Source organism: Sus scrofa, chromosome 5 (genome assembly GCF_054392235.1).
Source record: "Sus scrofa isolate SSC_HxYL_T2T_F1_AM1 chromosome 5, Sscrofa_HxYL_maternal_Yorkshire_Landrace_v2.0, whole genome shotgun sequence".
NCBI classification, from domain to species: domain Eukaryota; kingdom Metazoa; phylum Chordata; class Mammalia; order Artiodactyla; family Suidae; genus Sus; species Sus scrofa.
The window spans coordinates 19,728,517-19,798,127 of record NC_139387.1 but is presented as its reverse complement, the minus strand read 5'-3'; the positions used below and the strand labels follow the sequence as shown (position 1 = coordinate 19,798,127).

At 52.8% G+C, this 69,611-nt stretch overlaps 2 protein-coding genes across 16 annotated transcripts; both read right to left on the bottom strand.

Annotated features, from left to right (window-relative positions):
* Window positions 1–10,048: 10,048 nt before the first annotated feature.
* Window positions 10,049–17,973, bottom strand: TAMALIN (trafficking regulator and scaffold protein tamalin). 2 transcript variants are annotated; one of them, XM_003126148.5, is made up of 8 exons: window positions 17,657–17,973; window positions 15,530–15,579; window positions 13,862–13,916; window positions 13,655–13,757; window positions 12,130–12,223; window positions 11,942–12,008; window positions 11,665–11,731; window positions 10,049–11,267 (listed from the first exon to the last, which is right to left on the bottom strand). In XM_003126148.5, exons 1-8 carry the CDS (start codon window positions 17,906–17,908, stop codon window positions 10,774–10,776), a joined length of 1,182 nt encoding a protein of 393 aa, XP_003126196.3. In that variant the 5' UTR covers window positions 17,909–17,973; the 3' UTR covers window positions 10,049–10,773. The 2 variants fall into 2 exon arrangements, with proteins under 2 accessions (XP_003126196.3, XP_084811849.1); XM_084955723.1 differs by lacking the exon at window positions 11,665–11,731 and having other exon boundaries at window positions 11,108–11,267.
* Window positions 17,974–25,349: 7,376 nt separating this feature from the next.
* On the bottom strand, window positions 25,350–61,837 carry ACVR1B (activin A receptor type 1B). 14 transcript variants are annotated; one of them, XR_014845133.1, is made up of 11 exons: window positions 61,668–61,837; window positions 44,018–44,298; window positions 43,046–43,294; window positions 40,023–40,253; window positions 37,070–37,237; window positions 35,921–36,077; window positions 34,568–34,692; window positions 30,890–31,020; window positions 28,030–28,449; window positions 27,798–27,920; window positions 25,350–26,571 (listed from the first exon to the last, which is right to left on the bottom strand). XR_014845133.1 is itself a non-coding variant. In XM_085024455.1 (9 exons), the coding sequence occupies exons 3-9, from the start codon at window positions 43,263–43,265 to the stop codon at window positions 28,324–28,326; spliced, it is 1,158 nt and encodes a 385-aa protein (XP_084880581.1). In that variant the 5' UTR covers window positions 43,266–43,294; window positions 44,018–44,298; window positions 61,668–61,837; the 3' UTR covers window positions 25,350–28,323. The 14 variants fall into 14 exon arrangements, 7 of the variants coding, with proteins under 7 accessions (XP_084880581.1, XP_013843722.1, NP_001182251.1 ...); XR_014845128.1 differs by having other exon boundaries at window positions 44,059–44,298; XR_014845132.1 differs by having other exon boundaries at window positions 25,350–27,920.
* Window positions 61,838–69,611: the final 7,774 nt, after the last annotated feature.

The following is a 69,611-nucleotide window of genomic DNA, read 5'->3' as shown; positions in this document are numbered from 1 at the left end:
TCCCATGGATCTGAGGTCACCAGGCAGCCTCTCCACCCCTCAGCCCTGCATGGCCTCTGTTCTCTCACCCTCCCCTGAACCCCAAAGCAAGAGGCAGCCAGTGTTTGCCTCTGACCCCTCTCACAGACCCCCGTACCCATTCCAGAAGCCCCTTTCCTGACCCTGGTGGGACAGAGAAGTATCCTTGGAGGTTAAGCAGGGTTCAAATACCCGTATATTCACCTCATGGCTTTGGGCAGACCGTCAGCTAGCTGAGCCTCAGCTCCCCCCACCCCCAGATGGGAAATGGAAAGATAGTGTCTCCTTTTCCTTGTAGTTGCAACCGTGAGGGTTTAGGAGCCCATTCTGCCAGGAGGCAGATTGCTGAGGTTTGAATTCCCTGGGTGGCCTTGGGCAACTTGTTTCAGCTCTCCTTGCCTCTGGGTTCCTTGTGTAGAATGGGGACAGTGGCACGACTCAAGCTCCCTGAGTTGTCAGGGTCCCATGTGTTCTATGCATAAGGCACTTAGTGCCTGGCACAGGGCAGCCCCATGTAAGTGTTGGCTATAATTAGACAATGTTTGGAGATCACTTTCCTCCGCCTTGGCTCCTAATAAGCTCTTGGTGAAAGGTAGTTGTTATTTTTAACTTCTTTCTCCTTCCACCGTCTTAATCTGCTTCATAAACCCACCTTCACTGAGCCTTGCAAGTGCCCGCTAAGCTCTCCTCTTTTGTTGCTAATCTGCTGCCACTGCCAATAAAGGGATGTGTAAATTATATTCCCCTGGTGTTTACATTCACAAAACATTTCACACACATTCCTGTCTGGGCCTCACAGCAAACGCAGGAGCCAGCAGTGCGACTCCTGTCATTGCCCTCCTTTTGCGGAGCCGGGGACAGGGTGTGATCCGTCCAGACACCTCAGCTGCTAGGGGGTGTGTCCGGGACGACGGTCAGGGTATTCCGACCTCGGGCACCGGAGCACGCCGGATGAGGCGGCCAGGGCATGCCAGCTCCTTGCCAGGGCAGATTAGCACAGGGGGCCCTCCTGCTTCCGGTACCAGGGACTGAGCGCCCACAGAGTGGGAGGAGAGAGGCCTGCGGGCTGTATCCTAGCACCAACCCAGAGAGACCCCAAAATGCTGTGCGCTGGTGCCCTCTACTGGACAGACGTGGCTTTTTTTTTTTTTTTTTTTTTTTGTCTTTTTGCTATTTCTTTGGGCCGCTCCTGCGGCATATGGAGGTTCCCAGGCTAGGGGTCGAATCGGAGCTGTAGCCACTGGCCTACGCCGGAGCCACAGCAACGCGGGATCCGAGCCGCGTCTGCAACCTACACCACAGCTCACGGCAACGCCGGATCGTTAACCCACTGAGCAAGGGCAGGGACCGAACCTGCAACCTCATGGTTCCTAGTCGGATTCGTTAACCACTGCGCCACGACGGGAACTCCTGGACAGACGTGGCTTCTACCGGGCTGCAGCCTCCTAAGGGAGAAAGGTAGATACATTAATGTTCACCCAAAAAACAAACAAACAAACAAAAAATCTCTCCAGGACCTACTATGTGCCGGGAAGTCTTCTAGGAAGCACAGAGGTGGAGGAAAAACTCCAAAAGTTCCTACCTTCCAGGGAGACACATTGGCGGGGAGAGACAAATAAAAACATAAGGAACATAACGCCATATAATACGTGCTATGAAGAACGGAGAGCAGCTAAATGGCTAGAGAAGGATGGAGGCTGCTAATGAGGAAGGAACAGTCGGAGAGGCTTCTCTGAGGAGGCCACAAGGTAGCAGGGACCCAGGGGAAATGAGAAGGGAAAGCCCTTCTCTGGGGAAGAAGTCGAAGGCATGGAGGATGAGTTGGAGGGGCCTAGAAGGGGAAATTCTGGATGGGCTGGAGGAATAACGAGACCCACGTGACCAAGAGCAGTCTTGGGGAGGGGCGGGCTCAAAGATGGAGATCTCTCCCTTTCCTGCAGTTACGGCCCAAGTAGGAGGGAGAACACCGTACCTGCTCCAAGGATCAGGCGGCTACAGGCAGCGCGATAATATCGAAAATATCCGCTAACAGGTTCTGAGCTGGCTATGCCCAAGGCTTTATCACAAGCCTGTGGAGTGAGTGTTCCTGACATGATCACCATTTTGCAGAGGAGAAAACTGAGGCTGAGAAAAAGTAAACGTGATGTGCTTTGCCCAAGAATGAAAATATAAAATCACAGAGCAAGGACCTGCATTTGAGTTTGTCTGACTCCAGAAGCCAGGCTTTTACCATGGTTTGTGCACTTGGAGAAAAAAAGACAGGCCATAAAAGAGCATGCAGAGTATGGTCACATTTGCATTAAATAAATATATATATGTACATAATATATACTCTAAATACATATATATATATAAATCATTGTTTTAAAAGACTGAAAGGCAGTGCAGCAAAATGTGGTATTCCCGGAAGTTCCTGTTGTGGCACAGCGGAAACGAACCCGACTAGTGTCCATGAGGACATGGGTTCCATCCCTGGCCTCACTCAGTGGGTCAGGGAACCAGCATTGCGGTAAGCTGTGGTGTAGGTCGCAGACTCGGCTGGGGTGCTGTGCTGTGGCTGCGGTGTAGGCCGGCAGCTGTAGCTCCGATTGGACCCCTAGCCTGGGAACTTCCATATGCTGCGGGTGCCGCCCTAAAAAAAAAAAAAAGAAGAAGAAGAAGAAGAAGAAAGAAAGAAAAAGCAAAAAAAATGTGGCATTCCAAAGGGATGAATTTTGCCTCTCCTTCCACAGTGGGCCAGGGCCAGGGAGAAAGATGATTCCCTCCCCCTCCCTCCGGAATGCTAGTGTCGTTATAGCCTTAACAACAACCGCACCTCATCCTCAGATGCTCCCGTTCAGTTTACAAAGTGTCTCCTTTCACTGTCCCGCATTTGGACTTCACGACTGCTATTTCACAGGGAAGGAAGCCAAGCCTCGGGGAGGCCGCAGACAGCCTGTAACAGAGCTGGAACCAGGACCTACATCTACATAGTCGGAGTCCTGCAGGGGTCAGGTCAAGGAAAGAAGAGAGAAGGCGGAGAAGTCGAGGAAGATCTGAGAGCAAGCAGCCTGGGGGGCAGGGAAAGGACGAGGGGACGCAGGTGAAGCAGTTCCCTGGTCTGTCCAGCAGAGGGCGATGCCGCCCCAAGCTCCGCAACCGCCGGGGCCACACCCCCCGCTCCCCGCCCCTCACTGGGACGGCCCCTCGCGAGACCCAGGGAGCTAGGTGGCGCGCGGAGGGCGCCTTCCCCGAGTTCCGAGGGCTCTGCGGACGGTGGGGATGGAGGGGTGGCGGATGTAGTGGGGGAAGGGATGAAGGAAGGACGCTCAGGAGAGGAGGATGCCCCGGAGGACAGTGTGGGCGTCCGCGATGGGGTCAAGGGTGCTGGGGCACCGCGGGCGCCGCGGAGCGGGGGTGGCCGTGTGCTGGGAGAAGGTCCCGGCGGGGGTGGGGGGTGCACTGTGTCTGTGGGACTTCCTGAGGCGACAAGATTTGCTGCTTCAAGGAGGCTGTTACTCACTCAGGCTTTGCCACCTGCTTCCCTCCCAGCTCCCAGGCAAATGCAACCCAGAGTCCCCATCTCCACCCCCTGCCCAGCTAATAGCAGCCGCACCCCCAGGCTGGGACCTGCCCCCGCAGCTCAGAGCTCAGCCTCTCAGCCTCAGGGTGGGCGAAGGGGGTGCTTAGCTGCCTCCAATTCGTGCATCAAAGTGGCAGCCCACTCCCACCCCATTTCAACCAAGCTCATGGGGCTGCCCGCCCCCCAGCACCACCACCAGCCTGATCTCCCTCTGCCGACCCCTACTCCTGGTCTAAACATGAACCCCTGCTAAGGCCCAGCCCGTGCTTCCCCCTGAGCATTGGCTACACCCAGTCTTGGATACCCGTATTGTGGTCCCTAGGCCCCACTCCAGCCATGGTGGGGACACAGAGGTGTCCAGTGGGATCTCCTTGCCCTCCAAAAGCTCCCAGTCTGTGGAGGAGACATACCAAAACTGACCCCATGAGGCAGAAAGTGGTTCTGCGTCAATGGGAGGCACAAGTCCTTGGCTCCTGGAGGGCAAGGGTGACAGAACCTCAGAGGGGCCTGGGTCAGTATTTGGAGTGCCAAGGTTCTAGGTGGGCAGAGGTATTTAGAATCATCTTCATTCTACATCTAGTCAATTCTTATTGAGGGCCTGGGGTGTTGTTTTTTGTTTGTTTTTAATTTGGCCACACCCATCACATTAGGAAGCTCCCCTGGGCCAGGCAGTGACAACGCTAGATCCTTAACAGCTAGGAAAGGTCTAGGGTCTTTTAAATTTTTTATTTATGTATGTATTTATTTATTTATTTTGCTGTTTAGGGCTGTACCCACGGCATATGGAGGCTCCCAGGCTAGGGGTCCAATCAGAGCTGCAGCTGCCGGCCTACGCCACGGCTACAGCACAGCTGGATCTCAGCCGAGTCTGTGACCTACACCACAGCTCACCGCAATGCCAGATCCTTAACCCACCGAGCAAGGCCAGGGATCGAACCCGCAACCTCATGGTTCCTAGTTGGATTCGTTTCCATTGCCCCACAGCAGAAACTCCTGGGGTGTTTTTTTAAATACCCGGACCTTTTGGAATTCCACACAAAGAAGGTAAGCTGGTTGAAGTCAATGAAATCTGATGACATATAAGTTCTGAATTCATTGTTCATTTGTTCAGACATAACGCCCTTTGATCAATGTGTTTGAATGGCCCCCTCAGTGCCAGGCTCAGCAAGGGTGTCCGAGAGCTTCGGTTGGGTTGGGTGGTCTAGAGAAGGCTCCATTTTATAAGAATGTGGCAGGAGGGCTGAAGAGGTGGGCTCTAAGGCAGGAGAGCTGCCTTCACAGCAGGTGGGCTGAGGGGAGACCCCTCCTTCTACCCCACGACCCGCAAGCACAGGGCTGAGAGGTGCAGTGCTCGCAGGTCACCACCAGGGGTCAGGCGCACCTGCTCTACTCTCCAGCGTCGGTCTCATCTCTTGGCTAGTTTATTCTATGAGGAACATTCCTTGGTCTGGTGCCCTCTCCACAGCCCCATGTTCCTTTCCCTCTCATTTCTCTAAGCCTATTACTCCCTCCTGTAGGTCATCCCATCCAGCCGTCAATGCAGGACCAGGCAGCCTCCCCAACTCAACAGCCTGGCGTTTCTCCTGACCCTTGGAGAGTCGCACAGTCCCTCTCACCTCCCCAGCTTCCCGAGTGACTGGTGAGCAGAAAGTGTCTTCTGCTGTCTCACCGTTTTTCCTCCTGCTGTCTTTCAGCTCAAGTTCTCTGGTTTTGCCTCCGGGCAAAAGGGAGTGTTTATGGGTTCCTTCCTTCTATGTGTTTTTTGGTTTTGTTTTGTCTTCTGCTTTTTTAGGGCTGCAGGGTGGCATATGGAAGTTCCCAGGCTAGGGATCAAATCAGAGCTGCAGCTGCCAGCCTGCGCCACAGCCACAGCAACACCGGACCTGAGCTGCATCTATGACCTACACCACAGCTCACAGCAACGCTGGATCCTTAACCCACTGAGTGAGGCCAGGGATCCAACCCGTGTCCTCATGAGTATTAGTGGGGTTCATTACTGCTGAGCCACAATGGGAATTTTTACATGTCTTCTTATGTGTGTCCACAAAGTTCTGCTCCAAGCTCAGGTCCCTTTTGTGGCGACGGAGCCCAGTCCCAAGAGCCCTTCCCCCATTTTGATGAGAATGTTCTCACCTTACTCCAGGGCAGCACGCACGTCCGCAGAACCTTGATCCCTCTGGACCTGATCTCCTCCTCCTTTTGCTCTCTGCCACACCTCAGACCCTGCTCCCTCAGCTCCCACCTTTCATTTGCCCTCCACGCTCCCACCTGGCTCCCCACAAGTTAGTCCCACAGACTTGGAGGTTCAGTTCCTCTAAATGGTTCTTTACCACCTCCAACCTGTCCTCACACTCCTTCTTCCAGGAAGGCTTCTCTCTCTCCAGTCTAGGCTCTAGAGACAAACGAATCTGAGAGAATGCTGGCTCAGTCAGGTGCCAGCTATGCTGCTTCAACCTCTCTACCCCCTCAGTTTCTTCATCTGTAGAATGGGCTCTTGATATGCTGGGAGGCCTACATGAAGCGATGGGTGTGGAGTGCTGAGCACAGTGCCAGGACCTGGGTGATTGCCTGGGAGACAATTCTCCCTCCTTTCCTTCAGGACAGATGCCACCCCCTGTCCCCCACCTCCAGTTGCTGGCAGGAACCTGCCCTTGTCTCTATGCACTGGCTGCTTCTGCTCCCCCCCGCCGCCCCAGGCAGAGCTCTAGCCGGAGCAGAGGGCCTGCCAGGGGACCCGGGCATGCAGCTGCCATGCCGTGGGGATGGGGCAGATGCAGGGCTCTGTGGGGACCTCAGATCTGAACTGGATTTCAGGGCTGTGTCCTCACTATCGTGCAGACCCGAGTGGTGTCCACTCTCCCCCCTTGTGGCCTGGGGAGGGGGCAGGGCTCCCGCAGAGTCCCCTGAGGCTTTGAGAGGACCAGAAGGCTGGTGGGAGGTGGAGGAGGGGAGGCAGGGCAGGGGGAATACCGACCACACAGTATTCCCAGTCCCTGCTCCTTTCCCATCCACCCCCACCCCTCCACCAAACACGATCTTTGGGTTAATTTTTAGCATCGCAGCTCGCACATTAGTCACTCCCTGTCACCCACCTACACGGCAGGAGGCTGCTGTGCTGGTGCCGTCATCCCATCAGCTGAGAGGTGGGATCCAGGCCCGCCCTGGGCACCCCCTCACCCTCCTCCTCGGGATGCACACAGCCAGCCAGGAGCCCCCTTCTTCGGCCTGGGTGAGGGGTACTGCCGTCGCAGCCAACACTAGCTGCATGGGGGGCGGGGGACGGACTGGCAGGAGACAGGAGGGGAATCTATTCAGGGAGGAGAAAGCCAGGGAGGCCCTGGCAGCCCCCCACCCCCAGGAAGGTGCTAGGGTGTGCCCAGGCAGCTGGTCTCCTGGCAGCCTGGGGCCCGGGGCTCTGGGAACAAAGGTGTGAGAGAGCCCCTCCCCTAGACCTGAGCCCCCGGGAGCTGCTGTTTGTCATCACGGCAGAGCAGCTGTTCAAACAGGGAGCTTGGGGAAGCTCCATTTTCTTAATCAAATGTCCTCCCTCCCCAGGACCAGGGAGGGCAGGGCCGCCAGGTGCAGGTGCCCTGGCTGGAGCCCACCCCAGCCCCGAAGGGATTTGCGAGGGGCCCACAGATGCCAGCTGCAGATGGAGCAGGGAAGGGCCCTCCTCACCCCGCCCTGCAGGGCTGAGATGTGGGGAGCTGGTGGTCACCCCTCTGCCGGGCTAGTCTCGAGAAGGCAGCCCCGTGTATTGAGCACCTGCCGGGTGCCAGGCTCTTAGGCCCTGGAGGTACAGTGTAAACACAGCTGCGTTTCCTGCCTGAGAAAAGCAAAAGACAGCTCACAGAGAGGTCGGTATGATTACCAATTGGAAGTAAGTGCTATGAAGAATGAAAAACAGAGGCCTCAAATAATGGGGGCAGGGAACTACTTCTGATCATATCACCTCTTTTTTTTTTGTTTGTTTGTTTTTTTGTTTTTTTAGGGCCATACCCGTGGCATATGGAGGTTCCCAGGCTAGGGGTCTAATCAGAGCTACAGCTGCTGGCCTACACCACAGCCACAGCAAGGCCAGATCCGAGCCGCGTCTGTGATCCACACCATAGCTCGTGGCAATGCCAGATCCTCAACCCACTGAGCGAGGCCAGGGATTGAACCTGAAACCTCATGGTTCCTAGTCGGATTCATTACCACTGTGCCATGATGGGAACTCCCATATCACCTCTTTAAGGAGGTGATGTTTAATATGAGATCCGAGGACAGCGGAATCAGTCTTGCAAAGAAGACTATCTCAGGTCGAGAGAAAGAGCCAGAGGCAGGAAAGAATTTGGCATATTTGAGGGCTGGAAATAATAATGTGGCTTAAGTATGATCAATGACATAGAAGGAGAAACAATTTGAGCTCGAAGAGAGGGGCAAGGCCCAGATCCCGGAGAGCCTCATGCAGGGCACTCCAGTTTAGTTGCAAAGGTTGTGCACTGCACAAAGCTTCCTTGTTGCCAAATGATTGGACCCATGTGGCAGGTATCAACCCATAACAATAGATGCCTTTTTGTAATTTGTCTGCCCAGAGGGACAACACGTTGTGACCACAATGAAGCGTTTGGATTTTATCCTTTTTTTTAATCACTTAGGTATTTATTTGTTTATTTACTTTTTTTTTTTTTCCTTAGGGCCTCACCTGTGGCATATGGAGGTTCCCAGGCTAGGGGTCTAATCAGAGCTGTAGCCGCCAGCCTACACCACAGCCACAGCAACACAGGATCCAAGCCGCATCTGTGACCTACACCACAGCTCATGGCTCTCGCTCCTTAACCCACTGAGCGAGACCAGGGATCGAACCTGAATCCTCATGGACACTACTCAGGTTCGTAGTCCATTGAGCCACAACAGGAACTCCTCACTTAGGTATGTATGTATTTATTTATTTATTTTACTTTTTAGGGCCGCACCTGCGGCATATGGAGGTTCCCAGGCTAGGGGTTGAATCGGAGTTGTAGCTGCTGGCCTACACCACAGCCACAGCAATGCAGGATTCAAGCCACGTCTACAACCTACACCACAGCTTATGGCAACTCAGGATCCTTAACCCACTGAGCAAGGCCAGGGATCGAACCCACATCCTCATAGATACTAGCTGGGTTCTTAACTCTGTGAGCACAATGGCAACTCCCCATCTAGACCTCTTAAAGCCACCCCCTGTATTTTGATTTCTGCCAAGGAGGAGCACTGACACAGGGGGCTCAAGTCTTGGGCCCAACTTACTTTCTGTGTGACTCTGGACAGGTCACTTGCCTGGGTCACCCCAAAGGTGGTGACCACCTCTTGGAGATGCTTTGAGCACACACTCTGTCTACTGAGGTTCTACTATGGGCTAGTGTTGGGCAAGAAATAGAGCAGTGAGTAGACAGAAGAGGGCCCTGAGTCCTGCTGCAAGGAGTGAACAACCAGGCAAAAGTCAAAACAAGACAGTTTCCAAAGGGGATGAGTAGCGTGATAGAAATAGAACAAGCCTCTGTCACAGCAGAGGGCGCAAGAGAGGGTATTTCAGACCAGATAGGAGGGCCTTGGGGAGGTAGAGCTGAGTACCCAAGGAGTCAACCATGGGCAGAGCAAGCCCACAGATGCTGAGGGCAGGGCATCCGAAGTCTACTGTGGGCAAGGCGGCCGGAGCACGGAGCGAGAGGGGAGGCCAGCAAATGAGGTAGGCAGGCGTCAGATACCCCTGCAGAGGAGTTAGAATCCTATTCTAGGAGCATGGGAAGCCTTTGAGGTGTTCTAGAACAAGTGAACCATGACTGTGCCTGTCACAGGTTGGGTGGATAATGGCTAAGTTCTCCTCTATGGGAGGGAGAGCGTGCTAGTTAGTTACACAAGGATAGCTAAGGACTCTAGAGAGGACCCTTGACCCCCACCCGTTGTGATTTTAGGGACAGGTTCTGTTTTCTTTTTTTTTGGTCTTTTTAGGGCCACACCTGCAGTATATGAACGTTCCTAGGCTAGGGGTCAAATCGGAGCTGTAGCTGCCGGTCTACACCACAGCCACAGCCACATCCACAGCCACAGCCACGGTGGATCCCAGCAGCACCTGTGACCTACACCACAGCTCACAGTAACTCAGGATCCTTAACCCCGTGTTCGATGCCAGGGATCAAACCTTCATCCTCATGGATACTAGTCAGATTCATTTCCACAGAGCCATGACAGGAACTCCAGGGGTGGAAGGTTTAAGATGCATTAAACCAGAAGCCCGAGTTCTAAAGTGATGTGGGGCCTTTAGTTCAGGCCCATACATGTAAGTTCAAATCCTCCAGTCTATTTCCCCGGCTGCAGGCTCCAAGCAGATAAGATGTAAAATAGTGTGTGTGTGTGTGTGTGTGTGTTGGGGGGCGGGTGTACGGTGGAGTCAGAGCTTGCCCGAACCCAATCCTCCCCCTCAGGCAGTCACCACGCTGACACAGATGCAAAAAACCGTCAATTTTATAGTTTGTGGTTCAGAAGCAACAATATGCAAAACGGTGGAACAGTCTGTGCTGCCCCCACCCGACCCGGACGTGCCCACTCCTGTCCCCCGACAGGCCGAGAACCCAGGACCCCTGCCCGACAGGACCCCGCTTAGTTACACGCCCCTGGGAGGAGCCAAGGCCTTAGGGGTCAAGGTCGGGAGAGAGAGGGGGACCAGCACCTTGGGCCCCTGAGGCGGGCCGCTGGTTAACTGGATCCGCATACGTATGTGGAGGGTGGGGGAACGACCACGTTTGTCCCCAAGGCCAAGGGTGGGAGGAGAGTAAAGCTGAGGAGAGGGCTTCGTGGGACAGGGACCCCCCCACCCGGAGGAGGGGTTCTCCTCGACACCCCACAAGGCACTACTGACCCAGATGTAGGATGGCACGCCGCATCTTTGGCCCCCGAACCTCTCCCAACCCCGAGCTTGCCTGGTTCTCCCGGGCCCACCTCCCACTCCGGCTTTGGGGAGGGGGAGGAGAGGGGTCTGGACCCGGGTTCACCACTCCGCAGAGACAAACGACGAACCGAGCAAGGCTAGCTGGGCTGGCTGGCTGGCTAGGACCCTCTCCCGCTGCTCTGGGCTCCTGGGGTCCCCTCGGCCGGGCGGCCGCCCCTGTCCCCTTTCTGCACTGGCTGAAACGAATAAATAAATAAATACCTTCCCCCACCCGCCCCCGCCCCTACAGCTGGCTCTCCTCCTCCTCCAGGGAGCGGTTGAGTCCGGGGATGAACTTGAGCAGCCGCCGGCGGAAGCTGCGGTACTTGGTCTTGCGCAGGCCCGGGCCGCACAGGGCCTGCTCGCGGGCCTCAGTCCAGAGCGCGCCCGGCGCGCCCCCGCCCCCGCCGCCGCCCCCCGGGCCCGCGCACCGCACGCTGGCGCTGCGGCTCAGCAGCGCCCGGGACCCCGGGGCCGAGACGGCGGCGGGGCCCGGGCCGGGCGCGCGCGCGGGGGGCGGCGGTGGCGGCGCGGGCGGCTCGGCGCCCCCGAAGAAGCACGTGTGGTAGACGGCGTCGTCCGCGTCGCCCCCGGCCCGCCGCGCGGCCCCGCGGGGACCCCCGGGCGCGGCCAGCAGGGGCCCGAAGGGCAGCGAGCCCGGGAGCAGGCCGGCGCCGTACAGGCAGGAGCGCACCGACTCCAGCGTGTCGTAGATGCTCGGATCCTTCACCACGAGGCCTGCGGGGCGGAGGACACGAGGGAGGACCGTCAGAGGGCGAGGGCAGGAGACCTTGGCTCCTTCCTTCCTGACCGTCTGCGTGGCCCGTGGGCGGGGCACAACCTTGAGCCCCCACCTCCCTCAAGCGGATCTTTGACACTCAGAGCTTTATGAGGCCCACTGATGACACAAGAGCCGCCAAGGGGTCTGAAACAAGCTCTTTGAGCCTCGGTGTTCCCATCTGTAAAATGGAGATGGCGGGATCTAGCACTTTCCTCAGAGCACAGGTATAAGGATTACCTAAAAATGTTACAGCGCTGCACCGGTAGTAGCAGCTTTCTTTAACTTTGGAGCGGGAAGCAGGGAAGACGGTATGGTAGGGGTGCCAGTGACCGGGCACAGCCCTCCTCTACTCACCGTGCACCAGGCGCTGCTCCTGCACCATTAGGGACCTGTATTCTCCCCACTTCTCATACAGGGTTTGCTGCAAGAGACACCCCCCGCCTCGCTGTCAGGAGCTAGCAAGCAACTAGGGGGGGAGGTGGCTGCAGACTGAGGGATCAGGGAGTACACAGAAGAAACCTTTAGGTTAAAAGGAGGTCCAGGAAGATAAACTAAAAGAGACCCGGGCCTGCAGGGGCAGGGGCTTGGGAAGAGGAGGTGGTGGCGGCAGCAAGTCTCTGGGCTGCCTTACCTTTAGGTACTGCAGACGAGCTTCCAGCTCTGCCTTCCGAATTGATGTCCCGTACAGAGTTTCCAGTCTGAGGAGGTTGGGGAATCGAAGGCTGAGTGAGCCCAGGGGGTGGGGAAACTCTGAGGGAGGCTGAGCTCAGGTCCCCTGTCCCCCCCTCCCCTGCCAGGGACCGAGGCACCTGGACTTACCTGAGAACGTTGCCAGACGCCTTGATGATGTCAACAATCTCTCGATGCCGGATGCCTTCCACATTCAGCCCATTGACACTGGCAATGGTGTCCCCTGCCAGGCAGAGAGGGGCTTGGCATCTGCTCCGTGGGGCACGTGGGAGAATCTCAGCCCCTTACCTTCTCCAGAAAGGTTAGGGGTAATAACCCCATAGAATTTGCCTGTACTCCCTACCCCCACTCATGGTTCTGAGGAGATCTGGTCCAGGCCCAACACCCCAGCACAGGGGCCAGGGCCTCGGACACCTCCCCCCCCACCCATCCGCCCCACCTCACCCTCAGGAAGCGCCGTCTTCAAGGGCTGAGCCCTCCCCTCAAGCCTGGGCTGCCCCCAGAGCTGGTTATTTTGGTTCAGCCCACAGGCTGTCATGAGACCCAGCAGACAGGAAGGGGGCTGGGTGAGTAGCAACCAGCTGGGAACTAACACTGGCCCCAGGCATAAGTGGCCTCAGCCTCTGATGCCCTGGGCCACCGTGGAGCCTCCTGAGCTCAGGCAGGGCTGGCCACCATTTCTGAGGGCTCATCTCCCATCCGGAAAAGCGGTGGGGATCCCTGCTATGGCTACCCTTGAGATTAGAAGGGAGAGTGGAGCTGAAACTCCTTTGCAAAATTGCAATGAACCCCTCTAGCTCCCTGGGGCTGCTGAGCAACGGGCCAGGAGGTGAGGGCTTAGGGAAGAGAATGGTGACAGGAGGTCAGTTCTTGTGGTCTCAGGCTGCCCCTTCCTGGGACTTGGGACTCTAGATCTGGCCAGTCCCAAGGGTCTCTTACTGGAGGCACCATTTCCTTGCTAGAGGAAGTATTGGGCCAGGTTGGGGCCAAGTAAGGCCCTGATCCCCAGTATTAAGCGGCTCTAATGGAATGTTGTTCCTTCCCCAACTCCTGTCCATGCCTGATGGCCAGATGGCCAGATGGCCAGGAGGAGGCAGGACAGCAGCAGCATGTGCCTTTACCAGGGCTCGGTTCTGTGCCCAGGGAATCCCCTCACTACACCGAGGTGAGGACAGGTCACTGCCCCCAGTCTGCAGATGGGACTGCTAAAGATCACGCAGTAAATGGCACATTTGCCTGGATCCAATCCATTCTTTCTTTCTGGTCTTCTCAAAAGAGGAGGAGGAAAGGGGGAGTGGTTTCAGAAGAGATTTCTTTTTTTTTTTTTTTTTTTTCTTTTTAGGGCCTCACCCACAGCTTATGGAGGTTCCCAGCCTAGGGGTCAAATCGGAGTTGTAGCCGCCATCCTACACCACAGCCACAGCAACATGGGATCCGAGCCGTGTCTGCGACCTACACCACAGCTCACGGCAACGCTGGATCCTCAACCCACTGAGTGAGGCCGGGGATCGAACCGTATCCTCATGGATACTAGTTGGATGCGTTTCAGCTGCACCACAAGGGGAACTCCTCGGATGAGATTTCTTGCCCCCTCCGCTTGGGAGTAGGGTCACACCGCCCTCCCAGAGCCCTGCGTCCTGGGCTCGGGCCTCACCTGGTGTGAGCCCAGCCAGCTGGGCAGGACTGGACTCATGAACCCGGCAGACAAAGGTCACCATCTCCACACGCTGCTCCTCGCGGTGGTGGAGGCCGTAAGTCTGTAACACACAGGGGGCCCTCAGCCCAAGGCTGGGACAGGATCCACCCATCCCGCAGACTGGCCTCCCCGCGCCTCCCCTCCTCAGCACCCCGCTTCTCCCACCTGGATCTCAAAGCCAAAGGTCTGGTTCTCCTCCTTCTCCAGAGTCAGAACCTTCCTGCAGGAGACACAGGAAAGACTGTCAGGATTAAAAGGAGCTGGGTGGTCCCAGAGCGTGGCCCCCACTGATGCTGGGGTCTGCTCCGGAACATCTGGGCCGGGCTCACTGTCCCAGAGACATGTCACACGGGTCACAGGTTGCCGGCACGTCCTTCCCCATGTGTAGCTGACCGTAGGTAGCTTCAGGGAGCCACACAGAATCAATCCAGCCTCTGGAGAGGGAGGCACAGGAATGCCTGGCCCCCGGGGCCCGGGGGGCTAGCTGAGTTTTTGGGCCACACGCCCAGCTTTCCAGTGAGCCCCAGAATACCACTTGCTGGCTAGCTGAGGCCCCCACTTCGGCCCCAGCCTAGGGCGTCCTCTGCTCCTTGGCGGCTCCGGAGCCTTGGGGAGAGGGCTGGCCCCACCCCCAGAGGCCGGTCACGAGGCTCGGGCCCAGACCACAGCTGCTCCTCCCAGCTGCGGTGGGGCCAGCCCACCAGATGTGAGGGCTCGGGAGGGGGGAGGGGAGCCTCGAGGCCGCCCCTTCCCGCACTGACGGCCTGCCCACTGGACACAATGGTCTGGAGTTGCTCCAGATCCTCGCCTGCTGGGGGAGCCCAGAGTTTCCTCTGCCCACCCCCATCCCCTTCCTTCCCGGCCTGCCAGAGGCAGAGTTAAGGCCCCTTCGAGCCGCCTCGTGGCCTCAGAAAGGCCCTGGAGACCCAGGCCTCTCAGGGCCCAAACCTGCCCCGCATACCCTCCCGCCCAAGAGCAGAGCAGCAACTCCCAACCCCAGCCTGAGCTCCTCCCTGCTTTGAATGCAGGCTTTTCCCCCTCTGTGTGTGTTGGGGTGGGGAGCAGGGTGACTGCTGTATCTACTCCAGGGCTCTCTGGGTTTCTAGAAGGACTGGCAACCTTTTTCTGCAAAGGGTCAGACAGAAAACATTTTAGCCTTTCTTTTTGAGACCTAAAATAGTGGACAGCCTCTGTCCTACATGGTTCTTTGTTTTTGTTTTTAGAGCCCTTTAGAAATATAAAAAGGACTCTTAGTTCAAGGCTCAGTCAGGCCAACCTGGCCAGCAGGCCATAGTCTGCTGATCCATTCTGGAAGAAGCCAGGCCTGAATCAAGATGGGACATGGGCAGAGTGGGGCCAGAGTCAGCACCTCCTTCTGCCCTCATCTCAAAGCCTTCCTAAGAGGCACCCCTGCCCCAGGATGGGACCAGCAGAGGACTGAAATTCTGGAGGCAGGGGCCGCTCCACTTGAGCAGCTGGAACATGGTTTGGGCCCTCGAGGTTTGCTGGGGCTGGGAGGGCTCGGTTGAGCCCCAAAGACCTCTCCTGCTTCCCCCCCCCCCAGAGCAGCTCTCTCCAGGGAGGGGGACCTGGCAGGGACTGGGGGCGGCTTGAGGAGCACCTGATGACTCAAAAGTGCCTACCTCCTTCCTTTGCCACCCCCCTGACACAGCCCACACCCCCACCTGCCCCCCATTCTCAGTGAGGGAGCCGTGCTGAAAGGGCAGGAGCGTGACTCCCCCCTGGCTGGCCTGAGATGCTGTGTCGTGCTGCCCCCACCCCAGCACCTCACCCTTTTGGACCCGTCTAGGGGCTGGGGTAACGGTGACTCACCGCTGCTGTTCAGGACTCTGGCTGAGACTCTTCCAGCGGAATCCGGAGCCCTGGGTGGGAAGGAGAATCAGGAAGGAGCAGGTGAGAGGGAGCCGTCTTGAAGCAGATGCTGAGAGCCCGCCTTTGGGGAGCTCCTCGCCTGGGCTCTGGCCTCAGACCCAGCATCCCAGTCCCTGTTGCCCGTCTACCCGGCCCCAGCTCCACATCTGCTCTCCTGCTGGTGTAGCTACCTGCAGAGTGCCACTGTCAGTATCCCCATAACTTTCTCCCCAAGCTTTACCCACCCCCATAACCAGGACTGTGGAGACACAACAGCCCTCATGGGTGCTGGGTGCATGAAGCCCTGTGCTGGTTCCCAGTCTGGTGTGTGGGGGGGTCATTAATCTAGATAGGAGAGACTCCACCCCCAGGGCGTGTATCTACAGGGGCTCAGGAGCCCTAGACCCTACCAGCTGAAGCAAGGGTTCGTCTCAGGTGTTATTCAGAGAGGGGCAGGAGGCCCCTGGGCTTGCCTGTCTAGATACTCCAGAGCCCCCAGGACCACATGGGTCTCTCCTCCTAATTTATCAGCTGCAGAGCGTGGCTTGGGAGAGCTGGGGTCAGAGGCCAGGTGTGGAGGGCTGGCTGACAGTTTCAGCCTGAGCATGGAAAGGCAGGGGACAGAGGGACCCCAAAGTACAGACCTTTTCAGGGACCAGCTCTGGATACAGCTGCAAGTGGCAGCTGTGTTTAGCTCCACCCGGGCCTTTCAATTTTGCCATATATTTTGTTGTTTTCTGGGACAAAAAAACCCCACTTAGATCTCAAACTTGTCCTTAAGTCTCACTATTCTCAAGGAGAGAGATTGGGAGTTTGGGTGTTTTTTGGTTTTTCTGCTTTGTTTTGTTTTTGGTGTGGGGGATGACAGAGCGGAAGGTCCCTACTTCTTTTGGGTCCCTGAAAAACTAGTCTCTCTCCCTAAATTATTATTCCTGGGAAAAAGTCCAGGCCCAGGTCCATCGTTGTTCTGTGTGCCCCAAACAGCCCAAGGCCTTCCTGGTCAGTGTCCTTGTTAAACCTCCCCTCAGGCTGCCCCAAGGAGGAAAGAGAAGGAAACCCTCTTTCTTGGGAACCAAAGATGGGCCTCAGGGGTGGGGACAATTCCCAAAGGGGCCAGGGGGGGAAGGACTGGGCAACATAGAGAGACCCCTTTGTTTTCCACCCGATTTTCATAAAATGCAAATTCTCAACAAGCTGCTCATTGTGTTGGGGGTGGGGGGAGCCAGGGGAAAGGGTGGGGGGAGCTGAGAGGGGAAAGGCCACCAGCCCCCTCTCCTGAACCCGGGTCTTGAGTTCTCCTTTCAGAGCGCTCGGGTCCCCCTCAGGCCAAAGGAAAGAGCCCGCCGGCGGGGGCCACTCAGAGGGCGGGCGCGGCCCGCATCCTTCCTGCCCCGCGGGCGCCCGGCTTCCCCTCCCACCGCGTCCGGTCGCGGCGGCTGACGTCCAGGGAGCGGTGGCCTCACGCCCCGCACTCAGACGCAGGGCAGGCCCCGAGCCCAGGAATCCGGGCGTCCCTTCGGAAGGGTGAGCTCTCGGAGTTGGCGGCGCCGCTCTCACTTCCCCGGAGAGAAGGCACGCGGCGCGTCCGCCGCCCTCCTCCCCACCCGGGGCCGGCGGACCCTCAACTTGTCTGGGCGAGAGGCGGGACCCCAGCCCGAGGCCTCCCCACTCCCACTGAAGAAGCCCAGACAAGGGGTCCTGGGGGCCTCGAGACACCGGACTTGGGGAGGTGGGGCTGGGGGTGCTGAAGGAGAAGGGGATCTGGGGAGGCGGCAGGAAGGAGAGGGGCGACCGGGGCGGCGGCGCGTTGGGAGTGGAGAGCCGCCCAGCTCGGGGGCGGCGGGGGGCCGGGGCCGCGGGTGGAGGAGCTTGCGCCTTCTGGGCAGAGGGCCGAGGGGACCCAGCAGGATCTGAACGTGTCGTGGGGGTCAGCGGGCTGGTGAGGAATGGAGAGGCACTCGGGGACCCTAGAAGTGCATAGGGATCGGCAGGCACGGATGGGGGCTGTTGCGGGTTACGCGGACCCTGAGGAAGGGACATCGGATGGCGCCGAGGGCTGGGGGGCCGTGGGAGTTGGGGGGTACGCACCTTTCGGCGGGGCAGGGTGCCCCCGGACACGGCGAGCGCGCGGTACAGCTCGGCCGGGTGATAGTCCTCCAGCGCCGCGTACAGCTCGTCCCCAGGGGTCCCAGGGCTGGCGGCTGCGGCAGGGGGGCCTGAGGCCGGGGTCGGGGTCGGAGCAGCGGGCGCAGCTTCCGAGTCGGGAGCCCGGGCAGCTGGGTCCGGGGCGGCCGTCGCCTCCTCTTTCTGCTGCAGCTTCCTGAGTCGGCGGAGGGTCATGGCTCCGGCGCCCGGTGCCCCTCGGTGTGCGCGGTGGGGCTGGCGACGGCTCGGAGATGCCAGCTGGGAGGGTGGTGGGTCGCCTCCCTTTATAGGTTCGGAGAGCCGGGCGGGCTGAGGGGCGGGGGAGGAGCGGCCTCGCGGGGCCACGCCCCCAGCGCGACCGGCTCCGCCCACCGAGGGGCCGCTGCCCGGGAGCCCCGCCCCCGCTCCGGAGGCCTGCCGATGCTGGGGAAACTCTTGGGGACCCGAGCGCTCAACAGGGGGAAGAGCTACCCGCGGAGGGGATAGGGGGCAGGGCATCTCCGTGATACCTGAGGAGTGGGGAGGGGCCTGCGAAGGGCCTTGTGCACCAGATTTGAAATTTTAGGGCTTTGGAGATCCGAGGAGTCTGGCGGTGGAGCGACATTAAGGAGTCCTTTTGAGGCGGTTTGGAGGCCCAGAGTAAGATTCTAGGAGATCCGGGGCTGCAGGAGACTTAAGGCAAAGAGAAGGAGGCAGGGTGAGGGGTAAAGGCCCTGACGTGACCGTGACCATGCAGACGCCGCAATGAGTGAAAGGGCCCAGGATTTCCCCTTTATGCATCGGTCCCAGAAGAGTTGAAAGCGGCTGCCTCCCCTTCCCAAGTCAAGGGGAAAGGGAAGAAGTGGAAACCCAGAAATTTGTAGACTTAATTCTGGCCTGTCCACTCAGAGGGTTAAGAGGGGGTCCCTCCTGGACAAACAGCTCTTGAGGTTGGAGCTCAGATCGCCTTTTCCCAGCAGAGAGATCTTTGCTGTGGGACCAACTCATGGCAGGGGATGTGACCGTGCTGAGCAGGTGCTCGGGGTTGGGGGATGGTGCTCAGCCATTCCCTGACCTTTCTAGAGGACCATACCAGCTCCCTGTGGGGTTGTGTTGCCAGTGGCTTCCAGGCCATGGGGTGTGTGTGTGGGGGGGGGTAGGAATGGCCCAGCCGAAGTCTCTGTCGTCAGTGGTACCCAAATAAGAAATGAGAGGAGGAAGTGGAAGGCCAGACCTGGCGTCTGAAGAGTGGCCAGCCACCACAGAGCGTCAGCATCACAAGCTGGGGGCTCCACATCCTGAGGTTTGCCATTAAACGGAAGCCAGCAATGCACTGTCCTCATCTGTCCCCTCCTCCAGAGTTCCCAAAGCTGTGTTACTCCTTTATAGCTGACATTTATTGAGCATTTACCATGGGCTGTGCACACTCTTCTGCGTGTCTTTTGCACACGTTAATGAATGCATTCGGTCTTCATGACAACTCTTTGAAATAGGTACTGTTTTCATCCCTTGCACTAGAGGCAACTGAGGCTCCGAGAGGTAAAGGAATTTGCTCTAGGCCACTCTGAGGCAAAGCCGACTCAAACCTGAGCAGCCTGGTTGCAGAGCCTGCCATCTAACCACTATGCGATGCTGTCTTCTGCCCTTCTCCATCCTCTGCTGAAGCCCTGCTCCGGGCCAGGTGCGCAGTGGGTTAGAGAGGCTCTTGGGCAGGTAGGGAGTGGTACAGGGGCCTGTGCTGTGTTAGAGGCATGGCGTGCAGAGTGCAGAGGGGCTAGAGGCCCATCAACCTGGGGAGGCCAGGAAAGGCTTTCTGTCGCCTCTCTCTCTCAGTCCATGGGGTCTGTCTCTGTCTCCTTGGGCCCTGTCTGTCTCTTCCCCGCCCCCAGGCCCCTGGAGCCCCAGCCCCTACAGGAGGTGTGGGTGGGAGGGGGTGCTTCTCCACCCCGCAGTGATTACACAAGTCCAGATGGCAGGATGCTTGTTGGGTGGGGGGCAGGGGGCGGATTGGGGACTGCCAGGAGCCAAGTGCTGGCTCTCTTAGTGCCTTCCTCTCCCTCCTCCCACCTTCCCCCTTGGCACCGTCAAGTGGCCATCAGTGGAGGGGCAGAGGGGGTGTTGGTGGGGAAACACGGGACTCTATTGTGAAGCATTAGCACAGATGGACCCCTGGACCGTCTGCTGCCTGCTCCTGACAGACGGCGTCTGTGGTGGGGGTGGGGATGGGGAGGCGAGCAAAGGCAGGAGAGGCGATGGTTTCTATTTTCTTCACTCCCAGGCTTAACCGGGAAGGTTCCCTCAAAATGGCATCTTATGTCTCTTCCATACGGCCACCCCACCTATCCCGGGGGTTACCCAAGGGACACTTCTTTGCCTGAAACCTGGAGGTGTCATGAGTGTCACCGCACCTGTGTCTGCCAGCCCTGCTGAGACCTTCCTCCTTCAGGGTGACGTGGAGACGGAGACCTCCTCTCAGTAGCCAGGCCAGTCGGCCTCCCCACCTCCAAGTGAGAGAACAGCACCAGAAAGGGCACACATGGTTCCTCTTCCTGCCAGGCAGGGGTCCCTAGAGAACCCCAGAGTAAAGGCAGGCCCAGGAGATGCAACTTCCGTCAGGCTCATTGCGTGACTTCCTCAAATCCCAGAACTTCAGGGCCAGAAATGGCCTTGGGGTCCAGAAAGGATGCCAGGTGGCCCAAGCCCTCATCAACGAAGGAGGTGAACTGAGGCCAGCCAGGGAGGGGAAGATGGTGACAGATCAGGCACTAGAACCCACTAGAACCCAGCTGTCCTGACTCTGGAGACGACTTCTTTATTTTTGCTTTTTAGGGCCGCACCTAAGGAATATGGAGGTTCCCAGACTAGGGGTCGAGTTGGAGCTACAGCGACCGGCCTACACCACAGCCATGGCAACTCGGGATCTGAGTCACGTCTGTGACCCACACCGCAGTTCACAGCAATGCCAGATCCTTAACCCACTGAGCGAGACCAGGGATCAAACCCATAGCCTCATGGACACTATGACAGGTTCTTAGCCCACTGAGCCACAATGGGAACTCCCTGGAGACTATTTAATTCAGCTGCTGGTAGCTCTCCTGAGAGCGCAGAGATCTGTCTGTGCCTGCTTCCTCCTCCCCACCTCCTCAGTTTCTCCAGGAAGGTGATGGGGGAGCCCAGAATGCCACACTGTGGAGTGCTGGTGCCCTCTGGTGGCCATGAATCTCTTGGCAAATCTTCAAATCTGACTCTGAAGGGCTGGCTGGCTGGTAGGAAACTCCACCTGGAATCCCAGCCAGGTTTAAGGACCCCTCCTCTCCCACCCAGGAGGGTGTGCGTCCAGCTGAGACATCATGCTCCACCTCAGTCACCGAGTTTTGGAGTTTTCACACCTGTTAGGAAGTTGTGTTTTGGACCTAAGCCGGTGCTGCCCTGCTGCAGGTGAAACTCCTCCGGGAGAGGGAAGACAGCTGGCGGGCTTCCGCCTAGCAGGAACCTGCACGCGCCAGGCAGTACACGAGGCTCTTGAAGCTTTGCCTTTTCCAACCCTCCACGACTTCCTCCTGAGCCTGAGTCTCTTGCCTAGCATCTGCTCTCCTCATCCCATCTTCTGCTGCTCCTTAAGGCTGGGATGAGCGGGGGTAAGATGCTGCTGCGTGCTGCGTGCTGCGTGCTGCCCGCAGCCACAGACCTCCCCCTCTGTTCTTCTCCCTCCGGAAGCCTCCTTGCAAAAGCCCCATCACTCTGGCTCCTCAGACATCTGCACTCAATCTGTACCTTATTCCTGAGCAAGTCCCAGGCTTTCAGAATGAGCTCCCCAGGCTTGGCTTCCTTTGGCTCCAGCTGCCCTGGCTCCTAGCTCTCAGGGTAGGCAGGGCTTGGTCTGTGGTGGGGGCACAGACAGCGGGGGCTTGGCTAAGGGACAAGGCCTAGGTAAGACCCCTTTTCTTTTTTTGCTTTTTAGGGCCACACCTGTAGCATATGGAAGTTCCCAGGCTAGGGGTCATATCGGAGCTGTAGCTGCTGGCCTTGGTCACAGCCACAGCAATGCCAGCTCTGAGTTGGACCTGTGACCTACAACACAGCTTAGCACCAGATCCCCAACCAACCCACTGAGCAAGGCCAGGGATTGAACCCGCATCCTCATGGATACTAGTCGGATTCGTTTCCACTACGCCACAATCGGGACTCCAAGACCCCTTTTCTTTGTGACAAGCCCTTGCCCAGATATCCTAACAGTCAGTGGTCTCCTGAGTCCTGTCCTTGCCTACCTGTTCAACCTCTAGGCTTCCATCAGGAGGTCGAGGTGTTTGGGACAAGAGCTCCAGAAGCCCAGGCCCCTCTGGCGTCGAGTCCTTGTCTGAGCTCTAGCAGAACTGTTTCATCTGGGACCAGGGAGCTGACTGGCCTTGCTGGGGCTCCCCTGGGTACTGCCACTGCTTCTGAGTGGGAGGTGGGAAGGCGAGGGCCTGGGACTCAGCTGGCTCTCTGGGCAGGAATGAGGGGCTGGGCCCCACTTGTGAGTCGCTGAGGGAGGCCTGGCAGCTGGCGGGCAGCTGACGGGGCAGGGAGTGGTTGTCTCTCTTAATGGCTACTGTTGCCCAACAGTTTCCACAAGATAGTGTGTGTGTGGCCCAGGGGCCCAGGGGAGCCCAGCAGTGGATACCCATCACAGCCCCAAATTCTCGGGGGTCTGGGAGTCGGAGGAGGGCCAATGTGGCGGTTATCTGTGTTGGATATGGGTGGCCTCTGGATGGCCTGGTATCCGCGCTTGAGCAGGTTAGACTGGCAAAGGCAGGAAGGGTCAGCTCTGTGGTTTTCCTACAGTATCCACGTACCACTCCAAGGACAAAGAACGTACTTTCTTACCCCGCCTCATTTCAGACTGATACAGATAGCTAGGACAGAAAATGACGGCTTTTAGGGCCCCAGACTCCCCACATCTCCTCCCTCTTGGCAAACACAACTGTTCGGGTTCCTTCCCCCAGGGGACAGCATTGTACACCAGGCTAAGACTCTCCCCTTCACTCCAAATGGAAGTCACTGCTCAGAGCTGACCACGCCCCAGACCTGTGCGCGGTCCTACCCCCTGCCCGTTGTCTCTCTTTCCTCCAGCTTTTCCTGCCCCACCATCTCTGCAAAGGTCTCCTCAAGTTAGGTCTGTGTTCTTCCCCCCAACACAGATCCCATCACTCCCTGCTGAGAACCCATCGATGGCCTATTCCCTACATCAGGACTGACAAAGGGGTGTTCGCTGAGGCGACAACTCCACATAAGCATGCTGTTGAGAAAAATTTGGAGGTCGAGGCTCAGACTGAGATTAACAATCTGAGGTAGCTGTCACCAGGGAAGTGATGGCCTTGGTGGCCCTCAGATTGCAGTCTTTTGACTTCTTGGCACGTGATGGCTTGTTTTGTTTTGTATTTTGGCCATGCCTGTGGCATGTGTAAGTTCCTGGGCCGGGGATCGAACCCATGCCACAGCAGCAACCTGAGCCACAGCAGTGCTAATGTCAGATCCTTAATCCACTGAGGCACTAGGGAACTCCCTGAACATCTGTGGTTCTCAAATGCTGATACATTCTTTTTTTTTTTTTTTTTTTTTTGTCTTTTCTAGGGCTGCTTCCGCAGCATGTGGAGGTTCCCAGGCTAGGGGTCCAATTGGAGTGGTAGCCGCTGGCCTACATCAGAGCCACAGCAACTCGGGATCCGAGCCATGTCTGCAACCTACACCACAGCTCACGGCAACGCCGGATCCTTAACCCACTGAGCAAGGCCAGGGACTGAACCCTCAACCTCATGGTTCCTAGTCGGATTCGTTAACCACCGAGCCAGGACGGGAACTCCCGGACACATTCTTTTTGATTGATGCCTGCCACCCCACCTCCAGTGAGCAGGCCAGTGCCTACCTCAAAATAGAAGACATGTTATCTCTATTGCATCTTCCGGTCTGTCCTGTGTTTTCAGAGCGTTCTGTGTCTATCCCTATCACAGCACTTAATCTCACTCCATTGTATTTATCTATTAACTAGTCCATCCCCCAGGCAGGGCGCCCCTAGAGGGCTTGCTTTCCTCAGGCACCTCATCTGTGCTTCTTTGAGGCTTTATGTAAGGCTCTCTAATGGGACTTGCTAGAATCTGCCCTAATATTCTCTGTACAAATTCTCTCTCTGTCTCGAAGGGCAGGGGCCACGGATTGTACATCTCTATATTCTGCCTACTGCTTCACACACTGTGGTGGCTCAACAAATACTCACTTAATCATAATCTATGTAGAGCCCAGTCCATCCCACTGTTCCTTAAACCTTTCTATCCTGTCGTCCCCTAGCCTTGACCTTCGAGGACCATTCCCAGGTGAATTCTGGTCTCCTGTGTGGTGGGCCTTACAAAGGTGAAATGTTGGTCACCTTCAAGGACAAGGAAGAGGTTCCAGAATAGGTTGCCTTTTCCTTTTTCTTTTGGCTGCACCTGTGTGTGGCATGTGGAAGTCTCCAGGCCAGGGATCGAACCCGAGCCAAAGCAGTGACAACACTGAATCCTTAACCGCTAGGCCACCAGGGAACTCCAATGGCTGCCTTTCTGATGTTCAAAATGGTAAAGCTGAACTTGCAGTCTACAGCCTAGTGAATTTGGGGCCCATGCCTGGCAGATTGGCTTTTGAACTGGGTTGAGATCTACTTCAAGTCACTTCACCTTTCCTTCCGACAAAGAGATGCAGCAGCCACAAGAATACCTTGCTGCTTCAGCAAGGTACCCGGGCTCCTGCTGTTCTCTTTTATCTATAAGAGAATGACGGCCAGGGTGCAAGGACAACTGGATTAACAGCTCGTCTTGGCTACTGGGATATGTGCCAAACTTAAAGCCAACTTCTAGAGGTAGATTTCTCTAGCCCATGATAACCTATCAGCTGCCTTAAAGTATTTTAAGGGAACTTAAATGGAAGACTATATGCTCTGAACCACCTCCAGAAGTCAAGGGAGGCTGCCTAGTTCCATGTGAGGGAGACCCGTCCACTAAGCAGACGGCCCACACGTGTAGGCCATGGTCTGAGTGTAATGGCACAAGGCCCGGGACCACTTGGCAGGGATTCTGGGCAAGTGCCTGACAGCTGATGGGCCAAGCGACTCCTGAGTCCCATCGAAACGCGAGATTCTGTGATTCTAGGACTTGCTCTCTCTAGAGATAGGAAGATCTTCACAGCTACCCACACGCTGAAAATCCCAGAGCAACCATGGAAGATTCCTGTCCCAAAGTCACCTGACCAGCCCCAAGTTCACATTTATATTCCAATTGAGGAAGGAGAAGCTAACAGTGAGGAGAGCTCGGGCGGCCTTTGAGACTAGGTGGTCTGTGACTTACCAGGATCCAGACCCTCTATTGTACGAAGAGAAAAATGCTGAAAGACAAACACGAAGCCCAAGGCAGGTGTTCGGTTCGTCCTGGGCTCCCCGGCACATGCCAGACCACCCCCCCTGTGAAACACACGGAAACAGCCTCAGGAAGACCAGCACAATCCGGTCGGGCCCTCGTCTGCCGTGACCCACTGCGGCTGGTGTCAATGTCGAACCCCGGCAGGTGGAGGGGAGACTCTCCCTGAGAGCACCTGCCCACAAGGCTGGGTGGCCGGGCCAGAGACATAAAACAGACGGCACCAGAAAAGCTCTGTGAATAAAACTTTAATAATGTACAGCAGAAACTGGACAGGCTCATTCTTATATTAAAACAAAAGATTTCCTATATTACAACTTATTTACACTTGCATACTGAAGAGGTAAAGTGTCTAAGTGGCTATTTTACAGTCCTTTCTAATAAAATGTACAAAAACAAACAGAAGTACCGAGAATGCCGTTCGGGGGCCTTGATGGCGACATAAGAACGGGCTTGGACTTGGTCTGTGAATCCAGAATCCAGAGGTGTGGGTAGCCCTAAGGATCAGGGTTAGTTTAGCCTCAGGGGGCCAAAACCTCGGCTTTAGTTTCTCCTCAACTCTTTAACTCCCAACTCCTGGGTTAAGAGTGGTGGTGGTGGTGGCGGCAGCGGGGCTGGGAGCTTCCCCAAACCGCTCAGTCTTCCCCGAAGCTGGAGGAGTGTGTGGTGAGGACAGCAGAGCCACCTGGGGAGCGGCCGAGTGGCTTGGGAGTCCCTGGGGTCGAGGAGTGTTGGCAGATCCCAGAGGCTGGCTGAGGCTGGGGAGGAGTCTGATTCCATCACCTCCTGGCACCCGCCTCGCTCTGCCTGCCGCAGGGTGGACAGGTGGGGCGTCAGCAGGGGTGGGGAAGAAGGTCCCCCAATGACACGATTGGTATGCGAGAGAAGTTCATCAGTGGCCAGTAAATTGGCCCAAAGGGTGAGGGGACGATCTCCTTTTACGCAAGGAAAGAAGCAGTACATCGGGAAAATAAATAGGAAGGCCAGGAGCCCCGGGGAGACCGACGTGAGCAGGGAGAGGCTCTCCCCTCCTCCACAGGCTTTGGCAGAGAGTTGCTGGGCTGGAGGCAGGGGTGCTCTGGGGCTGCACACACGCTGTGCCTCCCGGGGGCAGGAAGGGGGCTGCGGAGGGATGCAGTGGTGGGGGTCTCACTGCCTGCCGCCGGCCTCTTTGGTGGGGGTGTGGGGGTGGGGGGCAATCCTTGCTCCTTGGTGGTCTGAGATATCAGAGCAACCACTCCAGGCTCAAAAGGCTCTCAGAACCAACTAGGAAAACTTCTGGTCTCAAAACAGGCACCCGCTAACTTGAATCAGTTCCGTCGTCAGTGCTCCAAGAGGAGGACCCAAGCCTGTCTCGTTCACAGATGTGTTTGCCAGTGCCCAGAGCAGTGCCTGGCACCTGACAGGCCCACAACGAATGTCTGTTGAGTAAATGCCCGGAGGAGGAGGTGCAACCTGCGGGATAATGCACAGAAGGCTAGGGCCCCAGTGCAAAACCCACTTACGGGGCTGGGAGGGGAGGCAGAGCGCAAGAGAGACCAACCCCCGAACCCCCGGCAGAGGGACTCCTGCTGCTCAGTAGGGGGAACAGGCTCAGGTCCAAAGACAGACATTTCCAGTGTGATTGAACTATGTGCGTTTGACTGGAGCCTTTTGTGTGTGTGTGGTTGTTTTTATAGGGATTTCCTTAAAAACAAATAGACTGAGAGGTAATTGTCACACAGAGATGGTTTTCTTTTTATAAAAACTTAATAATAGTTAAAAAAAGTTAAAATCCAGACCCTCCCAATAAAATTAAAAAAAATAAAATAAAAAAAAAAAGAAAACCAAACCACTCCAGTTAAGTTATGGCTTCAAAGTTATTATATACCTAAGATATGCTGACCAAACCACCACCCACAACCGTGCTTCTAGACGTCGTTAAATACTACACTCAGGTTAAATACCAGGTTCAGCTCGGCCGTTCCCTTTACTAAAGAAGCCCCTGAAGTGGATGCAAGTCTCACATCTTCCCTCCACCGAGATCAGATAATCCAGTAAAAGACCCATGCAGATGCCTCCCTCCCGCCCCAGACTCCCTCCCTGCTCCTTGTCCCCTCCCTTCCCTTCCCCACCCTAAACCCACCACCACCAAAAATGTACACTGCTGTTTCCAGAATCTGGGATATGAAAGACAGATGTGACATTCCAATCTGAGTCCCAAGATCTGGGCTTCAAATTCCTTGGCCCTTCCTTGATGCCCTCAGGCTGGCTCGTTTCCCACGGTGGCCGCGGAGCACAACACCGCAGGCTTCCGCCAAGATTCTTTCCCTGCCCATCCCCCCCCCCCAATCTGGACCCCAAAACCCTCGTCTGCTGCGGACAACTGGGCCAGCTTTGGTTCCGCGGTCGGAAATGGGGAAGGAGGGCCGGGCTGACACGGCGACGGCGGAGGCACAGCCTGCCCGGGAGGGAGTACCACGGGGACGAGGGGGTTCTGGAAGGGGGGTAGGGCACCGGGGGAACAGGACGCTGCTCGCTACTGACAGAGGCACCAGCACGCAGACCAGACGGCACGACGACCACACCCCCGACCTGCACATGCACAGAAAGCTCAAGCAGGTTAAGTGCGCACCTACAGACACACACGTACACACACACGTGTAAGGGCGTGGCACAGACCAGGCACAACAGGGACGCACCTCGGCACATGCACACACGGCTGGACAGACGGGCGGCCCGCTCCGCCTCGGCCGGCAGTCCCTCCGGGCGTCCTCGGGGGAGGAGGGGCCGTCCTTCTGGTTCCTCTGGGCCGCCTCGCCGCGCTGCGGTTGGTCCCGGAGGAAAGCTCGCGCTCGGCACCAGCGGCCCCGGCCCCGCTCAGCTCCTCCCGGGCCCTCCCCGGCCGCCGCCGTCCCGCGCCAGGCTACTTGCCAGATGCGCCGGGCCGGGCGGGACTTCCCACTACAGCCAGTCCGGGTCGTGGCACCGAGGTCTCCACACCATTCGCTCTCAGAGGCTCCATGCCACTAGGAGGTAAATATAAAAGGTGTCCGTGTCTCAAACCCAACGTGGGAGCGAGCGAGTCTCCCGGGCTCTGTCCCTCTTGCGGGCCAGGCGCCTGGCCACAGAGGGCTGGGCAGAAACGAGAGGTAGGCCTCCATTGTTGCTCCACACGGCAGCTCGGCTGTAGTTCCCGCTGCCCGGGCGGCGTGTCGGGAGGGGCGGCTAGATCTTCACGTCCTCCTGCACGCTGAGCTGGGACAGGGTCTTCTTGATGCGCAGTGCGGTGAGGCGGGCCGCGCCGTTGGCATACCAGCACTCCCGCATCATCTTCCCCATCACCCGCAGCGCCTGCACAGAGACCCGCATCAGCGGAGCCTGGCCCACGGACACCTCTCTGGTCCCCAGACTCCTCCTCAGGCGTGTCCCCCCAAGCCCCCGCTCCCCCTCGCCTTCCTTCTGACCCCAGGGAAAGGCCTGTGAACTTCCCTCTGCCCTGGGCTCTCTCTTCCTCAAGAGACAGGGTGTGTGGGCGCACGGAGAAAGCCTGGGGAGGGGGCCTCCGCCGGCACAGCTGCCGGCCATCCCCCATCGTCTGGCCGAGCTTGAGAAATACCTGCAAAAGCCTGTGATCTGAAAATCATTTCTGGAAGGTTTGAGCGTCCATATTTACGACTGTTTACTAATTTTTTTTTTTTTTTTTTTTTTTTGCTTCACCTGCAGCACGTGGAAGTTCCAGGCCCAGGTATCGAATCCACGCCACAGTAGCGACTCAAAGCCACAGCAGTGACAACACCAGATCCTTAACCCAGTGAACCATAGAGAAACTCTAAATGTTTCTTTAAAAGAAGTATATGAGAAGTTCCCGCTGTGGTGCAATGGGATTGGAGGCCTCTTGGGAGTGCTGGGACACAGGTTTGATTCCCTGGCCTGGTGCAGTGGGTTAAGGATCTGGCGTTGCCCCAGCTGTCAGCATAGGTTTTAGGTTGCAACTGTAGCCCAGATCTGATCCCTGGCCTGGGAACTCCATATGCCTCAGGCGGCCAAAAAAGGGAAAAAAAAAAAAAAAAAAAAAAAAAAAAAAAAAAAAGAAAGAAAAAAAGAAGCAGCAGCAGCATATGAGGAGTTCTGATTATGGCTCAGCAGGTTAAGAACCTGACATAGTCTATGAGGATGCAGGTTCAGTTCCTGGCCTTGCTCAGTGGGTTAAGGATCCGGCGTTACTTCAAGCTGCATCGTAGGTCACAGATGCAGCTCTGATCCAGTGTTGCTGTGGCTGTGGCTGCAGCACAGGCCTCAGCTGCAGCTTTGATTCAGCCCCTTGCCTAGGAACTTCTATATGTCACATGTGCAGCCGTTAAAAACAAAAAAAGTATCATATGAACCAGGCACAGTGGGACGTTCCCAGGCCCACACACGCAGTGGCTGTGAGCCCGTGTTCACATGCAGAGACGGCCGGGGGAGCAGGAGGAGCCCCTGAAAGGCAGTCTCCTCAGAGGCATGATGGCCTCGAGGACACAGGCAACCACTGGGGGCAGCCAAGGTCACCTGTGGACCCCTCCTGGTTTCTGAGGGCTATGGAGTCAGCCGTCAGCGACCTCGGCTTCAGGCCAGTGTTTTCCAGATTCTTTTTAGAAGTGGGACCAGTTGTCCTAAGCAGAGTCCCAACGTACAAACCGAGCTGACTGTGGAGGGAGTGGGGCGGGGTAGCTAGAGACCAGCTCTTTCAGTTTCCCTTACCCTCTGAAGCAAATAAACCCTGAGGCTTCCAAGGAACATTTCGGAAACTGCTGCTCTATTGTGCAAAGAGAAGGCATCACTAACATGTGAGCTAAGTTAATTCCGTCTTCAACGCAGACCTGCCCTCTAGTGGTCACACGCCTCAAGCCTGGTCATGAGCGAAGAGGAGGCCCACGTGCACAAACCCTGTGCCCCCAAAGACTCCAGAACCCAAACTCCATGTTTATTAGGAAGTTAAATCAGGTATTTGTCTTCATTTCTATTACATCCACCGAATGCTGTCCCTTCCCACTTCGTCTGCCACTGTGCCCAGATACAAATTCTCCACATCGTCCTGGCTTTGAGTTTTTTTGTTTTATGGGCTTTTTGTTCGCTTGTTTGTTTTTGCTTTTTAGGGCTACACCTGCAACATATGGAAGTTCCCAGTCTAGGGGGTCAAGCGGGAGCTGCAGCTGTCGGCCTACGCCACAGACACAGCAAGGGAGGGTCCGAGCTGCATCTGTGACCTACACCACAGCTCATGGCAATGCCAGATACTTAACCCACTGAGGCGAGGCCAGAGATCAAACCCACATCCTCATGGATGCAGGCTGGACTCATTTCCACTGAGCCACAAGGGGAACTCCCAGCTTTGAGTTTTTAGAAAGGCCCCTTCCTCACTGAGGAACGCCCTTCTCACCGAGTCCCACCCTCATTCTACACCCCTTGTGGATGCCTCTTCTCAACTCCCCTGAGAGCTCGGCCCACCCCTGTGGCTCCAGAGCCATTTTTCCAGTTGGACAGGTCTAACGACTCCCACTCAAGTCTTTGTTTTGTCCCTATCTGTGTCCTGGGACCAAGCCTTTTTCTTCTTCCAGGTTGTTGATTCCAAAGAGGAGCTGGGAAAAGGGGCTGCGGCCCCTCGGGGCTTAGTGTGTAACATAACAGCGCGGAGTAACGTATAATAAACCACACGCTCAGGGGGAAGCCCTGGGGTTGGCGTCGGGAAACACTTTCCCAAAATAGAGAAATTAGGCAGATGGAAAAGGGGCAGGAGAGGGGACCCTCTTACCTCATAACTCTGCCACCAGTTGGGGATGTTGGGACGCAGCTTCTGGTCACATACGACCTTCCGCATCTCCTCGATGGAAGGATCAGAGGGCACTAGGTCATAATATGGCAGCTGATATTCTTCATGGACTCCTGGACATGGGAGAAAAGAAAATATCCACCAGCGTTATCAGAAGGAAGAGCTCACTCACCGGCCAGTGGCAACGCCCACATTGTGACCTGTAAAGACCAATTCCCACGAAGAGGACCTCGGGCTCCTTGGAGGGCTTGGTCACCTCCAGGTATGGGACAGGAGATACACACGGTTAGCCAGGAACATCTTTTTCCTACCAAAAAGCAAGGACGCTACCAAAGATACTGAGGTCACGTCAAAAGATACCCACTTGAAAAACTCCCAACTGGCCAAAGGTGAGAACATTTAAGCAACAGTAAGACTTATGACTTGACCCGAAATAAATATTTTAAATCCCCTGTTCATGATGACACTAAAAACAAACAAACAAATGAACCAAGACCCCCCCACCCCCCACAGTCGTCTCTGTAGGATGAAAGAGAATAAACTCATTATTTTGAAAAATGGTAAAGAAACAAAGAACCAAGTATTGTTCCTGCCTTTCCTACTCAAACTATACATCTTGGTAACCGAATAGACAATTTGGGAAAGTTTCTCCTTAAAGAAGAAATCTTAAAAAAAAAAAAGGAAAAAAAAGGAAAAGAGATGAACTTTGACAGAATCTGAATATTGGTATTTTTCAACCTCTAATGAATTTAGATTTGGACAATGATCAAAGATGGCTATTAATATCACAAAAAAAGAGAGAACCAGCATTATATGTGCCTTTTATTTTTTTATTTTTATTTATTTATTTATTTTTTTGTCTTTTTGCCATTTCTTGGGCCGCTCCCTCGGCATATGGAGTTCCCAGGCTAGGGGTCGAATCGGAGCTGCAGCCACCAGCCTACACCAGAGCCACAGCAACGCTGGATCCGAGCCGCGTCTGCAACCTACACCACAGCTCATGGCAACGCCGGATCCTTAACCCACTGAGCAAGGGCAGGGACCGAACCCGTAACCTCATGGTTCCTAGTCGGATTCGTTAACTACTGCGCCATGACGGGAACTCCCATGTGCGCCTTTTAACAGAAGGATTTGAGAGGGAAATGATTCTAGTCTTTTTTTTTTTTTGGCCACACTAACATCATAGGTGGAAAAAAGCAGCACACACAAGTTCCTGGACGAGGGATCAGATCTGTGCGATAGCAGTGACCTGAGCCACAGGTATGACAATGTCGAATCCCTAACCCACTGAGAACTCCTGATTCTAGTCTTTAAATGTAACTCGCATAGGAAATTCACAGAAACAGTCAAATATGTGAATTCTATGAAGAGGCAATCAGGAAAATCTAGATACAAAAACCTTACAGGACAAAAGATCTGGATTTTCTGATTTTAAAAACACAGAAGAAAAAAAAAAGAAAAACGGAGGGGCACTTGTAGATTAAAGAGACTTCAGAGGGCATCGATCAACTGCAGTGGCTGGGCGTTATTTGAACCCTGATTTTTTTTTTTTAGGGTCACACCTTCAGCTTGTGGAAGTTCCTGGGCTAGGGGTCGAATCAGAGCTGCAGCTTTCGGCCTACACCACAGCCAAAGGAAGGCAGGATCCAAGTCACATCTGCAACCTATGCCGAAGCTCATGGCAACGCTGGATCCTTAACTCATTGAGCGAGGCCAGGGATCTAACCCAAATCCTCACAGATACTAGTCAGGTTCTTAACCCACTGAGCCACAACAGGAACTCCTGAAACCTGATTTAACAAACTGCTACTTAAAAAAATTAGGAGACAATTGGGAAAAATCTCAATATTGGCTAATGATAAATGAAATTAAAAATTACTATCCATTTTTTAAACTGTGATAATCGTACTACATTTTTGAAATCCTTATCTCTACAGCTACAAACTGAAATATTTTCCATAATAAAAATTTTAAAGATCAAATGTAACTTTCTCATGCCTTTTTCCAGAAGAAATTCTACTGTCCCGGGCTGATGGGACAGAATTTTTTTTTGTCTTTTCTAGGGCCACACCCGAAGAACATGGAGGCTCCCAGGCCAGGGGTCCAACTGGAGCTGCAGCTGTCGGCCCACACCACAGCAACAGCAATGCAGGATCCGAGCTGTGTCCGCAACCCACACCACAGCCCACGGCAACGTTGGATCCCCAACCCACTGAGCGAGGCCAGGGCTCGAACCTGCAACCCCATGGTTCCTAGTCGAATTTGTCAACCACTGAGCCACAAGGGGAACTCTAAGGGACAGAGTTTTAAATAGAGTCTGACTTGGTAATTATCTGAGGAGCAGTAAATTTAAACTCTAGCCTTAGCTCACCAGAGTCTGAATCCTAGGTTACTAGCCGTGTGACCTTGGACAAATTACCTAATCTCTCTGTGACTCATTCTTTTCATCTGCAAAGTGATGGCAATAATAGTGCCCGCTGGGTCAGGCTGAAGTAAAGGCGAAATGAGCTTATGCTGAGCAAGTGGTGGACAAATGTCAGCGCTGTTATTACATACTTAGCCCCAATTTCTGGATAGTATAGGGAAAGGAAAAAAAAATTTTTGTCTTGGCCACATCCCTGGCAGGCAGACGCTCCCAGGCCGGGGACTGAACCTGCATCACAGCAGGAACAATGCTGAGCCCTTAACCACGAGGCCGCCAGAGCACTCTGAGAAAGAAAAATTTACCCGGTCCACAATTTAAAACCTGTGTGACCAGATTTACCTTGACTGTTTAATCTGCGTATCATGACCAAAAAGGGGTACAATTCCATGAATAATCCCTGGGTGCCTCCTCCATGCCTCGGATCTTACCAAACATGTCATGGGCGGAAAAAGGCAGTACTACAGGGAAGGGCTCTGCTGGAACACTCATCGTTCTAATCAATCAAATTCCATTTAATTCACTTCCACTGGCCTGCAATAGAAATGGCTGAGGGCAGGGGTCTAGTGGATCTCAGACTGGATCCCATGGCAGAATCCTTGGAAGTCACCGTTAACATTCTGATGCACTAAGCTGATGATAAAACTGTTTTCTGCTAAGTCTGCTACTACCTTTCACCGGGGTCTGACATGACGGAACAGTTGTAAATACCAAAGATGTAAGAAAAAAATTCCCGAAGAAAAAACTCACTGTGGGAAAATCCTATGCATGAGCAGTTTTCCTTCCACCACGTAAGACATCATCACTATTATTTTGTCAATGAAACCTTACGTTCCCCAGGGACATGGCTCAAGAGCCCGTGTGTCAGAAAACCCTGCCTCCTGTGTGAAGGCAGTCCTGCATGAGTCTTGTGCTATTCCTGCCCAAGGCTCTCCCAACCTCCACAGACCAATAAAGGCAATATGTCAAAAAAAAAAAAAAAAAAAAAAAAGGCCAGGTGAGCCTCTGAAACAGTTACCACAACATAAAACCCTATTCAATAAGCTGGTCCAAAGAGTAAACACGCCCTTGGTCCCGCAGCCCCAAGGTCCCCTCCCTCCTCTTTGTTGAGAGTCCTGAGTGTGACGGGCTCTGGCCCAGGCATCCGACGGGTTGTGAGAAGGAAGGTGGCAGTCAAACACCAGACCCCTCAGGTGGTCCTGGGAAGCAGGAGCAAGAGAAGGCAAGAGGAAAGGTACCTCCAGAGTTGCATCTTCGGGCAATCTCCCAATACACGAGCCCGAGGGCATAGATGTCCGCACACTTGAAGGAGTCGAAGTGCTTCATGTTGATGGTTTCATCAAGTACCTCGGGGGCCATGTATCTGCAACAGCAAAGGACACGTGATCATCACGGCTAATGACCACTTCTCTCCTGACTCAAAGTACCGATTCAATAGCCCCCTGAAGGTGGGAGAGCACCGCCCCAAGACTGATGGGGTCTTGTCACTGCAAACTCCCATGTTTTGGATTCGAATCCAAATACCTTGGCGTAGGTTTGGTGACACTAGGCTATTCTTATTTGTACCTCTTTTTTTTTTAAATGATTTTTATTTTTTCCATTGCAGCTGATTTACAGTGTTCTGTCAATTTCAGCAAAGTGACCCAGTCTCACACACACACACACACACACACACATATTCTTTTTCTCAGATCATCCTCCATCATGTCCCATCATCTACCTCTTTTTTTAACCATCAAGATTTATTTTAAGTGTGTTTCCATTTCCTGGAAAAGGTACGTGTATGTGGGTCACAGAGCAGGAACAGTACATATCTGGTTGCTACTGGGGTTGTGGGCTTTACTGAATGTAGCCAGTGATGCGTTGAGTGTTGAGCTTAAAATCTATCTGAACTTGTTATTTTATCTGTGTCGATAACTGAAAATTAATTCTAGGTGGTCATCAAAGGCCCCCTCAGTTAGTTCACTATTACTACTCGGGCCACTCCCCCCTCCCCCCTCCCCCCCCCACACACCTGGAAGTCTGGGTAGCTGCCTCAAAAGGAAGAGGAAAGAGCAGCAGCGCAATTTACTGACATTCTCTGAGACCTAGCAGAAATCAGACCTCCTCTTCCAGCCCATGGTAAGTTCTCTTTCCATCTTCTGAATGGAGCGGGAAGAAGGCCCATAACCCTTAAGGGAGGCCCTCATTTCCACCCTGGCAAACCTGCTCTCTAAACCCCAGCAAACACCCTCCCTGCCGCCTCGGGGGTCCTGCACAGGCCACCACTGCAACCCTTCCCCTGTCCCCTAGCCAAGCCTGGGGCCGCTGCCCCTTGCAAGTCTTGCTCCAGGTTCTCTTTCTCCACTGCATCCCCTGCCCAACTCGCCAACAGCTGTGGGCACACGGGTCTATGGAGCTGTGCTCCTGGCACTCGCATCTGCTCCATGCAACCCATGTGGCTTTCCAGGTGGAGGGGGCAGGTGTTCAACTCAACTGCCAGCTGTCTGAGAGCAAGAACCACACCCGCTCCTCCTGCGCTGATCGGCGAGGGTGCTCGTGGGCTACTGAGGACGAGAGCTGAGCAGGGGCGGCGGCCAGGGCCTTCCTACCGTTTGGTTCCCACCCTTTGGTTAGGGGCAATGTCAATGGTGTCAGTGACGGCATCGTGACGGACGGCCAGGCCCAGGTCTGCGATGGCGCACATGCCATTCTTCTTCACCAGGATGTTCTTTGACTTTAAGTCTCGATGAGCAATTCCAGGCTTCCCTGGCAGAAGGAAGAAAAAAAGGTGTGTGTGTGTGGCGGGAGGCGATCTTTAAAGAAAGGCAGTATAAGCAGTAAAAGCATAGCCTCTGCAGCCGGATGGTGTGGGTTCGAGTCCTAGCTTTGCCTCCCACTAACCCAGTAACCCTGGAAATGCAACTTAACCCATCAATACATTGAGCTTCTCATCCATAAAATGAGACCAAACACCAGTACTCACTTCACGGGCATGTTATGAAGAGTAAATGCACCAGTGCAGGTGAGTCGAGAGCTTGGCAGGGCAGGGCCCCTGGCCACCGTCACCACATCACACCACCCCTGCTCGCCTTCCGTGAACGGACACGCCCCGGGGAAGGACTGCTGAGGGTTTCCGGGAAAAGCTGCTGTGCTGGCCAGGCTCTCAGACCAAAGAGGCCACTATCACTGCAGAACTAGGGACGGGGTCAAGCTTTCACGGCTGGTCATCCGCCAGGGTGGGCGAGAGCTGCTGCTGGTCAACCAGGCACCAGGGAGCCATGTGCCACTGTGCCAAGAGTGCTCCCAAAGAGCTGCCTCTGTCAACAAGCAGGGACGCCCAAGGTCCTTCTCCTCCCGGAGGACCGTCCTAGGTTAGCAGAGCCCGGAGTCCAACCCACCAAGCGGTCCCGACAGTGAGCGTGTGGGCTCACGAGAGCGCTGCTCAGAGCGGCAGTCTGCCTGGCCTCCTCGGTCCCCTCCCTTCCCTGTGACCGGTGGGTGTCTGAGATGACCACACGGTCAATGCCAGCTCCCCGACCGACAACCACACCAGGCCCGGCCTGCGGGGACAACCACCGTGTCCGATGTGGAGGCCCGGAGAGAGATCTGAAGGCAGGGGCACCTTTTGTTCTCACTGGAGGGAACTTCTCACCCCTCTCGCTCGGGCTAGACCCCAGCTCCTGAGGCCCAAGTCCCGCTTCCGAGCAGAGAGGGGCTCTGGAGCTGGTGGGGGGACAGGCCTCGGCGGGGCCACTGACCTTGGGTGCCCACGATCTCCATGTGCAGGTGTGCCAACCCGCTCGCGGCAGACAAGGCCAACTTGATCATCCCCTCGATGGTCACCGTGTAGCGGTTAAGGTAGTCAAACAGGGAGCCGTGCTCGTGGTAGTCCGAGACGAGCCACAGCTGTGTCCACGTGCCGTTATCTGCAGAGAACCACAGAGGAGTTCCAGAACAGGCACGACGACCCACAAAAAGGTGCGATGCCAACTTGCTAGAGCCCTGAATTCCCGCACCTGGCTCCCATGCCTCCTGAGGCCCCACTCTGCTGTCTCATCCGCGGTCGCCTTGGGCTTTAGGCTCCAGGAAGGACAGGGGGATGGCCTTTCCTTCTCAGACCTGCTCCTTTACTTCTTGAAGGTGGCTGGAGGATGCTGAGCCACGCTTCTTTATCACACCAAGTTTGCAATGTGAGGCATTCCCAAGAGGGAGCACGGGCTTAGAGAAAGTGACAGAATCACCTGTTTCCTTTGCAACACTGCTTCTGATCCCGACAAGACCTGCTCAGCCACACCACGGCTGGCTGCATCCACCCCGGCCAGGGAGGAAGGCTTGGCGGGCCCTCCTCTGTGCTCCAGCACAGCCCCCCACCCCCCCAGCACCAGGCTCACTTGTGGCCTGGAAGTGCCTTGCTCCTTCCAGGCAGTGAGCTCTCCGTGGAGGAGGAAAGAGTCCTTTGTGCACTGCTGTGTTCCAGGCCGCACATGCACAAAGAGCACGCTTCCCAGTCCTCCAGAGGATCTCCGCCTCTTACCCTCAGAAGGCAACGGCGGGTGGCGAGCACACACCGCACATGCGGGGCAGGGCGGGGTGCAGGGTCGAGTGGGAAGGAGGGGCGGGAGGAAGGGAGGGAGAAGACAGAAACCCCACGGCTGGTAAGCTAATGAGCCCGTGCTGCTGTCCTTAAGAAGACCGGACACAGGACTGAGCTGTCGCAAATTCCAGGTCGGCCCGGTCCCAGGACACTCTACTGCATCTATCACGTTAAAAAGGTGACAACGAAAGGGGCCGATCTTCCTCCTCCCCTGGCCCTCCTGTGGGGTTCAATGGCCAGCGCCTGCTCCTACGAGCTGCCAGAATCAATACAGGGAGTGGCTCCTGGCAAAGCACCAAGTGAATTCTCTGATTACGCGAATGAAGGGTCCACTGAACACGCCCTTTCCGCTCGGCCTGCCTCTGACGTCTCGAGGACCCTGTCCATCAGTCAAAACAGAAGCCATCTCTTGATCTTTTAAAATATACGTAAGATTTAAATTCACCGTCAAAAGGTGAGGCTGTTTTGAAAACGAACAGCTTCCCCTTCCTCCCTGGTGTGAGTCTAAGACTGTTCAGCTTTGGGGCAGCTGAGGCCACTACAACCCCCCACAGCAATGCAAGGAATGAGCAGCCCGCTGTTGTTTTAGGAAGGAAAAACACACACTTAGCATCTTTCGTAGTCTTTGTCGACGTGGAATTCTAAAAATCGCTGGACCATGCAGCAAACTACGTCCTGACTGCCGGAGACACTCTTCTAAAATGGAAAGGGCATCTCCCCACGGCCCTTCTGGTTCAGGGGCATTACCCCCCACATGTGTTCAGCCCCCTCTTCCTGGGCGCTACAAGGGCGGGGACTGGGTCTGTTTCTTATGTGTGATGATCCCAGGACCAAACGGCAGGCCGTGAGCATTACTGAATTAGTGAATGAAATTTCAATTACTACCCGCTACCTCAGGATAAAGTACAATTCTCTCAAAAAGGCCCCTTTTAGCAGTTCCCTTGAGGCTCAGTGGGTTAAGGATTAGGAGTTGTCACTGCTGTGGCTCTGGTTACAGCCGTGGTTTGGGTTCAATCCCTGGCCTGGGAACTTCTGCATGCTGCAGGTGCAGTCAGAAAAAAAAAGTGGGGGGGGGGCGCCTTTTTTAACCTGACTCTGCCACCTCTCTACCCATGTCTTTGGCTTGCTCATTCTAATCGACCTGCAGGTTCCCAAAGGTCCCTGGTCTCTGCACAAGTGTCTGGAGTGCTCTTCTCACCGGTTTTTCTTTCTGACCAACTCCTGCCATCTTCACCTCAATCAAGCTCAAGTGTGACCTCCATGGCTTCCATCTCACCCCCAATCTGTGCCCAGCAGAACAGTTGTTGTTTGATTACTTCCTACAATCAAGCGTTAGTTTACTGAACTCTGCCAGTCAGTGAGGTCCTTAAAAATGAGCTCACCAGAGAGACTCCAAAACGAAGCAAAATCAGCAGAGCGAGGGAGGAGGCACTAAGGAACCTCAGGTACAAGCCGACCAAAAGCTGAGCCTGGAGACCTCGGGGAGCCCTTGGTGGGAGGCAGGCATGGCCCCGCTGCGCCAGCTCCACGGCCATCATGGGGAAGACGCTGCGCTGTCACCGAGCACGGACCTCGTGCTTTACTCGGACTGTCCTCTCCTGGAGGGGGCTGAGGCCACACCTCTTCGTTCCAGTTATTTTCAAGGCAAATTTACCGGAGCCCCTGGAGGGACTACCCTGAGGGTGGGTGTGGGAGTCTCAGAGATGGGAAGGTGAACAGGTAGGATAAGAGTTTATCTTATTTATCGGCTTAGTAACTGCTCATTTACTTGCTTAATAACCTGGGTTTCTTTCTTTCTTTCTTTCTTTTTTTTTTTTTAATGGCCACACCCACAGCACATGGAAGTTCCCGGGCCAGGGACTGAATGTGAGCCACAGCTGTGACCTGAGCTGTTGCACAGACAATGCCGTAACTTAACTCCCTGTGCCACAGCGGGAACTCCAATAACCTGGGTTTCTGTATAAGGTTGTCACAGAAGAAGTCTGAAAACCATTGCCTTATCTGGGTTCTCCTTCTATGGATAATAACTCTGAAGGCAAAAAGAAGAGTGCAGTCGCCCCTCCAGCTGGGACCATCGCTGGCCTTGGGACGCTGTGTACCCAAACCCAGCCTGTTACCTTTGTTGTCGGCAGCAATGAAGCCAAGGATGTTTTCATGGCGCAGCATGACCGTCTGGTATATCTCTGCTTCCCGGAACCAAGACCGCTCTTCGCGAGAGGAGAATATTTTCACAGCCACGTCGCCACCTCTCCAGCGGCCACGCCACACTTCTCCAAAGCGGCCCTTGCCAATAATCTCCTGCAAAACGATGGTTCGGGCCACTGTGCGCTGAACAAAAAGGGGTAACCCTATGGACCAGAGAATGGAAAGAAAGATGAAACTGTGTGTCTGCTGAACTCCGCAACCCCCTCTCTCAGCGCCACTCTGGAAGAGCCCTCACCCCATTCTACACTTGGCCTCTGACCGTGGAGGGCTGCGGCGGCCCCTGCACCGTGTCTGGCTAATCCACAGAGGGCTAAGCCGGGCAGCACTGCGAGTAAGTGAACATGGAAGGGGAAATGCATGCAACTCGCTGTTCCTCTTCTAGGCAAGTTCTCCTGGTAGGGACCCAGTTGGTACGGCGGAGAGATCTGAATATAAATGTCGGACCGATTTAGCAACTCTCCAGCCAGCTTCTTGGGGGCCAATCCACCCAGGGCTGCTGTCTGTGGAAGAGGAACGTGGGGGATTGAATGAAGGCTGGGAGCCACCTCCTGGCCGTTCCAGTCACTGGCCACAAGAGGGCAGTGCTGCGCGGCCCATGGAAAAGCCCACCATGGTCAGGGCCTGCCCACCTCTCTCCAGACAGCTCCAAGCTCTGCTCCGGTGGGCACTCCAGATGCAGAACCGGGTGGGAACTACCCGTGCTTGTTCCAAGATTAACTTTACTGTCTTTAAAGGACTCGTTTGTTGCCTCATTTGACTCACGCAGTGTCTCCCTGGCCAGCCAATCACCCCACCATGACTGTGACCTGTCTCCTTCTCTCTGACCAAATGAACAAATGTGTTATTAACTCCGAAGTTGCTTGCTGTATGCCACCGTGCATGAGGCACTATGCTAAGGGTTTGCATAAGTTATTTCATTTCCTCACAACCACCTAAAGGGTAGGTATTGTTATCCTCCCCATTGTACGAAGGAAAAAAACTAAGGCGCCAGGGGGAGGGTTAAGTCATTCATTCACAGAAGCCATAAACGGCAGGGCGGGGAGTCAGGTCCAGGCCTGACTCCCAGCTTTACGATTTTCACCGCGGCAGCATACCACCCCGAGTGTTTCCCAGTGCGGCCCTCTCCTCCTCATGCCCTGGACGCCTGACCTAGTTCTGGTCTTTCGGTCTCTCTGCCTCCCATCCCATGGGCTCCCGCCCTGCCCTCCCTAGAGGGGGCTGGTAAATGAGTGAACCCCCCACCACACCACTGCCAGAACCGCTTCTGCACGAAGACACGGGCACTGATTTTCTCACACGGAGGCCTGGTAGATGCCTCCAGCTCCCCAGGTAAAGCAGGACCCCCAGGGCTTCCACCAGGGCAGCCTGCTCCTGCTCTGGCGTGGGCACAACACGCGGGCCTCTTGTCGCTCCCTAAACACTCGGTGAACGTTTTCATGTCTTTTGTCCTTTTGCCCAAGGGTTCTTCCTTGGTTTGGAATGTTCCCTGCCCTTTCTGCTCTCAAGACTTCTAACGAAGTCTTCGAGACCCCTTTCGCCACAACCTCCTCTGAGGCCCTTCCCCTCTCTGCCCGGCTCTTCTATCCAACGCTGGCTCTTTCTCTTCTCGCCTACCCTGTGTCGTCCAGAGGGCATTCACCACGCACTTGCTTGTGCAAACTAAAAGTCCCACAAGCGGCGAGGACTGATTTAAGTCCACAGAATGCAAACTCCCAACATCTTGGAAGCTCTGCATATTCTGAATTCAGAATGGACTAAACCACCCAGAGAGAAAAAGTCATGAATAGTTTTACTCCAAATGACCAGGTAACTGCCCTGGACCTCTCCTAGACTCAGCTAATCCTGATCTTAAAAAAGACTCTGAAAAACCCAAGCTACCCTCCTCCAGCAGCAGCAAATCAACTCACTGTGTCAGTCAGTTCTAACCACTGTCCTACCCTCTTTCAGCAAAGAACAAGCCATATATTTTCTCTCGTCCTAAAAATATGCAGCTTTTAAATATATCCATCATTTTGGCACCCTCTACTGCAGAGCTTAATAAAGGCAAAACCACGGAAATTCAGGAGATGTCAGGCCCCAAAGTATTCCTGCGCTCGAGGAGGGGTGTCTGGCCCTGACTGGTGGCGTAAGTTCCCTACAGAAGGGTGTCGTCATGTGGCGAGAAAACACACATAGACACACAACCCTCACAAGTCCCATCCTGCATGTTTCAGTTAGGAGGACAACAGCGACCTGGGCAGATGACGTTTCCTACGGGAACGGAATCTCACTGTCACAAAAATAATTGTTTATCTTCAAAAAAGACTCTTTAGCTAGCTGGGCTCTAACCTGAGACCGGAAGAACCCAGCCCCCTTCATCCAAAGGTCAAGTCTCAAGAGAGGGCCACCTAAGAAAGGCTCGCTTACCAAGAAGAAGCCCGGAAGCAGTGCTCTCGCCCTGCTGGAAGCCCCCGCTGCCTTTATTTTAACTGCCACCAAAACCCCTTGGGCAACCGGTACAAGTCAATGATTCACCCAGCCCGGCTCTCTCGGCTTTACTCGGTGTCCTTAAACTCCCCTTGCGGTTGCTCGCAGATCAATGATTAGCTGCCACCACCTCACAGGAACCCGGCACACTCCTGTTTCTCAAAAGGGGCCCTGAAGCTGAGCACTCCGCTGCTCAGGTGGAACCAGGCGCATTTCAATAGCTGTACGGCTCTAAGACCTGAAGAGCAGCAGGGACTCCAGAATGGAGAGGCTTGCACCTGACCTTTGGAATTCCAGAGAGTGAACGATTTTCCGTGAACCCACTCTCTTCTCTTATTCTGTGTCAGACTCCAAAAGTGGGGGAACTATGACACCAAAAGGCCAGCCTTCTTCTGGAAGGCTCCATCCTGCTGGCAGGCAGTGATGAAGGCTAACGACAGACACGAACGAGGCCTGAAGCCGCGTGTACCTGAGCCCGACCCCGACGTGGAGAGGTCGTAGACGAGGTCCTGGAGCGTCTTGTCCTTGGAGAGACACATCTCACACGAGGGGTCCTCCATGTCCAGCCTCTGGCGGTTGTGATAGACGCGCTGATGGTAGTTAATGACAAGGAAGACGATGATGATGATGAGAAACAGGAGGAACACTGGGCCGGCAATAATGCCCACCAGCTCCACGGGGCCCCACATGGAGGGGTGCTCAGGCTCCTTGAGGTGACCTGGGGCAGGTGAGAGAGGAGAGGGAAAGAAGAGAGTGAAAACGAGGGAACGCTGTGGCCTCCTCTACCCTGGATCCCCCCCATCTCCTCTCTGCGTTCACAGTGCCCTTGACCCTGCTGGTCGTACGGGGTGAGTCTGTCTGCCTGGGCACTCTCAGATGCTGGCCGCTCCCGTCAGGGCACCCTCTGCGGGTCAGGCCCACCACCCGCTCTGCCCTTTCAGTGTTTCTCGGTGCCCTTCCGGCCTCCGCGCCCCAGGCCCCCGCCAGGTCCTGCTCCTCCACCTGCGTCTCACACCTGCTCCTCCATCTCCCAGTGACACCTCCTAAACGGCAGTGCCTGGTACTCCTCAGCCTTGGTCACTGCCCTTTGCAGCTCTAGTCCCCCTGCCAGTCTGCCGTCACCATCACGCCAGAAGCTCCCTTCACGTGACCGAGGGGCCGCCTCCTCCAGGATCGGCCCCAGACCCTCCCGCGGGGACCCCTGCCTGGCTTTCCCACGCCTCGCCTGCTGCCCGGGGCGGCTCGGCCACTGCCCAAGACGCAGCTTGCACTCCCGCGCCTCACTCGACAATCCGCCTCCCTCATCCTCGCATCTACAGACTGGACTGGGAGGAATCCCAGCCCGTGTCACCTCGGGGCGCATCCCAAGGGCACCTTTACCTATCATCAAACAGAGGGAAGGGGGTGGAATAGAGAAGGACGAAACGAGGGGGAGCCCTACCTCCATGGCGCGCCAATAGTCCAACAAGGGTGTCCACTCACCGCTGGGCACCCTCAGGTCGATCTTGTTGCAGAAGTCGGTGTAGCAGCAGTGCGTGTTGCGCAGGTCCTCGGAGCTCAGGCAGTAGAAGGGCTTCCCAGCGGGGACCAGCTCCACCTTGGGGATGCAGGTGCGCACATGGTGCTCCATCCCGTCCAGGTTGAAAATGGAAACCATGCAGGCCCCATCCGTCTCACACGTGTAGTTGGCCTGGAGGCAGCTGGTGCAGGCACAGAGCAGAGCTGCGGGAGAGTGGGGAGGGGACACTGACATCACCGCGAGCTCTCATCCCAGGTGCTCTCCCCGACTTAGACGACAACCTCCTAGCCGGCCGGAGGCTCCAAAGTGTGGCGCTTGGGAGTTCCCGTCCTGGTGCACGGGAAACGAATCCAACTAATATCCATGAGGATGTGGGCTCAATCCCTGCGCTCGCTCAGTGGGTTAAGGGTCCGGGGTTGCCGTGGCTGTGGTGTAGGCTGGCAGCTGTAGCTCGGATTTGACCCCAGCCTGGGAACCTTCATACGCTGCGGGTGCAGCCCTAAAAAAGCAAAACAAAAACAAAACAAAAAAGCAAAATGCAGCACTTTTAAGAGAGATGGTGCCAGAATGATGATATCATCAACGGGGGCCTACCCTTTCCACCTGTTTATTCAGCTCTCAACCAAGGCTTTCTGGGCGCCATCATTTTCCTCTTAGGGTTCTAGTTTATGTCTACGAGAAACAGAGAAACTGCCTTTTTATCTCTGCTTTGGACTTAGGCTTAATTTTTTTTTTTTTTTTTTTTTTTTTGGTCTTTTTAGGGCCGCACCCCTGGCATATGGAAGTTCCCAAGCCAGGGGTCGAATTGGAGCTGTAGTCATCAGCCTACGCCATAGCCACAGCTCACGACAGCACCAGAACCTTAATCCACTGGGCGAGCCCAGGGATCAAACCCGCGTTCTCATGGATACCAGTCAGGTTCATTACCGCTGAGCCACAATGGGAACTCCAAGACTTAGACTTAATTTTTTAAAAAGTGTTTTATGGGAGTTCCCAGTGTGGCTCAGTGGAAACGAATCTGACTAGTGTCCATCAGGACACAGGTTCGATCCCCGGCCTCGCTCAGTGGATTAAGGACCCAGCATTGCTGTGAGCTGTGCTGTAGGTTGCAACTCGGCTTGGATCCTGCATTGCTGTGGTTGTGGTGTAGGCCAGTGGCTACAGTTCCAAGGGGACCCCCAGGCTGGGAACCTCCATGTGCTGTGGGTGCGGCCCCTAAAATGGGGAAAAAATAACGTTTTGTGGCTAGGAAAGAGGCTTTCCTTTAGATGTAGACGTCTGAGGGTCAGAGGAAGGCACCTTCCCTTTGGAGACTGGAGGACCCCACCCCCCACACTCTATCCACCACCCAGGGTTCCCTAGAGCCATCATCAACCCCATCTCCTTTCTCTGCACCGGGAACGCCCACAGCTTCCTGAATGCAGTGTGAGTGCTCTTACACATGGTTTTGCTGCAATGCTTTTTTTCCTGGCTAATTCTTACAAGTTCTTTAAAATCTGGCTTCAACGTCACTTCCTTTGGAAGCTTCTCCCGACTAGTGCAACATCCTCCCCTCCCTTTAGTCCCCAGCAGGTGCCCTTCTCAAGAGGGGCACAAGGAGCGCCGGCCAAAGAAGAAAATACCAGTGCCCGCCTCCTAAAGTCATGGTGAGGATTAAATGAGTTAATGCAGAAAAAGTGCTCAATAAATGTCACTCAGCTCTGAACGGCCCCTGGACATCATTTTTTCTTCCCCCCGGGGGCCGCTACCGCCGCATATGGAGGTTCCCAGGCTAGGGGTCGAATTGGAGCTGTAGCCAGAGACACAGCAACGCCAGATCCAAGCCACCTCTTCGACCCACACCACAGCTCACAACAGCGCCAGATCCTTACCCCACTGAGCGAGGCCAGGGATCGAACCTGCATCCTCATGATTGCTGGTCAGATTCGTTAACCACTGAACCACGACAGGAACTTCCAGATATCACTTTCAAAAGTGTAATATACATATTTTTTCAAATCGGTAGTGCACTCAATCAGCTCTGGGACTAACGAGTATGACTGGGTGTGTTTATCCCTAAGTGTGCCCTGTTGACAGGAAATTACTGTAAATGAATTTGGTGCCTCTGAAAACCAGTTGGGCAGCCCTGGAATCTGCGATCCTTTATTTATCCGTCTAACAAGAATAGCACAGACAGCAGCAGTCAGTTCTCCCCAGCACTGTCTCCCAGAAGCCTAACCTAGCCCTGACCCCTTGGGATGGGCAGGGGGAGGCTCGAGCCCCTGGGACACTGAGGTTGGGACTCGCCCATCAGGGGTGCGGGTGGCAGGGCCCACCCGAGTCCCCCACTGGACACGAAGTGAATACTTTCTAGATAACAAGAGGGAACATATTCAAACTATGGCCCCCGGAGAAGAGGCATTTATGACCAGTCCTGTGAAAAACTAGCTTGTTGTAACTCACCCCTTTCGGCTGTAAACGGTCTATCTTTGTCTCTTCCTCCAAAACACTGGAGGGCATCTCTTGGCTTTTCAAATCCCCAAACTGATTCCCAGTATCTCAGGGTCCAAGCGCTCCTTCCCCAGGCTTTCTATAAATGACACGGTCCTTGCCAGCCCCAGCGGGGAAGCAAGGGAGGGCGGGCACGGACAGGTAAGCGGGCAGTGTGGATCTTCACGGCCTGGCCTGTGGGATTGTTTTTCGTGGCGTTTGATCAGAGCCCTTTCTTCTGGGAGAAATTCCAAAACACGCCGCTACCTGCTGAAGGGCTTGGGTCGTGTTATATTTTCAAGGCAGGAAGTTTAAAGCAGGCATCCTTTAGATGAGGACGCCAATCATAAAAGGAATTTTAAAAGTAAATTTAATCCTAAACTTCAATTCCGACCCTTTTAGATGCAAGAGAGACCACGGACCCTCCTGGTTCCCCCCCAGTCCCCTTGTTTGCCCCCTCCCGGATTCCTTTGCTGACTCTAATTTACCTCGGCGGCCCTCAGAACCCTCCACCCAGACCTCCGGGCGCACCGCACGCTGCCGTCCTGCCTGCGCATCCGAGAAGCCCATTCCTCTCCCGGAGTCGGTGGGGACATTCAGGCACGAAAGGGGTCCCCGCAATGCACGCACCCTGCCGTCCAGGGACAAGAACAGCCTGGGGCTATTTTGGGAAGCGAGGAGGGAAAGCGGCCGCCTCCCCAGCCTCCCGGAGGGCTATTCTGAGCACAGTGGGACTCGCGGGCCAGACCCGCGGCCGCCTCTGGAAAAGACGCTCCCTCCTGGGTCGGTCCGTCAGCAGCAGGCGAAGCAGAGCCTCTGCTTCCAGACGCTTACTCTCCTTTCCCCGGTTCACGGCCTCTTTCACAGTGATTCATTCCGGAGAACGAGCACACCCACACGTGGCTCATTATTTTTGGGAAGTACTTAAACAATCTTGGTGTAAGACAGGAAAGAACAAAAGTGGTGAAATCTATGCTAGACGGGACGAAGAACGGAACTGGGAGCAGGGCCATGTGGCTTTGTGATAAGGGGCTGGGCAAGTCCCTGAATCTCTCCAGGCCGGGGCCGCCCAACCAGAAAATACCATTTCTGTGACAGAGACGGCATGAAGATTAGCCCACAGCTGCTGAGGGCTGTGGGTCCTCCCAGAAAGCTGCTGCCTGCACACATCTGCGCACATCTACGCGCTGACGGAGTGAGCGAGGGGTCTGAAAACGAGGCGACTCTGAGATCCCTGTCACCGCGGCCCACACCCGCCAGGGGTTTCAGTTACCATCACCAGCGCCACGGCAGGGGATCCGGGCAGGCACAGGTCACGCAGACCCAAGGCTCAAATACCAGCTCTCGCATTAGTCACATGACCTTGAGCAAGTTAGTAAGCGCCCGGCACCCCAGTCTCCTAGTCGGGAAGGCGGGACTGTTATTCACTTCACAGGACTACGTGGGAATCACACGAAATAGTGTATTTTCAAAGTGCTTAGCAAATAGATGCTCAGTGAATTTTACTCCCTCCTCCCCGCGCAAAACTCAAGTAAACACATCCGTGAACAATGTGTCTCTTTAACCACTAACTAGGAAGCGCCAAGTTGCAGCATGACCGCAGCAAGGACCTGCCGTTTGGGTCTCAGCTCTGCCAGTAACTAGTTGCGTGGTTTGGGGCAAGTCACTTAACCTTCCTGAACCACATTTTCCTCACAGTTACCCAGAAAGGAGGGGCTCCAAAATCCTCCAGCTGGAATCTGAGGCTAGTTTGTTTTTAAATTCACACAATTTGGACCACTGATCCAACCCTGGGAAGTTCTGCTTTAATTTCATACACCTTCCCGTGAACTTTACAGACAGACCAGTCTTTGAAAAGATTTTTTATATTCGTTTCCATTATGGTTTAGCACAGGGTACTGACTATAGTTCCCTGTACTATACAGTAGGAGCTCGTGGCTTTATCCACCCTGCATGTAACATCTGCTAACCCCAACCTCCCCATCCCTCGCTCCTCCACCCCCTCTCCCCTTGGTGGCAACCACATGTCTCTTCTCTATGAAAGACAGACTAGTATTTAAATTGTCTTCTGTTAATATTCATTTTTCACTGAAACAAAGCAAGTGATAATAAAATTAGAAAAACATCTGAATTTACTCAAACTTTACTAGTACACTAAACCCCAAACCTAATTTTGATTTCTTTGGAAAGCTAAATCTCGATTAATGATAACAGCTCTTCATCATCTGTTTCCTAGTGACTCATCAGGTTAAATCAGCCTACACATGCACATGCGTGTACGTAAATAATACACACCTAAAAAACTCTCCGTGTTCCATGACCAAAGAGCTACGTAGTAGAAACGACACAATTAGATAAAGCAATCATGGAGGAGTAACAAAACCCATCTACACAAAAGCAGGTTAAAAGCAGTCAGAATGAAATTCCCCCTGGCACAGCACTTCGTTATCAACAAGGTAGTCAAGCCGGAACTAAAGACCTCTTGGCAGGATCTGAACACGGTTTCAAACTATGATTGGAAGGTGGTCTGTGGCAGGATGTCAAAGGCAATCTGATTTGTGAGCGAGGCTGTGTGGGGAGGAAAGCCGGCAAAGCCCCAACCCGGGCAGACTGTGCAGCTGCACGTCACGGAGGCACCGGCCGCTGGGTCTGAGCAAAGACGGCCCCAGCACAGGCCAGGCCCAGGGCCGGGGGCTCCCTCTCCTACCCATGGCACACTCTGGGAGGACACTCAGCCAGGCTGCTGCTCACTGGAAATTCCCAAGAAGCACCATACGGGGCTAGACTCACAGCCACTCAGCCCACATCACCAGGGACGGGGTGTGGGAGAGGGCAGGGCGGGGGCACCGACCTCGAAAGATAAGAGGCACGCTGCAAACACCCACTTATCTGTCCTGGGAGATGAAGGTCCACCAGGGTTTTTAAAGCTACAGCACCTGTGATTTTAGCTTCATTGCTCCTTTGGGATGGTAAGTTTCATTTTAGCTTCAAAGCTCCCGTTTAAGGGACACTAATCCTGCCTCTTCCAAGCTTCACTGGGCAACCTTCTAGTCCTATAGAATCTAAGATTCAGTGCCCAAATCCACCTGTGCCACCCATACTCTTCATGATGCTACAACTTGATCATACACTGCCTCTGAGCACTCATCTTTCCAGACGACAGCATCCATCAGACGGACCAAACTGATAAGAAGCGCCTACAACAAGGCTGGCAGCTACAGCTCCAATTAGACCCCTAGCCTGGGAACCTCCATATGCCGCGGGAGCAGCCCAAGAAATGGCAAAAAGACAAAAAAAAAAAAAAAAAAAAAAAAAAAAAGAACCTACTACAACCCACGATTATTTAAATCATTCTTTCTTGGACCTTATCCAAACTCCCTACAGCTTCCTTAGGAGAGAACAAAGACCACAACTACACAACTCCGTGATCCTCAAGAGCCAAGATGATCTGGGGGGCGGGGGTGGAGAAAAAGAACAAAGCTGGAGGGATCACATTTCCTGGTTTCAAAACTTACTACAAAGTTACAGTTATCAAAACAGTGTGGTACTGACTTAAGTACAGACTATAAATCAATGGAATAGAATTAAGACTTTAGAAATAAATCATACATCATCAACAACAAGAGTGTCTAAAACATTTTGGGGGCAGAAAGACTAGTCTCTGGCAAATCCACATGCAAAAGAATGAAGTCAGACCTTTACATCACGCCACTGGTAAAAATTAAAATAAGTCAAAGGTCCAAATATAAGAGCTAAAATTTATATGCTAAAACTTCAAAATTTTTTATTTTTATTTATCTATCTGTCTGCCTATTAATTTTTAGGGCTGCAACTATGGCACATGAAAGTTCCTAGGCTAGGGATCAAATTGGAGCTGCAGCCGCCAGCCTACACCACAGCAATGCCGGATCTGAGCCATATCTGTGACCTACTCTGTAGCCTGTGGCAACACTGGATCCTTAACCCACTGAGCAAGGCGAGGAATGGAACCGGCATCCTCACAGAGACTACATCAGTTCTTAAGCCACCAAGCCACAACGGGAACAGCAAAACTTCTAAAACTTCTAAAATGAAAATATGGTTAAATCTTCATGACACTGGATTTGGTAATGGCCTCCCAGATATCATTACACCCAAAACACAAGCAACAAAAGAAAGACAGGTGGATTGGCCTTCCTCAGAATCAAAACCTTTGGCGCCTCAAACGACAACATCAAGAGAGTGAAAAGAGAAACTCAAGAATGGGAGAAAAATATTTGTGAATCATGTGTCTCATAATGAACTTGTATCCAAAATATGTAACGAACTCTTAAAACTCAACAAAAAATAATTCATAAATGGGCACAGGACTGGAAGAGACTTTTCTCCAAAGACAGACAGGTAACTGACGAGTTCATGGAAAGATGTGCGACATCATCTCAAACACAAATGCATTTCACATTCAAACCTAAACCAAAACCACAATGAGATACCACTTCAAACCCGCCAGGATGGCCATAAGAAACTGTGAGGGCAGGCGCAGAGGAAACCGAAACCCTCACACACTGCCAGGAGGATCACAAAACAGTGCAGCTGCTGTGGAAAATGGTGTGATGGTGCCTCAGTGAGTCCACACTGAATTTCCAGATAACTCAGCAATACCACTCCTAGACAGATAGCCGCAAGATTAAAAACAAGTGTTCTCACAAAAACTGGTACATGAAATGGTCCTAACAGCACTATTCACAACAGTCAAAAGGTGGAAACACCTGGAAGCCCCCGAAACGAAGAATGGATAAACAAAATGTGGTATATTCACACGATGGAGTATTATTCAGCTATAAAAAGGAATAAACTACTGAAAACACGTTAATGCAAGAAGCCACATACTGTATGATTCCACTTATATAAAATAGGCAGGAAGCGTATGAGTGGCTGCTAGGGGCTGGGGCGAGGGGAAGATGGGGAATACAGCTTAACTAGCAGGTTACTGCGATTCCTTCAGGGTAATGAAAGAGTTCTGGAACCAGGCAGTGGTGACGGGCTGCACAACCTTATGAGGGTACTTAAGCCCACTCAATTTTATACTTTAAAATGGTTAGAAACAGTACGCGCTCTGCTACAGACGGTTTTTTACTGCAATTTAAAGACTACCATAAACCTCTGTAAAATGATATGTATAATATAATCTCAACGACAAAACCAAAACACCAACAATCCAACACAGTGCATCCAAAATAAATAAATAAATAAATAAAAATGGAGGAACAGTGAGTGTGGTTCCAACTGCGCTTCTTCCCGAGTCCCGAGGCCCTCAGAGATGCCCCAGGAGCCTCTGAACTCCTCCAGGGAACCAGTGTCCTCTTCCTCTTCAGTTTCTTACTGGTGTCCAGCACAGTGCCCGGCAAGCAGCCCTGTGCTTAATAAATCTCACTCAACAGAGCTCAGCCTCGTACTCTGAGAGGGAAGCGGGGCTCTGCTTTTAACTTTTACATACGTTTCTACATTTTCATTTTAAAAAAGGTTCCACTGCTTTCAAAAGACAAAAAGAAAAAAGCTGTTAGTAACCACTGGTCTCGACAACTGCCAAAATGTTTATGAACCCCTGCCTCGGGTTAAAAGCTGAGGTGTCTGGCACTAAACCATCACACGGCAGAGAGAGGTAAAGCTTGTGTCCCGGGGAGGGGAGAAGGCTTCGGGGAGGCTGCGAGACTGGCATTGGCAGGCAGAAGAGTCCTGCTGCACTAAAATAAAGCCATCAGATGCTATTGGTAACAAAGACTCGAGTTACCTTTCCACCTTTTCACAATCATCAAAATCAGATTGTAAAAAATACGCCCACACAAAACAAAACAAAAACTCTCAAGTACCCAAGAATCATAATAAAGTCAAATTTTACTTGTATAGTTGGTGATACATAACCCCCCCACCCCCAGAGTGTACTGGTCAAAAGCACTTATGAAAAAAAACATACATAACTGACTTAGTAAAGGAAGCTATTTGTATGAGGAGGAAGAAAAGCCACACAGACTTAACAATAAGACATTTGATAAGCTTGGTATTTAATTCCAATCTGGGAAAAGGTCTCGGAGTGGGGTTTGCATAAGAGAAAGGTGTTTGAAAAGCCAGCGCCACACTGTATCTATTCTACAAACTGCCTTTCTGACATTCTACTCGGAGACAAACCCAACCCCAGAGAGCTGTTTAAACAAGTTCACCCTTAAGCCTCAGGTCTAGAGAATGAAAGCTTTGTTCTCACTCAAAAGAGACGTTTGATGTTTATGCTAAGGAGACCTGTCATTGCGACTTAATTTATGGCTGACTGTAAATGCCTGAGTATCTAGCAAGGGCCCACCTGCTGCCCAGGACAATGTCAAGGTAAAAGTGGAAGGAGTGGCATCATTCTGACAGGCAATGCCCAGAGTTCCCGGGACCTAAGGGTACAGACTTGGCCATCACATTTAGACTGTCTACTAGTGACTTGGTATTTCCCCTTTACTGACAAGTTTATGTTGACATGTAAAACCATTCTGTTTTCTTTCTTTGTGGCATTGAAGCAGACACACTCGTAGCTCATTAGAACAGGAGAGGGTATTTATCAGTGGCATTTGGTATTTGCTTCCTGACCTACTTACTATCTTATGGATGTGTGGAGAGGTGACAGTGTACACCGTGGTTTTGAGTGAGAAGAGGGATAGGAATGGTTGTTTCAGGCAACTGGGACAATGAGGGAAGAAAAAATGAGGACTGAGAATAAAACTAATGAGGTTGAGATCAAGCGCATCTGGCTGGAATAAGATGGGTAGGTGGCAGAACAAACAGAGTGGAATAAACAGAGATGAAAGAAGTGAGGGAGCCAGTGCGATTCTGATGTTCTAAGTAACTCACAAATGTTTGTAGCATTTTGGAGAGACTGGGATAAAAACTGTATGCACAGGAGATAATACAATTACAGCAGGGCAGAATTGCAATGATTTACCTAGGATTTTGCTGAGAGGATGGAAAAGAAATTAAATTTATTAAGTACTTAAAATACGCAAGGCTCTGTGATAGGACAAAGACACATAAAGAAAAATAAGACAGCTCCAATCATCAATTTTGGGGGCGCAGAGGGTGGGAGAGTGGGAGCAGCAGAAAACTATAAATCACTGTGAACCCCTATACCACTGACATGGACCAAAGAGAAACACAGAGAGGACGGAACCACTGGCTGGGGAACGGCAGGAGGACAAGGGGGGGCGTCCCCACACTGGAGGATGCTGGATTTGGCTAAGAGAAGGCCAAGACCACGAAGAGCACCAGGCCTGTTAGGTCCATGGTAAATGGACAGAGGCAACAACAACGCCACGGTTCCAGCCAGAGACAAGGGCAGTGAGACCAGGCCAGACTGGATGGATTGGGATGCCAGGCTAGGGGTCTGGAGGCGATCCTGAGGCCACATAAAATTGACACAGAAGGTGCACTTTCCAAAGTTAAATCCAGCGGTAGGACAGAGGACAAGTGAGAGACTGGAGGCAGAGGCTGGTTAGAAAACGACTTTAATTGTCGTCCCTGGACACAGTACAGTCTTTAGAGCACACACTTTGGAGTCAGACAGACTTCAGGCCCGCTGCTTAACCTCTCTGTGCCCCAGTTTTCTCAACTATACAATAAATGGGGATACGAGGGCCTCAGAGAACAGCTGGACAGAGTAACACAAATGCTCAGTGTAACACGGAGAAGACAGCACACACTCCCTAAATCGGATCCTTTTATTACTGCTGTCATCCTAGTGAATGAGAAGGATCTGAGCGCTCTGTAGTTTTACTGTTGTTCCAACAAGCAGAAGTCAATTTGTGTGTAAACTTCTCAACGGCAAGGACAGCGTCTTCCCTCGGTATCCCTTTCAACTTTCAGCTTGCTCCAGGATATGAGGAAGGAACACTGACTGAATACAATCGAAGCTTATCTACTACAAGTATAGAATGTAATATACAAACATACACCAAGACAATATATGAAGATCTGGGGCAAGGCAGGCGGGTTCAACACAAACACTTTGCTTCAATTTACAGATTCCTCAACTCAAACCATCAAAATCATCTAAAAAAACTCATCTCCAAAGCACCCACAATCTCCTCTCTGCTCCAAACATGCACTGCTATCTAGGAAGAGGTCACAGGCAGTAGGGGAAAGCCATGTGTGGTCAAAGGACTTCTTTCCACATGCAGGGTCCAGCCACGGGAAGGCAGGGGACCAGGACTCCAGGAGCCTCAAGCCTCTCTTGGGACAGTTCTCTCCTCCTCTCCCGTCTTCCTTTCCCTCCCATCACCATCTGACTCACCACCCCCACACATCTTTTAAAACAACACCTGTTTACTATTTCAGTTTCCGCAGGTCAGAAGTCGAAGCATAGCATGACATGTTGGCTGGGGCGGCTTTCTCATCTAGGGCTGGGACCTCTTTCAAGCTCACTCACTGCTGGCAAATTCCGATGCCTTGTGGATGAAGGACGAGGCCCCCCCGTTTCTCTCCTCGCTGATGGCCAGGGACCACCCTCAGCTCCCTGACTCGGCCTGCAGTCCCTGGCCACATGGCTCCCATGGGCAGTTCACACATGGATGTTTACTTTCTTCCAAGCCAGCTGGAGCACCTCTGCCTTCCTCTTCTGTGATCAGCTGGGAAAACACTCTGCTTTCAAAGGGCCGGCATGATTAGGTCAGGTCCACCATGATCGCCTCCCTGTTCTGAAGGTCAACTGATTCAATCCCTTCATAATACAGCTGACCCTTGAACAACTCAGGGGTTAGGGGTGCCGACCGCCTCGGATAACTTTACGATCATCCCTCTGGATCTGCAGTTGTGCACCCACAGATTCAACCAACCTTGGATCGTATTGTACTGCGGTACTCATTTACTGGAAAAAAATCCAAGTGTAAGTGGACCCGTGTAGTCCAAACCCACGTTGCTCCTGGGTTAACAGTACTACCTGCATTCACATTTGACTGAGTAACTGGGGAAAGGTGTGTGTACACCAAAGACTGGGGATCTTGGGGAGAGGGGAGCCAAATCACCTTGCATTTCATTTCTTTATCGTCTATTTCACCTGCCAAAAAGCAAGCTTCACAAAGGAAAGCATCTTGTCTCCTTTTGTTAGCTGTTGTATCCCCACACCTACAACAGTGCCTGGCATATGGTAGGTGCTCAATAAATGTGTGTGGAAGGAATCTTTAGATCACCACTCTAGTACTCAATGTATACACACACACATCTGTTTAGTTCATTCACAGGCTGGAAACAGGACTTCTAACTGTACACATAAAACTTTTAGTTCAGAGAAACCATTTAGGAGTCCTTGGAATTCCACATGATATAACTTTCTCTCTGCCAGTCACCTGTATGGCTTTAACAAAGAACAGTTGATCCTTCTTATACATGGATTCCTGTGACTCTGCCTACTTGCTAAAACTCATTTGCAACCTCACAATCAATACTCTTAGTGCTTTCATGGTCATACGCAGACATGCACACAGTAGAGAAAATTTTGAGTCACCCAATGCACATGCTCCTGGCTGAGGCTGACAGTCAGCCACACTGTGTCTTCTTGTTTCAGTTCTCGGACTGTCAATATATGTCCTCATGGTATGTTCAGGGCCAGACTTTCTGTCCTTTTGTGTACTTTGTTGATGATTTCACTGTTAAAAATGACCCCTAAGAATAGTGCTCAAATGCTTAGTGGTGCTGTCTCTGAAACCCCACAGGCAGGTAAGCCTAGAAGACAGCGATGTGTCTTAGAGGAAATACCTATATTGAACAAGTTTCTTTTTTTTTTTCTTTCTTTCTTCCTTTTTTTTTTTCTTTCTTTCTTCCTTTTTTTTTTTTTTTTTTTTTTTTTTAAGGGCTGTACCCATAGCACATGGAGGTTCCCGGGCTAGGGGTCAAATCGGAGCTGCAGCTGCTGACCTACACCACAGCAACACCAGATCTGAGCTGCATCTGTGACCTATACCACAGCTCACAGCAATGCTGGATCCTTAACCCACGGAGCAAGGACAGGGATCAAACCTGCATCCTCATGGATACTAGTCAGGTTCATTTCCGATGAGCCACAACGGGAACTCCCTATACTGAATGAGTTTCATTCAGGCATGGATTATAGTGCCCGGAGTTACTGTTAATGACTCAACAATATATATTAAATAAGGGGTCTTTAAACAGAAACACAAACAAAACAAGGTTATGTATTGATCGGCTGATGAAAATACTGCAACCAGCAGCCGCAGGACGCTAACCCTCAGCCTCCCCTAGGAGCCGTGGTTCGGCATGTGCTAATCCAGTGATCCAGGGGACCCTGAAGGACCGTTACCACAAATAAGGCGACCTGACTGTTCGCCCCATTTTACAGATGACACCGTGAAGCAGCCAGAGATGCAGACGGGCCTCGCACTCCAGCGCCCCCGCCTGTTTTACGTCCCTTACAGCACTCATGACTGATAACTCGGTTTACTCATTTATTTTCCGTCTGAGCCACGGCAGTCCTAAGTTCCATGAGAGTTGGGGATTTCTGTCCACCTTGCTCCCAGTTACCACCTCGTGCCAAGATCCATTCCAGGAACATCCCCAATTGAATAAATAAAGAAATCTCCTGTATGTAATTGAGTAAATATTAGGGCGATTGGTACTTTAAAGGGAAAGGCAGTTACTTCATTATGTTCAATTCAAAATAGTCAGCAAAATGAATGCAGGCTTCGGACTTAGCGGAAAGAGAAGAAAGCTAAAAGGAACATCGAGGGGCCTGAAGTGGTGCTGTCTCTGAAACCCCACAGGCAGCTAAGACTGCCAGGGACGCTAAGGAAGAGAGCGACACTGTAGGACAGTATTTATCCACCACAAGAAGCCAGCGGACAGAGCGCACAGGCGAGAGCAGAGATGGTGCCCGTGGAGGCCCAGGCGGAGGCTGAACCAGGTGAAAGAGAGAGAAGCTGAGAAGAGCAAAGAAGAGTGGGATCGAACCTGGCAATGAGGCCGAGCCCGCAGTGACAGAAATGCAGCCGAGCCTCAGGGACTGTCCGGCCCTTCAAAGGTTCGGGCACTCCTGGTCCAGGAGGGACTGACCGGCTCTGGAGGCCCGCAACACTCACAGCACCGGGGGGGTGGATGAGCAAGAGGACTCCGGGATTTCCTTCTGATGAATACAGAGGGGAAGAGGAGATAAGACCCTCTTACATCAACTCCGGCTGCAACAGACAAACGGCGCAAGGACTCGAGACAAGAGGCGGGATTCCAGAATGAATGTTCACGGCTGCTCTGAGCAAAAACTGAACAGCAAACAATAAGGATTTCAAAATTAAAACAAAAGAGCCACTTGAGTATTCTAGTCTAACCTTCCAAAAGAAAGATCACAAGCACCACGAACTGAGAATTCCATTCCACCTCAACACCCTGTTCTCCTGAGTTATTATGAGAACAGACTGCGACGCAATTCAACTCCTGTTCCCAAATGCAACAAGCAGCTTCAACAGGACATGCTGGAAGAAGCAGCACGCCTCATCGTCTCCTCGCTTCCTGATTCATATTTTGGTAGCAAGGTTACAATTAGCTCACCGGTGGAGAAGAAACCTATTTATAACACAGCAGTCCACCTGAAAGACACAATCATCTGAAAAGGTTTTTAGAGGAAAATGAAGTGCGGCCGCTTCCTGCACTGACTACAGATTGCCAAGGTCTGCTCGGATGAAGTCCTCGGTCTAACCTTCCTGTGCTCACAGGCACCACTCTGGCCACCTCTCAGCCTCCATGTTCTTATGTAACATTTACATAGTGCCATAAACATACCCGGGGTTGCGTAAGAATTAAAACGTTGCCAAACCAATAAAGCCTAAAGCAGGTCACTCCCTCCAGACTGTCTTTGATTTGCACAGGTATGCTGCCTGGTTTACGATGTAAGGGCCTGTCAAGAGACAGAAATTAACTTGAGGAAATCTGACTGGGTGCACAAAAATGCACAAAGAAGAGGAAATTAACCACACCGGGACACGTGGCGCTTCTATCAATTGCAAGAGTTAATCTGCCCTGTAAGATAAAAAAGTAACCCAACATTGCCTGTTCACTGAAGTCAGAAACTGTGTCTAAAAATACCTCCCAGCCAACTGGCTATCAGTAAGTCAGTCTCACGAATGTCCCAATAAGAGCCCCACAGACTAGTTCCTTACTTTACGGGAGTGGGGGCACAACAGAAGCAGTCACAGAAAGGTGAAGGGCCTTATTCAAGGACAACCTGTAAGGGAGCAAAGTTCTGAGGCTGGAAACCAGCCTCCTCCCTCCATCAGGCTCTAACCTTTAACCAGAGTAGCCATTTTATTGTTTTAATCACCTCTGTCCCAGGAGCTCTTGACAAAACCGATCAGAGAGTCTCCTCTTCTCTGTAAGAGTTCGCGTTCACCATACTTCAAATTCATGTCCACTCAACAAAATTACAAGACTTGGCCTGGAATTACATTTTCAGTCTATTCACAGAAATTCAAAATATTCCTTTCTGAACCTCAAGCATCTCCCTTGTTGCTTTTGTCTTAAGAAATGAATGTCAGATTCTCTGCTCCTAATTCAGGTTTACATTTTAAAACACTAGCATGAAAACTCCAAAGGCAGGCCTGAAAACATGGTTCACCTGTCAAATGAATGCTGTTTACAACCTGGAACTCACGCTCCTATCACTGGCCTCGTACTGATTCGCTGCGAGCTCACTACTGAACAGACACCTATCCCTTGCTGCCCTCAGGTCCCGTCCAAGCACCCGGCTTCAGGGCTGCCTGGCTCGGCCACTCCTCCGGCCCACCTAGGGAAGCGCCACAGAGGAAGTGCAGGGGAGGGCAGCAATCAAGTTCTTGTTATCGCACAGCCTCTCTTTTCCCAGAACTGATGTTTGACTTGAAGCCTTTTGCAACAGTGGTCTCTGTAACATGCACTATTGGCAACTAGATGTGTCCAGGAAAAAAACTGTAGTGTCTGGCCAAGTTTAAAGGCCTTTGAGAATGTTTGCTGGACACACAACCTAATTTCCAATTTACCAAAAAAAGAAATCAACTCCCTCTTATGACCACCCACCCTCACCCCAACAAACATCCATTTTAGGAAGGTTACCGAAAAAATGAACCCTGCCCCACTCAGAACCAGTTGGATTATCAATTAAACATTCTTAACTAGGCTCACAACAACAAGAAAAAACCCCACCAAACACCACACCAAACCAACAGGGAAATGGCTGTTACAAATCTTGGACCTATTAGGAGCAGGATAAAAATTCCTATGGAAGGAATTTAAAGATTTATACCTACACGTGTAAAATGACAAACCTGAAGGCTTAGTCTCCTTATTAACCACCCTACCAGAGAAATAACATGCTACATACTCCCAAAGCAAGGCCCAGCAAACATTGTTCACGAAAACCAGGAACTTACCCTCCCTTTCAGGCTGCGTTCACACACCTTCACCACGTCTATCAGACCCCACGGCAGCGGCGGTGTGCTACCTATGCCACAGAGTCGCCAGCCCCAGGAACACGCACGAGGTGCTTAACAGAAGCATTAGCCGGTGAACAAAGAGCCCACTGCACAGGCTGCACCACTGGGAACAAATATCAAGGCCGGAGGTAATGAACTTGTTTTTGATACTCCAAAGTGGGATGCTGTCTTTGGCTGATCGTCTGGTTTTTAAAAGAAGCCTCAACCCACCGGAGAACCATTATTTTTAGTGGCGAGAAGAGAGCCACAGAACACAACACACACTTGATCTCCTGCTGCTGGAAGGTTAGGGGCTGCTGAGAAGTCAAAGCAGCAGCAGGCTTTGTACATGGGGAGTGAATACAATCTCGATCGTCTCTCCCAGATCCCTCTGTGGGTCAATAATCACTTCAATATAACTGCCAAATATAACCTTCATCTGCTACCCCAATGCCGACACACATCTGAGACGACTCCCTTCAATTAAATATTTTAGGGTTTCGTCTGCTCGCCTCAGTCCCCTAAGCCTCATAAACAACACACCCAGTGGAGAGTCCCTCGGAAAGGTACCACCTCGGCAGGGAAGGGTGGGGGTGCCATGAGAGAGCAGGAGGCTGTGGGGCTTGGAAGGTAAGGGGTGTGTGAGGGTGGGGGACTGCGTGGGGGGAAGGGCTGGGAAGAGGGATCGTGCGGGAAGGTAAATAAATCCTGACCCAGGGCCGGGAGCCGGTCCAGTGGTGGGGTCTTTAAATAATCTTGGGGGTGGGAGGCAGGGTCTAGGATGTCACCTGAAAGGCATCCACAAAGTGATGAACTGAATGGGCCCCCTGGGGTGGGGTGGGCGAGGCGAGGTGGAAAGCAAATACACCCAGATGCAGATTAACCGTTCTGGGGACTAGGTTTCCTAGGGTTAGAGAGATTCCTAAGACAAGCTCCCGAAAGGTTTAGGGGCCTATTCGTCCCATTTCCTCCAAAGAGCTTCCGCGGGGCATGTGTATTGGGGGGGGGGGTGGCCCCACTGAACTCAAGGGACTGCGCGAAGGGGAAATGTGACTCGCTTTCCCAGAATATTAGGGAGGAACGAGAGGGAGGGTTAGAGGCACCCCAAGTGCAGGGTCTGAAGGAAGGGTTTGACACCGCTACCCCTTTCATCCGAGGTGCGCGAGGCTTCTCAACACCGGGATCTCTCGGGGAGCCAAAGACCCCACTGCCCGAGCCCCACAATCTTGGCGGGAGAAAAGGCGCCCCCCAGGAGCATCTGGAGGGAGGGAATGGAGACCCCCGCCCCTGGACATATTGAGGGGCAGAAACGTGGATTTCCAAATCTTGGGGAAGGTACCCGGCACTTCCCATTATGGAACACGGGGGTACTGGGAGCGCGACCCCCGAGAGCTCCTCGAATCGTGTTCCGCCTGGAAGAGGGCTCGGGTCCCCAGGGGACCGGCGTGAGCTCGGTCCCAGCTGGGCAGCCGCGCCTCCGGGGTCCGGGAAAGCCGATTGGGGGTCCCCGCGACTCCCCCGCGCCCCCCGCCCGGCCATATTGTGCGCGTGGGGAGGGGGCGCGCTGTAGCCAGGGGCCGCGGCGCGAGGCCTCGCCCTCGCCCGGCCCTCTCCATCTCGGCCCCCGCCCCCGCCCCGGGACTCACCCTGGATCCCCCGGGGCCCGGACCCGCCGCTGCCGGCGAGCAGGAGGACAACAAGGGGGAAGAAGGAGGAGGCTCCAGCCGACTCCGCCATAGTAACCGCCGCTGCCGCCGCCGCCGCAGCCCAGCAGCGCCCAGCGCGCGCGCGCGCGCCCCCGGCGCCTCCCCTCCTCCCGCGGCCCGGCTCCCGCCTCCCTCTTCTCCGCCCGGCGCCGGCACGTGCGCTCCCGGCGGAGCCGGCGCCGCGGCCGCCGCGCGCGCACCCGAAGGGCGGGGCCGGGTGCGCGCGGGCGCCCGCCTTAAAGGGGAGTGTCTCTGTTAAAGGGGTGGGAGGGGCTCGCGTCTCAGCCAACCTCACCCGTGGGTGCCGAGCCCGGCGCCAAGGAGGCCGAGCCGGACACGCGCCCTCCGCCCAGGCCTACACCCCCTGCAGCGCAGCGTGATCTTGTCGGCACCGACCCCCATCCCCCGCATCGAATGTTCTACGAGTCCCGAGCGGGTTCCCGTTCCCTTCGTCCCTACTGCTTAGCCTCAGGCCCCCATCACGTCCCACTGGGGTCGTCACAGCCGTCTCCGAACTGCTCTCCCCGCCCGGTGTGGCCCCCTGCCATCCGCAGGACACACAGACACCTGTGTGATCGAATGGTGGGATGCCCCTTTTCAGAACATACCAGGGCTTGTTAATGACAGTACTCAATCTTGGTAAGAGTGCTGTGTGAGGCACTTCTATTCTGCTGGTAGGTAGAACCCTTTGGTAAGCAATTTGGCATTATGTATCAAATGTCTTAAAATATTCGGATCCCTCTCCCCTGTCTGTCTTCAAGAAACAATAGAGATGAGGACCGATATTTATGAGAAATGTTAACTGGTGCATGTTTATCATTGTAAAAAGCTAAAAACTTAAGTATGCAATAGAAGACAAATATGGCCTGTCTATATGATGGAGCATTATTTAGTAATTAAAAGTTATGTTTGTAAAAATATGATGTGAGAAAATGTTCAGGAGGTAATGTTAAATGAAAGAGCAAAATACAAAGCTATTTACAGTATTGTTCTAATTTTGTTGATACTCTACCTCTGTTTGGAAAAAAAGGCTGGAAGGAAATGACCCAGTATTATCAGTAGTTATCACCAGAATAATTTTTTACTTTTTCTTTAAACAGTTTAGTGTTTTCTAAATATTTTACCAATAAGCAGGTGTTACTTTCAAATTTAGAAAAAACTGCTTATAGAAGGTAAACTGAATCACCCATGTCTTTTTGAAAAAGAATTCCTTTTCCCTAGCTTGAAAAAGAGCTTGACTGAAATCACGTAAAGGGCAGGTTTTGTTTTTTTTTTTCCCCACTGCACAGCAAGTTACACTTACATGTATACATTTTTTCCCCTCCCTTTGTTCTGTTGCGATATAAGTATCTAGACGTAATTCTCAGTGCTACACAGCAGGATCTCATAGTAAATCTATTCCAAGAGCAATAGTTTGCATCCGATAAGGGCAGGGTTTTGGATGCAAAGTTCTGGATCTGAATTCTTCTCTCCTCACTAACACATCAAAACTTGGTCAAGCTTTTTAACTTCTCTAAGCACGGTTTCATCATCTGAAATCTTGGGATGGAAAGGATGGCCAAAGGGGGGAGCTTTTCAAATGAAATCCTCACCTTAGAAGTTGTCCCTCCTTGTATCCAGAAGAATGCCCCTCCTTGTATCCAGAAAAAAAAAAAAAAAAAAAAGCTGGACTGCAGACACACTCTTCAGACACAACTCACACACAAACACGCACGAGCAAAGTCTTGTAGAGGCATCATCTACGCACTGGTCAGTAGCTGGGTGAACAAACACCTTGTTTTTTTTTTTTTGTTTTTTTTTAAGGGTCACACCTGTGGTATGTGGACGTTCCCAAGCTAGGGGTTGAACCTGAGCAGCAGCTGCTGGTCACAGCCACAGCAACACTGGATCCAAGCTTTATTTGCGACTTACAACACAGCTTGTCCCAACGCCAGATCCATAACCCACTGAGTGAGGCCAGGGATCGAACCTGCATCCTCATGTCCTCATGGATACTAGCTGGGTTCTTAATCTGACAAGCCACAAAGGGAACCCTTTTTTTTTTTTTTTTTTTTTTTAGGGCAAACACCTTGTTTTAATTTTATTTATTTATTTATTTTTTGGCTGTGCCCACAGCATGTGGAAGTTCCTGGGCCAGGGATTGAACTTGTGTCAACCTGAGCTGCTGCAATGATGATGCCAGGTCCTTAATGCATTGTGCCATAAGGGAACTCCAGATACCTTATATTTATACTGCTCTGTCTCATTCCCCCCCAAATGGGCTCCCTCCTCCCATTTTATCTAACTGGCCTCCCAAACTCTGTTCCACCCACCCTTAAGTATTCCCAGCTGGGGTGGGTGCAGCACTAATTGGCTACTGCGTTAGTTTCCCAGGGGTGCCCTAACAAAGTACCACCAACTGGGTGGCTTAAAAGAACAGACATTTCTTCTCTCAGTTCTGGAGGCTAGAAATCTGAAACCCGGGTGTCAGCAGCCGCATCCTCTCTTTGAAGGCTCTAGGGAAGAATCCTTCCTTGTCTCTTGTATTTTCTTGTGGTTCCCAGAATTCTTCGTGTTCCTTGGCTTGTGGAAGCATAACTTCAATCTCTGCTTCCGTCTTTACATGGCCCTCTTCCCTCCATGTCTGTATCTCTGTGTCCAAATTTCTCTCTTATAAAGACACCAGTCATTGGGTTAGGGCTCACCGGAATCCAGTATGAGTTCAAGTAATTTTAACTTGATTGCATCTGCAGACATCCTATTTTCAAATAAGATCACGTTCACAGATTCTGAGGGGACATGAATACTGAGGGAGGGGGAGGGGGACACGATTCAACACAGTAGATTCACCAACCCCTGTGGCTGGGAAGGGAAAGTTGACCTCTCGGGAGCCCATCACTGAGGCCAAGGGGAAGGAACTGTCCATTCCTATATCTTGCTAAATGCTGCCACTGCAGCTGCAAGACTGGGAATCCCAGAGGGGCCCTGTGGTTGTTTTACTCCTAGATTGCAAAGTCAGGGAAGGTGCAGTCAGGGAAACCAGACCCTGGGTCCATAGACCAAATGCTGGCTCACCTGACAGCATGTGACTTTGGGCAAGATATTTCACCTCCCTAAACCTTGATTCTCTCACCTGTAAAATGGAGCAGATGGATATTAGTTTTAGCTCATAGAGATGTTGGAGGATGAATGAAGTCTGTAAAGCACTTGGCACAGTCTCTGACACATAGGAAGTGATAGAAAAAGAAGAGCTTTTACAATGATGAGATGATGGTTTGACCTTTACTAGAATCCTCTGAAGTGGTTGAGGCATGTCAGGGTGTGCGCAATTTACAGATAAGGCAACTGAGACCTAGGGAAGGTAAGCCACTTGCCCAAGCTCATGTCTGATTAAGTGTTGAAGCCACAGCCTCCAGGTCCTGTGCTTTGGCGACATCACAGCACCTCATGCTTTTCCAGGGGCTGGTCCTCAAGAGCCAGCCGAAGGTGGGAAATTCGACTTGATGAGGTTAGGGAGGGGGGAGTTATAATCCTCATACCCTATTGCTGACAGTTTGCAGCATCTTCTCAAGTCAGAGCGTTACCAGGTGATGCACCTCTCTTCTCTCTTAGGTCCTCAGCTGCATGGAAATAGAACATCTGATTTCCCCGTGTTCTCTGCCACAGCCTGGCTCTCCTACCACCCCTGAAGGCTTTAGCAAAGTATCCATTTCTGTAAGCCTCCTGAATCTTAGGTCTGGGCCCACATTACCATCTGTGCACTACTCGTCCACCTTGCCCTGTCCCTTTGTCAGGAGGTTCCCCAGAGCTACCAGGATTTACTTCTCCAGGAAAGTCTTCCTGCCCAGCTGGGGTCACAGCTGCCATCTTGGTCACAACACACCAAGACACCTTACCTCTTAGGGGATTCAGCACAGTTTGCCATAGTGAGCAGCAGGCTCATCGATTCCAAAAAGGCAAGAGCTTATCTTCATCCATTCTGCAAGTGTGTATTGAACACCGAATATGGCTGATTCAACCCTGCAGGACTAAGGACATGGGAAGGGCAGCTCCAGCTGCCTCCTGGAAGATCTAAGCATGTTCCCTAGATAGACAGGCTTGTGTGGGGCAGGGGAGGGTAGAAGATTGTTCCTGGAAGAGGGAACAGTATGAACAAGAAACTGAGGTGAAAATGCCAGATGTTTAGGCATGGCAGCACACCCAGAGAGTGGAGCGTGAAGGGGGCTGGGGTGAAGAAGGGTGGGGAGCTGAAAGGTAAGTGGAAGTCCACTTGGAAGTGTCCTTTTCTCCAGTACTCCTGGAAGGGTTCTGGGGCAGGAGGGGAAAAGTGACCATGTTTGTGTTTTAGAAAGAGCACTTTATTGAACCAATTGAACTTGAACTCTGTGGAGGCATGACTGGTGGTAAGGAAACCAAAGAGGAGGCAATTCCAGTAGTTCAGACCAAATAGGAAGAGGGCTTGACCCTAGGCAGCAGCAATGGATATGGGAAAGAAAAATAGATTCAGGAGATTTTAAAGTAGAAATGACCAGATTGATTAGATGTGGGAAGTGAGGAGGAAATGGGGAGTGCCCCCCATGTTTCCAGAATAATCTCACTTGGGCAACTGACTCAACTGCTTGGTGGCTTCATTCAGCAGATTAACAAGGGCAAGTTTGGGAGAAAGGTAATAAGCTTCCCGTTAGGCATGCTGAGTTTGAAGGGCCTCCTGTAGGTACCTGGAGCCATGAAGATACGGATTTGGAAATCAGCAGCAGCATATCAGTTGTTCAAACAGCTCAGAGGTGTATGAGGATTCTGGGCAGGAAAAAGGAGGCAGAGGGAATAGCTATAGAAATAGGAAAAGAACCTGGGGGAAAAAAAAACCAGAATCATGGAAACCAGGACAGGAGAGGTTTTCAAGAGATCAGTTGTTTCTGATGTCGAAAAGGAGTCAAGTGGATGGGGGAACAAAGAGTGTCTAGGATTTCATATTCTTTTTTTTTTTTTTTTCTTTCTATGGCTGCACCTGTGGCATATGGAAGTTCCTGGGCCAGAGGCTGAATCGGAGCTGCAGCTGCTGGCCTCTACCATAGCCACAGCGATGATGGGTCCAACCGAATCTGTGACCTACACCACAGCTTGCAGCAATGCCAGATGCTTAACCCACTGAGCGAGGCCAGGGATTGAACCTTCATCCTTACAGACACTATGTCGACCTGCTGAGCCATAATAGGAACTCCTAGGATTTCACATTCTTTAAGAGAACTTGGGGAGTTCTCTGGTAGCACAGAGGATTGAGGATCTGACATTGTCACTGCTGTGGCTCAGGTCACAGCTGTGGCACAGGTTTGATTCCTGGGCCCAGAATTTCTGCATGTCTTGGGCTCAGCCTAAATAAATAGAGAAATAAATTAAAGAACTTGGCTATGATGGGAAGGGAGATTTGGATTTCCTTCAGAATGAGAGGCCAGGTTCTCTGGAGCAAACCTTCTGCTAAAGAGACAGCTCAAAATGCTCAGTAAACTAACAAGAAAGTGAAGAATACTCAAGTTAAAAACTAAGGAACAGAGAGAAGAAACAGCACCAAAGCTAGCTGTCACCTTGAGAGTATTTGTATACCAGGTGAACTTGAACTTTGCTGTCCTGAAAGTGAGAAGGATACAGGGGACAGAAGACAAAGCCCAGGCCTGTCCAAGGTAGGGGAGTCTAATAAATCGCCCTCTGCTCAAAGCTGAGACCCACAAGGGGTAATAACACACTCAAAAAATGAACTAGAAATAATTAGCTCCTTCAGGAGACTGCCAGGAAAATTGCCTGATTTGACCTTGGCTCAGAGTGAGAATGGCCGGGGGTGGGAGTGGGGGGAGGGATCTTCCTGAGAATTCATAACCACAAGCTGGCCTGAATGCTTTAATTTCTTTGCATATTAATCCTAGCTAGATGGTCTGAAAAACTACACACTACTTAGATTCAAGTGGGCCTGGGCTGGTAGTACCTCCTGGTAGTACCTCGAAGAAAGAAGAACCAATCAGCTTTAGAGGAACTCACCTTCAATTCAGACTACAAGAGATCCTCACAGATAAAATTCTAAGAAATATAATGTATGTAGTCAAAAAACCCAAAAAGAATTAAATAGGGCCGAGAGAAAAATATCAGTCAACCTATAATTGTTTACTCATAGAAAATGTCTTTTGAAAATGTGGGCTAAATTAAAAAATGCATGTTGTGTATGAATTCATGCATACTTTATGTATTGTCAGGTATTCACTAATAGAAGAGAAACAGACTATGTATCTTCCAGGTTGAGAGAAGGAAAAAATAGAATAAGAAAATACATTCAATCCAAAAGGAGGCAAGAAAGGGAAAAAACATAGTATTAAGATGAGATAAATAAAAAGCACAAAATAAGATGGTAAAAATACATTAAAAAATGTGTGATTACAATAAATATGAATGGGCTAAATAATCCAAATTAAAAATACAGATTTGTAGACTAGAGAAGAGAAAGAGAGAGAAGGGGATTTCCAGAGGATATGCAAGCTCACAGAAGTGTTTGCTGTGTTGTGTTGCTTTAATAAGAAGGGGGAGATTGCAACTTGGACTGCAATAAAGGTGCCAAGAGGAGTTCAGTGATACAGGAAGAAGAAGCAACAGCAATGGGGCCAGAAGATGGAGGAAAGACGTGAACAAAGGAAGTTTATCGGAATAAGAGGGTCACCTGGATGTGCTCAGTCAAGTTTCAGGCGCAGCCCTCTGTTTTGCTACAATGTGATCAGGCGGCAGGATGGCGTATGATGGCTGATGTGCTTGAAGAGAGTAGTGAGAATTTGTAATTCCCCATTGTGGGGAATGGGAATGACATCCAAGAAAACAGAAAAGCAGCATGGCCCTGGGACCCAGCCGGAGTAGCAGGACATTAAGATCATAATGAGACTCTTTGCCGGTACAGTTTCCTCTAGAAAGGCTTAGCATCCCAGAGTGAGAGCTGAAAAGAGGATGGTTGGAGGCTGAAGGTAGCAGCAGGAGAGGGTCTGGTGGGAGAACTGGCGGGCCAGGGAGTTGAGGGAAGCAGAGAGGGCAGCTTAGGCAACAGAAGGAACTAGAATGTGATGTGGCTGGAAGCTGAGGAGGCGAGGTTGGTTAGAAGGACCACCAGGGGCCTGAGAATCCTGAAGGCCCCAGTCAGCACAGGGACCCGTTATAGTCAGCAGCTGCAATCTGTGCTCAGTGGCCCCACGGGATGGTGCTGAGCTCTGCTGTTCTTAAAGAAAACCTTCCTTCAGGCTTTTTCCCCCTCACTTTCTGCTCCAGAGGCCACTGCATGATTTTAGATTACTATAAGCTTCACACTGACCTCGTTCCACCCCAGTGCCTCCTTGGTAAACAGGTTCAATGCCCTCTGCCTTGGTGATTCATACTTCACGTTCTATCTGCGCATGCCCAGTGGCCAAGCTGGATGGCGCTCCCGTCATTCTCCCTTTGCCGTGGACCTCTGAGCCTTGGCCTCTCCGCACGCCCCCCTCCTCTCTATGCCCCCAGTGAAGCCTCAGTCCAGAGCTCATACCAGTATCTCTGGTACTGCTAGTGCTGTGCCCTCCCTACCCCCTGGTCACCCTTCCTGCAGTCACTAGGTACGCCGCTGCAAACCCATGTTCCCAGAAAGCCCCCTCACTTTGTCATCTGCCTTCTTGAGAACATATGGGCTCCCTAATGCCCAAAACGCCAGGCCAAAGGCATGGCATTCTAAACCTCGAGGGGATGCGTAGAAATTATTTAGTCCAACCCCATTCTTTTACAGACGGAGAAACTGAAGTCCAGAGAAGGTAAGTGACTTGTCCAGGACAAAACCAAAACAGGCAATCAAGACCTACACATGACAAGCACTTAATATCCATATAGACTCACTTCCCCTGCAAACAAAAA

What these genes read in the sequence shown, in the direction of transcription:
- ACVR1B (XM_085024451.1), bottom strand. Translation starts at nt 61,758, where the DNA reads ATGGCGGAGTCGGCTGGAGCCTCCTCCTTCTTCCCCCTTGTTGTCCTC. An exon ending in CATTGCTGCCGACAACAAAG is followed by an intron (nt 37,238 to 40,022) that starts GTAACAGGCTGG and finishes GGTTCTCTGCAG; the next exon opens with ATAACGGCACGTGGACACAG. An exon ending in GGAGATCGTGGGCACCCAAG is followed by an intron (nt 36,078 to 37,069) that starts GTCAGTGGCCCC and finishes TCCTTCTGCCAG; the next exon opens with GGAAGCCTGGAATTGCTCAT.
- TAMALIN (XM_003126148.5), bottom strand. Translation starts at nt 17,908, where the DNA reads ATGACCCTCCGCCGACTCAGGAAGCTGCAGCAGAAAGAGGAGGCGACG. An exon ending in GCGTCTGGCAACGTTCTCAG is followed by an intron (nt 12,009 to 12,129) that starts GTAAGTCCAGGT and finishes CAACCTCCTCAG; the next exon opens with ACTGGAAACTCTGTACGGGA. An exon ending in CTCGTCTGCAGTACCTAAAG is followed by an intron (nt 11,732 to 11,941) that starts GTAAGGCAGCCC and finishes TGTCTCTTGCAG; the next exon opens with CAAACCCTGTATGAGAAGTG.